This window comes from Myxocyprinus asiaticus, chromosome 46, assembly GCF_019703515.2.
Source record: "Myxocyprinus asiaticus isolate MX2 ecotype Aquarium Trade chromosome 46, UBuf_Myxa_2, whole genome shotgun sequence".
NCBI lineage: Eukaryota > Metazoa > Chordata > Actinopteri > Cypriniformes > Catostomidae > Myxocyprinus > Myxocyprinus asiaticus.
In genome coordinates, this window is record NC_059389.1 from 3,173,131 (window position 1) to 3,245,219 (window position 72,089).

At 38.0% G+C, this 72,089-nt stretch overlaps 3 protein-coding genes across 6 annotated transcripts; 2 read left to right on the forward strand and 1 right to left on the reverse strand.

Annotated features, from left to right (window-relative positions):
* The first annotated feature begins 4,170 nt into the window (after window positions 1-4,170).
* On the forward strand, window positions 4,171-11,758 carry adck2 (aarF domain containing kinase 2). The gene is made up of 8 exons (XM_051689985.1): window positions 4,171-5,486; window positions 7,350-7,496; window positions 7,597-7,725; window positions 7,816-7,911; window positions 9,711-9,956; window positions 10,531-10,659; window positions 10,780-10,833; window positions 10,950-11,758. The coding sequence occupies exons 1-8, from the start codon at window positions 4,623-4,625 to the stop codon at window positions 11,085-11,087; spliced, it is 1,803 nt and encodes a 600-aa protein (XP_051545945.1). The 5' UTR covers window positions 4,171-4,622; the 3' UTR covers window positions 11,088-11,758.
* A 2,986-nt stretch (window positions 11,759-14,744) lies between these two features.
* bbs4 (Bardet-Biedl syndrome 4) lies at window positions 14,745-32,700 on the forward strand. Of its 2 annotated transcripts, none has more exons than XM_051689990.1 (16): window positions 14,745-14,795; window positions 15,501-15,552; window positions 19,290-19,369; window positions 19,537-19,600; window positions 19,804-19,915; window positions 20,112-20,184; window positions 20,535-20,588; window positions 20,794-20,921; window positions 30,389-30,443; window positions 30,623-30,691; window positions 30,779-30,931; window positions 30,999-31,170; window positions 31,298-31,367; window positions 31,470-31,614; window positions 31,982-32,189; window positions 32,280-32,700. In XM_051689990.1, exons 1-16 carry the CDS (start codon window positions 14,772-14,774, stop codon window positions 32,402-32,404), a joined length of 1,584 nt encoding a protein of 527 aa, XP_051545950.1. In that variant the 5' UTR covers window positions 14,745-14,771; the 3' UTR covers window positions 32,405-32,700. The 2 variants fall into 2 exon arrangements, with proteins under 2 accessions (XP_051545950.1, XP_051545951.1); XM_051689991.1 differs by having other exon boundaries at window positions 31,982-32,185.
* Window positions 32,701-32,721: 21 nt separating this feature from the next.
* LOC127436063 (ADP-dependent glucokinase-like) lies at window positions 32,722-46,737 on the reverse strand. Of its 3 annotated transcripts, XM_051689989.1 has the most exons (8): window positions 46,406-46,737; window positions 44,227-44,473; window positions 42,842-43,067; window positions 41,447-41,509; window positions 41,207-41,327; window positions 40,733-40,929; window positions 37,921-38,019; window positions 32,722-35,772 (listed from the first exon to the last, which is right to left on the reverse strand). In XM_051689989.1, the coding sequence occupies exons 2-8, from the start codon at window positions 44,457-44,459 to the stop codon at window positions 35,203-35,205; spliced, it is 1,509 nt and encodes a 502-aa protein (XP_051545949.1). In that variant the 5' UTR covers window positions 44,460-44,473; window positions 46,406-46,737; the 3' UTR covers window positions 32,722-35,202. The 3 variants fall into 3 exon arrangements, with proteins under 3 accessions (XP_051545949.1, XP_051545947.1, XP_051545948.1); XM_051689987.1 differs by lacking the exon at window positions 46,406-46,737 and having other exon boundaries at window positions 32,734-35,772; window positions 44,227-44,596; XM_051689988.1 differs by lacking the exon at window positions 46,406-46,737 and having other exon boundaries at window positions 32,735-35,769; window positions 44,227-44,595.
* Window positions 46,738-72,089: the final 25,352 nt, after the last annotated feature.

Sequence of the window (72,089 nt, forward strand, 5' to 3'; positions counted from 1 at the left end):
CCCAGGCCCCCCCATGATACTTGTTTTTGATGATGTATGGAAATTATATTTGCTCTGTAGTTTGGCTGGTCACTGTAGTTTTTCATTTGTCAACACTGACTCTTTACGGAGTCAAGTGGAGTGTTTGGTTTTGTCATCTTAGTTTTGCATGCTTTATACTAGGGATGTTCGATTCAGACTTTTTTGGAGTCGAATCTGATTTCCGACTCTAGATGTAAGAGTCGATGGAATCAACTCCTCAACTCCATTTATTTTAGTAAGGACAGGGTCGAGAGTCAAGGCCGTCACCAAGGGTGGTTAGGGGGCAGTGCCTTCCAAAATGGCACAATGTGGCCCTTAAAAATTGCTTGTCAGGCATGAGGAGAAGGATATAGCTGCAGGCATTGCTCCAAAAAGGGGAGAGGTCCAAATCGCATTAAAGGTATAGGAAGCCCCAACCTTAACCATGATTGGAAGTGACGCCCCCTTTTGGAGTTGACGTAACCCCCTTTTGGAGTAACTCTGCCCCTTTTTGGAGTAACCCCACCCTATTTTGGAGATTCTGCCCCATTTGGAGATCTCCGGTCTGATCGTCTGCAGCTATACCTAATTGGGTATGAGGGGAAAATGAATTGAATGATTAAAATCCCCAGAAGTTTTCACTCATATTTTCTTGTTTAATCCAATAATTTAAATTGTGCTCCATAATAATTCTGTAACTGCTGGTCAAGGATCAGTTTCTCTCACCCAAACCCAAACTATTAGTGGGGCAGGAAAAGCTGACTCTAAATCAGCACCTGCAGCCAACTGAAACCCCATTGCTTGCTATGTGTATCTGCAGAGAAAATGACATGTTTTTTATTTTATTATTTGTATAATTATACATGTATGACAAATTTTAAATAAAAGTAGTGCAGTTCATGGAGTAAAACATTTATTAAATTATGGCAGCATTAAAACGAGTTAATCCCTAATTACACAACAACCATTATAATCAACTTCCTTTCACCAAAGATGCATTAAATTGATAAAAAATTACTGTCAAAATCATTAATTGCAAATTATTATTACGGTTTGAAATAATTGTTTTATTCCATTTTTTCTTTACCCATGATGGCAAACATATACTGTGTCACCTATTCCTTACAAAAGCATTCTAAAGTGCTAATTTGGTACTTAAGAAAATGTTCTTATTATTAGAACAATTGAAAATGGTAGCGCTATCATGCGGAAATCACAATACAGTGGGCTTTTTCCCCATTTGCTGAGGTAATGAGATCTTACAAGTTGCTTTACACTTGCAAGTCAAATTTTGGTTTTAAAAATATGCAAAAAGTAACACATTTCTCCTGAAATTCTATTTTCTCCTAAAGTCTATTGTTTTAGAGAGATGAAAGCTATTCCATGCATTAGAGTTTTGAAAAAAGAATCTCAAACCCGGATAGTGAGGGAAGTGGATGGCCAGATGCGCAAAAAAACAAAAAAACAAAAAAAAAAAAACAAGTAAATCACAGTCTCTAGTTTGAGAAGCAGACTCATCACAGGTCCTAAACTAGCAGCTTCTAAATACCAAAGACCTGCATTGCTGCAAGAGGTTTCTTGGACAAACAGAAAATTAAGAATAGAACATTTATTTCAATAGAAATAGCCATTTGTAACATTCTAAATGTCTCTAAATCATCTCTAAACTACATAATGTGCATTGTGACTGAAACACATTCCTATTTCAGGTTTATTCTCATTCACGTTTGTCCAAGTATTTTGGCTATTTAACATACTGTACAAAACTAATATAATGCAATATCATAGAGGAAATATGGAATGAGATTATTAAGCAAACTGTTATCAACTCCTACATGCCAACTGAATAAAATAAGGCAAAAATAAATATTTCACACAGTCTTTAGTGAGAGATATGATTGATATGATTGTTTTGTATATGTATTATTGTATTACAGTTGTAATAATAAGGTCTTAATTAACATTATGGTTATTTAACATATTGAGATATTATTATTAAGCAAATAATAATAATTATGTTTTGTGATTTCTCATACCTTCTTTATATAACCTCCCTCCCTTGCGCACTTTTGGCCTCTAGTGGGTGAGACAGGGCAGGGAAGTACAGTACAGCACCGTGAGCGAGAGTGTTACCCACTAGGACAGTTTATTTTGAACAAGAGGGGTGAACGGTTGTTATTAATAAAACACGGGAACTCGTTGCGTGAGCATTTTTTGCCCACATATTTTGAATTTCAAGGATATTTTTGTCAATTTCTGTGGCATTTTTGCACCGAGTCCCTGTTAATTTCCGACATTATTGGCATTGTATCTTTCTAAGGTACTGTATATAAAAAGTTTGTTTTAGATATATAGTAGCAAGTAAACAAGATATCCCCACATACAGTATATGTCAAACTACATTGTGTTAATGTTGGACACAGTTAAAACATTGCCTAGCTTAAAAACAAGTGAAGTTTGATCAGTGGTTAAATGTGTTCAGACGGTTCCCTCATACCTGAATGATCGGCTCCTTTCCAGAATAAATTGAAATATGCAGAAAATCACAGTATTGCAGTTCTTGTATAGTGACAGGGCACAAAGTCTAGAAGAAGCTAGAGAAGAGAGGACACCGGCAGCAGTTTATGCAAGCTGCTGTGCTCATGATGCTGTGCCCCACGGGCTTCCGTCGTGCTGTGCACATCGCGTTTTAGTTTATAAACAGATTTAGCGTTTATAACTTTCTTGTTCCCAAAAATTCCGAAATATTACGTTTTTTTTGTTGTTTTTTTTTGTTTGTTTTTTACTTTGTAATTGTGGTGAAAAATGACTGTAGCAAAGTTGAATACTTCATTTTTAATCAACTCAAGTAAAAGTAAAAGTACTATTATTTATGTCCCACAGACGAGTCAGTGGGATAATTCATAATCCACACACAGGTCGAAAACCCCTATACTTAAACTGACCTGATGCATTGCAGATCATTTTCACAGACAAACTAATAAATAGATGTAAAATGTATATATAAAACATTTAAAAAGAGTTTTCACTCACTCTTTCTCTTTTACTGTGAGTTTACTGCCTGTGTAAGGAAAATAATCCTACCATTATTTTGAAATTCACATGCTGACTTCCCTTATGTTCTTTAAAGAGCACCTGTTATGGTTTTTAAACGTGCCTAATTTTGTTTTAAAGGTCTCATACAATAGATTTACATGCATCCAAGGTCAAAAAACACTTTAATTTGCTCATAATTTAAACTGAAGCATTACCTTTTTTTTCCCAGTGTCAAAAACGACTTGTTCAATGATCCGTTCTAAAGGATTAATTCTAAACTCCTCCTTTCAGAGAGCCTACTCTGCTCTGATTGTTCAGATGTCCCAGTCTGTTGTGATTGGTCTACCGCTTAGTGTAGTGTTTGAGGGCGGGTCAAAGCTGTTCGCGAGCAGCCAATGAAGACCAGAGGTGGGTTTTCTGTTACCAAATTACGTAGGTTAGTACAGGAAGTAAGTCTGGAATTACTAACAACTCGTTTCAGGTGTTCAGAATCGGTTCTTTCTTTTGGGAGTCAATAACTCCATTTGTCGATTTTTGAAACTTTGCAGACTTTTTTATATTCACAAACAGCTATATAACACACTGCTTGAAAGGTAATATTTGAAAAACCATAATAGGTGCTCTTTAAAGGTGCTGTAAGCAAGCTGTTCTGGAACTTCCACAAGACTGTGAATGAGCCACGCCCCCTCGTTCCAAAACCCCGCCCTCCAAATATTATTTTGAGACAAAAAATGAACAAAAGAGCAGCATTGTTTGTTCCTGTGGCTGTCAAATCCAACAGTGGCACAATAGCGCAATTAACTGACAAACATTATGAATCATAGCCTCAATGATCCTCTTTAAATGAGAATGAGCTAAATGATTGACAGGTGAAAAGCGTCAATGTCCGCGGACACATTTTTGTTTGCTGTTTACAAAGTCTACAGCTGTCACAGAGACCGGTGAGATCTCTCATAAATATCTTTAAGGGAGTATGATTTTTTGCATACTTTTCCATGAAAAAATCGCTTGCAGCACCTTTAAATCACAAATATTACATTTATAATACAAGAGAGGTAAAAACAAAAATGAAAGAAAGTATTAGTTGCGCTCCGGAACTAATGTTTCGCGCTAAGAAACACACGGAGGAATTTATGCGCCGGACCGGATGAGGTAATCAACATTCATAACTGTTTTTAAATGAATTAAGTAAGGTTCGTGATGAAATCCGAATGTAAAGATTGAAAGTGGAGCTACACAACATGATTCAGGACAGTTGGGAGCAAAATGCTATACGATAAAAGAACGGAGATGTATTTTATTTCGTATTTACTGGCTCAGTTGTGTTTGCAGCAAGAACAAATGCATTTTGCTCTGTGTATGATTGTATGTCTTTTGCATTGCATTGTGCACACTTGTATTTAAAGCATGCTCAGTGCTGACACATGCACAGCTGTGGTGCACGTGGGTTTGGGTGCAAATCACTACATAATTTCTGTTTATAAGCCTACATGTGCATTGTGTTTCATGTGTGTTCTAGTGTGTGAATGTACAGCTTGAGCTTATAGGTACCATTGAATGTCTAAATAATAAACAACTGTATCAAAATGTCTGTATTTTGCACAAGGCACCTTTTGCAGAACTTAAGGTACACGGTCCATAGAATATCTGTGTTGATACCAATACCTCCACGTAGAGCATTTCTTCTAAAAGGTTCTCGGCTTCTCTCTCAAGCCCCCAAAGTGGGTTTGTTCTGTTGGACTGCGGGCGGCATTACCTATGCCACTGCCCAGAAAGCGATTGGTCAACAGAGACCTACAGAGAGGAAGTCTGTTGCTCGAGTACATGTCCACAGGTTGATATTCATCTTTCGTCTGGGACTCCGCGCCATGGTGATTTTTCTGAAGTTTAGCCCCCTTTTGCTTCTGTACCCCTTGACTTTACTATCTCACCGTTGGGCTTCCAATTGGCTGGATGTCCTGCTTTGGGTCACCGAGACCTCTGGACCCACATTTATCAAATTGGGCCAGTGGGCCAGCACCAGACGAGACATCTTCTCTCAGGACTTCTGTGACCGTTTCTCAAGGCTTCATGTTCGGGTGAAGCCTCATTCATGGGCCCACACCAAGCAGTGTCTGCGTAGGGCGTTTGGAGAAGGTTGGAGGCAGATGTTTGTGTTTGACAGTAAGGAGCCTGTTGGTTCGGGATGTGTGGCACAGGTGTACCGCGCCACGGCCAAGGTGGGGAACGTAGAAGACCCAGCTTTCCAGCAACTGGTGGAGGAACTGGAGAAGAACAATCTCCTGGAGGCTTGGGAGATCCCTGGTCTCGGAGGAGCATTGAGTGACCTCTGGGAGGCATATAAAGATGAGGATGAGACAGTGTACACCAAGACAAGGGATCTTACAGATAGTCCAACCAGTTCGAGAGAACATCCTGAAGAAGAGCGTCTGATACCTGTGGCTATTAAGGTAAGATCTCCTTTTTGGAGAAAAATTTTCTTGTCAAATGACCTGTTTTCCCTCGCTAATACATCTGATTTGAGCAATAATTAATGTGCAATACACAGCTTAGTCTTTATATATTATCCAACACATACTCCCTCTTTTGCCATTACATTCCTTTGCACTGTACATAACCGATTTGTATTTAGATTTGCACTACGTATGTGTATGTGTGTATGTATACGTATGTATATATATTCATATATGTGTATATATGTGTGTGTGTATGTTATATTATTTGTATTTATATATATATATATATATGTCTATTGTGTATTCTATATATACTTTTTCTTTTCAATATTTATCTTTTTTATTCAATTGTAATTATTTTATAAAAGTCTTATTGCTGTTTTTGTATTGTTGTGTACTGGAAGCTCCTGTCATCAAGACAAATTCCTTGTATGTGTAAGCATACTTGGCAATAAAGCTGATTCTGATTACAAAAGTGAAAACGGTTGTGAATGGCGTTTCATGTAGACTTTTAAAAGTTTATTTATATTCTTATGAGATCAAACAATATTGAAGAATTGTTTGGCTGTTCTTGAAGAGTACAAATTTTGGCATTGACACCTTGGAAAATCCAGATGAATCCATCTAAAGATGGTAGACAAGGTCCAAACTGTTTTCAGTGGTTGATCAGCTGGACTACCAGGTGATTGGGACCTGGCTAATAGACCATCTTGGTCATGCTGGTTATGCCTGATAAACCAGTGAAAAACCAGCTACCATGTTCCAAAATCCATCTTGACCAACTTAAGCTGGTATGACCTGTTTTTTTCAGCAGGGTGTTGAAATATAACACTATGTAACACAATTTTTGTTCCTGGGTAGTAAGTGTTGTTTCCTAATTGCTTATGCCTCAAAAGTGTAGAAAATGGCTATTATTCCCCACAAACTTTGCTTTTGTGACCAGGACAGTGATATTTTGAAATGTACCTATTTCCAATGAGAAAACGGGTGAATTTGTGTCTTTTCGTTCACAAAGTCAGAAAAAAACAACATATGAATCCAAAATTCTTCTTTATCTGTGGTCCGACGAAGACACCAGCTTTGACCTTTGCCTCAGACAGCTTAGGGAAGAAGTCTTGAAGGTACTTGAAGGCTGCTGACTCCTTATCTAGAGCTCTGACAGATTGTTTCATAAGGCCCAATTTGATGTGCAGTGGTGGCATCAGCACCTTCCGGGGGTCCACCAGTGGCTCCCACTTGACGTTGTTCCTCCCCACAGAGAACTCGGTCCGCTGCGGCCAGTCCCGCCTGTGGTAGTGTGCCTTGGTGTCCCTGCTGTCCCAAAGGCAAAGATAGCAGGGAAACTTGGTAAAACCGCCTTGGAGACCTATCAGGAATGCCACCATTCTGAAGTATCCAATGACCTCCCAGCTGTCTCATCATACTTCAAGGCGTCCAACAAAGCCTTGATGCTGTTGTAATCCTCTTTGAGGTGCACAGAGTGAGCCAGGGGAAGAGACGGGTACTTCTTACCATTATGGTCCAGCACGGCTTTGAATATTACTTTAGGATAAATACATGTTAATTTGGAATCATATGTTGTTTTTTTCTGACTTTATGTGAACGAAAAGACACAAATTCGCCCGTTTTCTCTTTGGAAATAGGTAAATTTCAAAATATCACTGTCCTGGTCACAAAAGCAAAGTTTGTGGGGAATAATAGCCATTTTCTATACTTTTGAGGCATAAGCAATTAGGAAATAACACACTACCCAGGAACAAAATAAAATAAAAATTGTTACACAGTGTAATCAGAGTTGTTAGCTTTTGCTGTTGCCATTATGGTTTAAGATTATGAAGCTCTTTTTTCTATAACCAGGTTCTTCATCCTGGAATCAGGAGGCAGGTGGAGATAGATTTGATTCTGATGAAAGCTGGAAGTTTGTTCCTCAACTGTTTTCCTGGCATCAAGTGGCTCAGCTTGCCTGAGATTGTAGACGAGTTTGAGAAGCTCATGACCAAACAGGTACCAACACATTTATGAAGATTATCAAGAATAACGCCATTTATGGTGACCATGGTCTATACTGAGTGTTTTCGTTATTTAATATCTGTCTTTGTTACAGATTGATCTTCGGTTTGAGGCCCAGAACATTGAAAAGTTCCAAAAGAACTTTAAAGATCTTAAATATGTGAAGTTTCCAACACCGCTCAGACCATTTGTCACGAGAACTGTCTTGGTGGAAACGTACGAGGTGACTCTTGTGGTCTCATATGTTGGCATGATTACCCAAATACTGTGTAACCCAATTTTTCCACTAGCTCTTTGATTTTTACTCTTGAAGGAGAGTGAACCCATTTCAAAGTACCTGAGTGCTGATGTCCCAGCAGGAGTCAAGCAGAGGATCGCAAGGATGGGAGTTGATCTTCTTTTGAAAATGGTTAGTGGACTAGTCCTCTACATTGCATCCGGAAAGTATTCACAGCGCTTCACTTTTTCCACATTTTGTTATGTTACAGCCTTATTCCAAAATTGATTAAATTCATTATTTTCCTCAAAATTCTACAAACAATACCCCATAATGACAATGTGAAAGAAGTTTGTTTGAAATCTTTGCAAATTTATTAAAAATAAAAAATGAAAAAAATCACATGTACATAAGTATTCACAGCCTTTGCCATGACACTCAAAATTGAGCTCATGTGCATCCTGTTTCCACTGATCATCCTTGAGATGTTTCTACAACTTGATTGGAGCCCACCTGTGGTAAATTCAGTTGATTGGACATGATTTGGAAAGGCACACACCTGTCTATATAAGGTCCCACAGTTAACAGTGCATGTCAGAGCACAAACCAAGCCATGAAGTCCAAGGAATTGTCTGTAGACCTCCGAGACAGGATTGTATCGAGGCACAGATCTGGGGAAGGGTACAGAAAAATTTCTGCAGCATTGAAGGTCCCAATGAGCACAGTGGCCTCCAACATCTGTACATGGAAGAAGTTTGGAACCACCAGGACTCTTCCTAGAGCTGGACTCCGCCCGGCCAAATTGAGCGATCGGGGGAGAAGGGCCTTAGTCAGGATGGTGACCAAGAACCTGATGGTCACTCTGACAGAGCTCCAGCGTTTCTCTGTGGAGAGAGCAGAACCTTCCAGAAGAACAACCATCTCTGCAGCACTCTACCAATCAGGCCTGTATGGTAGAGTGGCCAGACGGAAGCCACTCCTCAGTAAAAGGCACATGACAGCCCACCTGGAGTTTGCCAAAAGGCACCTGAAGGACTCTCACACCATAAGAAACAAAGATTAAACTCTTTGGCCTGAATGGCAAGCGTCATGTCTGGAGGAAACCAGGCACCGCTCATCACCTGGCCAATACCATCCCTACAGTGAAGCATGGTGGTGGCAGCATCATGCTGTGGGGATGTTTTTCAGCCGCAGGAACTGGGAGACTAGTCAGGATCGAGGGAAAGATGAATGCAGCAATATATAGAGACATCCTTGATGAAAACCTGCTCCAGAGCGCTCTGGACCTCAGACTGGGGCGAAGGTTCATCTTCCAACAGGACAACGACCCTAAGCACACAGCCAAGATAACAAAGGAGTTGCTCCGGGACAACTCTGTGAATGTCCTTGAGTGGCCCAGCCAGAGCCCAGACTTGAACCCGATTGAACATCTCTGGAGAGATCTGAAAATGGCTGCGCACTGACGCTCCCCATCCAACCTGATGGAGCTTGAGAGGTCCTGCAAAGAAGAATGGGAGAAACTGCCCAAAAATAGGTGTGCCAAGCTTGTAGCATCATACTCAAATAGACTTGAGGCTGTAATTGGTGCCAAAGGTGCTTCAACAAAGTATTGAGCAAAGGCTGTGAATACTTATGTACGTGTTTTTTTTTTTTTTTTTTTTTTTTTTCATTTTTTTTTTTTATAAATTTGCAAAGATTTCAAACAAACTTCTTTCACGTTGTCATTATGGGGTATTGTTTGTAGAATTTTGAGGAAAATAATGAATTTAATCCATTTTGGAATAAGGCTGTAACATAACAAAATGTGGAAAAAGTGAAGCGCTGTGAATACTTTCCGGATGCACTGTATGTGCTCCAAAAGGAATGTTCCGGGATCAATACAAGTTAAGCTCAATCGACAACATTTGTGGCATAATATTGATTATCACAAAAATTCATTTAGACTCAACTTCGATATCAACTTACAGTTATCTCTGTGTGCCCATTTGCAGGTGTTTGTGGATAATTTCGTCCACGGGGACCTCCATCCAGGGAACATCCTGGTGCAGGATGGGCAAGGAGAGGGACCCCAGGACAGAGCCACTCTAACAGACCTGTGGGACACTGTGGTGGTCAGCATGAGACCAACCCCTCCACCCCTGCAGCTGGTGCTACTGGACGCGGGCATTGTGGCGCACCTTAGCGAGGCAGACCAACGCAACTTCAGAGCTGTGTTCACTGCGGTCGTTCTCAAGCAGGTGAAGTATCGCCCAACCCTAACAGAACCATGCCAGCACTTAATGTACAGCTAAATACTCAAAATGCATTTGAAAAGTTCAGTATGAATTAAAACATTTACACTGTTTACTCCTAATAAATGTCCTCATTTTTATTGCGCATGATTCATCAGTGCACGCTATTCTAAAGATGTTTTTTTAGTATTTCATCGAAATGGAACAACGTTGTCCCCTGAAACTATTTTTCTTTTCTGTTGATGTAACCTAGAAAAAAATTATTTATACCAAAAATACCGCATAATTCAATGAAGTCTCAAAGGATAAAGTCAGCATCCTCCCTACATTTTTACTGCTTAATATTTTGTTTTACTTGGAAATGCATCACATTACAGACATGAAAAATGTAGCCAGTACTTAAAATTAACAGTTTATGTAGTTGAATTCCTAATTTTAAGTAACTTTAAATAACAGTGTCTGCTAAATGAATAAATGTAAATATTTGTCCTGCATATTTTTCTCCAGTTGCCATCGATTATAAGCAATCTTGGTAGCTTCATAAGCTTGTGTTTTATTTGCTGTTTACTTGTATTGCCAGGGTGAGCGAGTGGCAGAGCTGATTCTTCATCATGCCCGTGCCAATGAGTGCCAGGATGTGACGTGCTTCAAGAAGGAAATGGCTGAATTAGTGGATGACGCACTCAGTGACACTCTCTCCCTGGGAAAAGTACATTACACACACCTTGATCATGTCCATAATGTCTCTGAATAATAACTCACTTACATTTGATACTTGATCTTATCATGACTGTGCTTGGAAATTATTCTCACATCTGTTATTTTATAGATTCGGGTGGCTGAGCTGTTGTCTCGAGTCTTTGGTTTACTGATCCATCACAAGGTGAGAACACCTGAAATCACAATTGCAAGCATGATAATGTCATTAGTTGAAGTTCCGGAGTCAGAGTGTCTTCTATGATGTGTAAGTGATGTGTGTTTTGTTTTTTTCTGTGAAAGGTGAAATTGGAGAGTAATTTCGCTTCTATCGTGTTTGCTATCATGGTCCTGGAGGGTTTGGGCAGATCACTGGATCCCAACCTGGACATCTTGGAGATCGCTAAACCAATACTGCTGAAGAACTGCACCTCACTCTAAATACACTGTCAACATTTACCTCATTATTCCACACACTAATAACGGCCTGTTTCATCAGAGCATCATGAAAAGTGCTAATCAGGGAATTTAACGTCACTCAGAGGAAAAGAGCATATGTGGGATCAATTTACACGTGTTATGTTCTGATAAATTCTGTGATGCTGAGATTGACTTGTACACATGGGCCAATTCGTCCATTTGATTTGAATCCTTTTTTGTGTTTAAAATGCTCATGATATGTACACAAAATGAAACATGAAGTCAGCCCTTAAGTTTATAGACCTTAACCCCTCCTTGGTCTTAATGATCAAGTCCCTACATTGTCCTTAAGGGTCAAATTGACCCTTTTTTGTGTTCAATTTCAAAAGCTTGTAATAAAGGCTCTGTTTGCTCCATCTCTCTACTTTTGGTCTTAAATCGTTCGTCTAGGTGCCAGCTAACACTAGAAAATATATATTTTTCTCTATCACATCTAAAAGGTTTCAGTCTAAAAGTGGAGAGATCAAAAGCCTTTGAAGCTTGTTTAAAAAAAAGAAAAAAAAGAGTTTTGAAGCTACGCCCCCTGCCTTTCAGAACTGTATATTGCAATAGAAGGTGATAGAGAAAAAAATATTTTTTTCTAGTGTTAGCTGGCACCTAGATGAACGTTTTAAGACCAAAAGTAGAGAGATAGAGCAAATAGAGCCTGTATTATAAGCTTTTGAAATTGAACATAAAAAGGGTCAATTTGACCCTAAAGGAAAACGTAGGGACTTTTTTTTTGTAGCTTTGTGTATAAATACATGAAATGTAGAAAAAATGACATAGGTTCAGATCACCTCTGTGGAGGATGTCATGGAGTTTCAGGCCCAAAACTTAAAGTTAAGTTGACGTAAATCAGTGTTAATAATTCAAAAGGGGTAAATCGACCCGTAAGTCAGAGGAAGGGTTCAAACGTTTTCCTATCCCAAGATACACCATGCCATGCTTAAATATCCAAATGTATCAATTTGACCAAGTGTATTAGACTTAAACCTGCTGATCTGTTTCAATACATTGTGATTCTGAGGAAAACTGTTGTCTGAACTATAGAGTTATTGTCTATAAGCAATTGCATTGCATTAAGGAACTAGATTTTACGCAGACACCCCTTGACAATCTTTTGTTGTTGTTGTGTTTTAAATAAACATATCAAAAATCTGTGTTTAATGGATGTCCATAAATTGTGTCTGTAGCAATCGATGTCCAATTGTAAAATGTATGGTAGACAATCACAGGAGACTGAAATACCTTTGTCATTTTTTATTCCTTATGATCTGTTGTTTTAGTCACATGACATAAAGGATTAATTACTTAGCCCTTATTTTAACCTGTTTCCTTAATGACGTTCATGTGTCATGACTATATTTTGTTATTACCTCAATGAAATAAGAGAATAATTGCTTTTTCACATCTTTGTTGGAATTAATCTAATGTATTACACTGTAAACCCTAATGTTGTCATTACTGGAAAAATCAAGTTGTCTTCATTAAACATTACTTGTAATGTCAAGTTTAAAAATCACAACTCAAATATCTATGTTCCTTGAAATTATTTTTCTTAAAAATCCATAGACTTAAGATTTTAAGTGTTAATAAACTATTTAGTACAAAATTGAGGCAGTGGGGAATACCCACGATGCCTTGCGGTCAAAGGGAACAGACGGGGGCATATAAACAGTTGTTATTAAGTATTCATAGAGGGTTTTGATCTTTTGTAGTATTATTTATGTTGTATTGTTCTAAATAGTTGTTTAATGTGATGTCATCATGAGGGTGATCTGTGTGCCTTTGGTCAAGTTGGACCCTGTTAAAACTATTGTAGTTCTCCTTGTGCATGTGTAACTAAAGTACAGGTGTCTATACATTTCTGTGGAGAAGTAAGTTTACTTAAAGGTGCACTCAGTATTTTTTTTCCTCATCAAAAAAGTTTAACTCCTAAAGACGTGAATTGTAATTTTGCAATATATGTAAGAAATCATGAGCACTCACATTAAAATGAAGACTCCGGTCATATCAGTAACCTTATAAAAGCTGTTTGTATTCTACATGGAGAGGGTCCGCACATGGGGGCGGCCATTTTATGATCACATGACCAGCCGAATACTACTTGCTTAATCTCAGTAACCATCCTGATATTTGACACTTTCACTCATTGATTAAAGTAATCATGGCTGACTGTGAATACTACATTTCTACAATGGAATCTGAAACTGAAAACTATTAAATGATGCTGCATCCAAGCCACTAGGTGTCAGTGTCAGTCCAAGATGACACAAAGACAAAAGTTACTGAGTGCACCTGTAAGGATTGACGTAGAATCTGTTATTGCTGTGTTACTGTATGACCTATAATTTAGTCCGTTCAATTAACATTATAAAGTTGAAACAACAACACATTAATTGTAAATCTGAGTTAAGTCTACTTGCATCTGTCACCTCATATTTAAGTTCATTCTATATGAACACCAAGTTAAGTGAACTTAATTACACATGTTTTGGAAACATCGTTACTCAATTCAATCGAAGGAAAGAGTTAACTTAATCAATTGAGTTGAGTCAACGATAGGGTACGAGACCAACCGTTCATGCAGCCCCCTCGCGACAAGCGAAAACTCATTTTGTTTATCTAAAAACAGGTCCTCCACAGCGATAGTGACAACAGAACACAACACAGCTGCACACAAAACAGAGAACAGAACTTACTAAACATGTCTGAAGAGTTTGTAGTCCAAGAATTGATGCATTTCTATGCCCAGCTTTGTTTTTTGGAAAGTTTTTGCACCAGTGCCAATTCACAGTGGATGGAGTTACTCACGCGATGCCGAAAATAGAAAACAAGCGATGGATAGAATAACCGTCGCTCGTCACTGCTGGTTACGACAAAATCTCTGATTACTATAGAAAATATACCTTATATCGCGTGTCATTTGCCGTCAGGTTTGGACACGGTGTGACTGTGACTACCTGTAACCTCCTCTATGTTTCTGTTTGATTTCCGAATACTCCGTTCAAAAAAATAAGGCTGGGCATAGAAATGCATCAATTCTTGGACTACAAACTCTTCAGACATGTTTAGTAAGTTCTGTTCTCTGTTTTGTGTGCAGCTGTGTTGTGTTCTGTTGTCACTATCGCTGTGGGGGACCTGTATTTAAATAAATAAAATGACTTTTCGCTTGAACGCCCTAATGTTGTGAGGGTGCTCGTGAACTGTTGCTCTCGTGCCCTATCATGAACGTGCACAGGAGATCAACGGTCAGTGAACATTTTCACTAAATAATACATTAGATTTCAGTTTGTTTCTCATCAAATCTTATCATACTATGCATTCATAACAATCATGAGTCTCATGGAATAATTTATTAGACTTCTGAATTATACTTTTGTGTTCTTTTGAAGCTTGAAGAGGTGGTCACCATAAACTGCCATTGTATGACATCACTGAACACAACATTTTTCACAATTTCTCCCTTTGAGTTAAGAAAAAGAAAGAAAGTCGTATAGGGTTATAACAACACAGGGGTGAGTAAACAATGACTGAATTTTCATTTTTTGGGTGAACTAATCCTTTAAGTATTTATATGTTAAATCTAGTCACGTGTTCACCGACGGTGAGGTGTTGCCATAGTGACGGAAGCGTCCGCCGGAAGTGTGGAGAAAGGGAGCTATGGCGGACGAAACGATAAAAACGGTGAGAAATTATGCTTATATATGCTTATTTTCATAAAAATAAACACAAAATATATATTTTATATCTTTAATACAAGTAAGAGTTTGTTTATGATATTATATAACAGTTTGTATCCGTTATTCGACGTCATTTGCTCTCTAGATAAATTTAAATGGTCTTGAAGGAAAGATAATCAGACGTTGACAGATTTAAAGTTGTTTTTATCATTTGTTTTCTTTGTGCACACTGTAGTCTGTAATAAATATTATTTGAAATGTTTCTGATCTAGACTGAAGGTAATGTATCTAATGATGTGTCTATCTGAAACATAATGAATCACCTTGCATGTCAATATATGCACAAAATTGAATATTTAATGCACAATGTCTGTCAAAAGTTTATTTATCAAAATCACAGTAATAATACAGCATGCATCAGCCATTGCTGGCTATTAGGTGTTATTTATGTAAGCTCCCAAGAATATATATATATATATATATATATATATATAAAACACAAAATTCAGGAAGAAGTGAAGAGAAAGCTATTTGAGAGAAAATTATATTGCAATACGTATAAAATGTTTGACCAGACTTGTTCATTTTAAATCAAGCATTTTGCATAAATAGTCCCTTGAACTCTAACATTGTGTTCAGATTCAGTCCACATGTTTTGAACGACCCTTCAGTCACTTATTGACTAATATTTGATATTTTCTGTGTCCAGCATGTGCAGCTGTCTGTGTCCACAGACCTCAAGAAACCCCGTCCAAAGAAAGGTGAGTGTCACAAGGTCTGGAGTCTTATTATTACATTAAAAAGAAACATATTTTCGAAGGTTTTAAAGCTAAGATGTTGAACATATAATGAAAACATTGTATTACATGTATTAATTCAATATAGATAATATAAAAATGGTACAATATGACAAATCATTCAGTATGGAAGCATTTTCAGTAGTGGTCTCAAGTCTTTAGGATCCCACTGTATCTGTTCATTCTCTGGGTGGCGCTGTTTGCCTTGATTTTCCCCTGCGGCCCCATTTTGCCATGAAGAGGATTATGGCTCAGAGGGAAAAGTCTGTCCAGGAATAGAACGGATTTGGATGAGATTTTTCCGGGGGGTTTGTAGGCGAGAGCAAAAAGATGCAGACACTTCTAGTCGCAGCAGATGCCTTCTTTTATTCTGGGGCCCATTGGATTTGGGACAAATCCTATCTTGTGTCACCCCAACCCCCCCCCCCCCACACACACACACACACACACTGTGAGGAGAGACTGCTGGGACTTACAGCGAGCATGTGTGCCCTCTTTATCCAAAATAGAAACTGTTTTCGCCAGATTTTTCAATGCTGCTGCCTTTGATATTTGCATTATCACAGTTAGATCAAACAGCTTCTAACTTTTTATCAAGCTTTAGCAACTCTCATTATTTTTATATACAGTACATTCAGAAAGTATTCAGACCCCTTCATTTTTATTTATTTTTTTCATATTTTGTTATGTTGCAGCCTTATGCTAAAATGCTTAAAATTTTCAGTCTACACTCCATACCCCATAATGACAAAGCAAAAAAAAAAAAATTACAGAAGCCTCTTCTCAGTGCAAGACACATAAAAAAGCACCTAAAGGACTCTGATGAAATGAAGATGGAACTGTTTGGCCTCAATTCCAAGCATCATGTCTGGAGGAAACCAGGCACCGCTCATCACCTGCACAATACCATCCCAACGGTGAAGCACTGTGGTGGTAGCATCATGCTGTGGGGGTGTTTTTCAGCGGCAGGGACTGGGGGACTGGTCAGGAGTTGAAGAAAAGCTGAATGCAGCAAAAAACCAAAAAAGATATCCTTAATGAAAACCTGGTCCAGAGTGCTCAGGACCTCAAAATGGGCAGAAGGTTCACTTTCCAACAGGACAATGACCCTAAGCACACAGCCAAGACAATGCAAGAGTGGCTTAGGGACAACCCTGTGAATGTCCTTGAGTGGCCCAGCCAGAGCCCAGACTTGAACCCAATCAAACATCTCTGGACAGACCTGAAAATGGCTGTTGACCAACGGTCCCCATCCAACCTGACAGAGCTCAAGAGGATCTGCAGAGAAGAATGGCAGAAAATCCCCAAATCCAGATGTGCAAAGCTTGTTGCATCATACCCAAAAAGACTTGAGGCTCTAATCACTGCCAAAGGTGCTTCAACTAAGCACTGAGCTAAGGGTCTGAATACTTATGTACATGTGATATTTCAGTTTGTTCTTTTTAATAAATTTGCAAAGTTATCAAAAATCTGTTTTTTGCTTTGTCATTATGGGGTATGGAGTGTACATTGATGTGGAAAAAAATTCTTTAAAGCATTTTAGCATAAAGCTGCAACATAACAAAATGTGAAAGAAATGAAGGGGTGTGAATACTTTCTGAATGCACTGTATTTCTTGTTTTCTATAGCTTTTTAAAGAATTTGTTACAGTGGCAAGAAAGTTACCTGCATGTATGTATAAATTTGTCTTAAAATCAGGTTTGATCTTTATCTTAGTCAGAATAATGAACAAACACAATCTGTTGTAACTTATAACACAAATTATTGTATTGTTCTTGTACATAGTGAATATGTCATTCAAACATTCACAGTGTAGGTTGGAAAAAGTATGTGAACCCCTAGGCTAATGACGTCCACAAAAGCTAATTAGAGTCAGGAGTTGGCAAACCTGGCATCCAATTAATGAAACAAGATTGGAGGTGTGGGTTAGAGCTACTTTGACTTATAAAAAGCCCTCAAACATTTTGAGTTTACTATTCATAAGAAGCATCTGCTGACGTGGAACATGCCTCGCAAAAAAGAAATTCTGAAGACCTACAATTGAGAATTGTTGCTTTGCATAAAGTTATCTGGAAGAGCTTAGATATTTATATGTCCACAGTTAGACAATTTTTTTATAAATGGAGATGATTTAGTACTATAGGTACTCTCACTAGAAGTGGCCGTCCAGCCAAGATGACTCAAAGGGCACACCACAGAATGATCAGTGAGGTCAAAAAGAACCCTAAAGTGACAGATAAAGACTTAAAGGAATCATTGGAACTGGTTAACATCTCCGTTCATGAGTCTACTATACAGAAAACATTAAACAGGCATGGTGTCCATGGCAGGACACCACTAAGGAAGCTGCTGCTTTCCAACCAAAAAGTTTGCCAAAGACCACCTTGACACTCCTCAACACTACTGGGAAAATGTTTTGTGGACTGATGAAACTAAGGTTGAATTGTTTGGGAAGAACATGCAGCATTACATATGGCGTAAAAAGGGCACTGCATACCAACATGAAAACATTATCCCATCGCTGAAGTACGGTGGAGGGAGAATCATGATCTGGGGCTGCTTTGCTGCTTCGGGGCCTGGAACCCTTGTCATCATCGAGGGAAAAATGAATTCCCAAGTTTATTAAGATATCCTACAGGATAATGTCAGGGTGACTGTGTGCCAGCTGAAGCTCAGTAGAAGTTGGGTGATGCAGTAGGACAATGACCCTAAACATTGAAGTAAATCCACTACAGAATGGCTTCAAAAAAAGAAAATCCACCTTTTGGAGTGTCCCAGTCAGAGCCCATACCTTAACCCAATAGAGATGCTGTGGAATGACCTCAAGAGAGTCATTCACACCAGACATCCTAAGAATATGTCTGAGCTGAAGCAGTTCTGTAAGGAAGAATGCTTCAAAATTTCTTCTGAACATTGATGCAGGTCTAATCTGCAGCTACCGGAAACACTTGGTTGAGGATATTGCTGCCAAAGGAGGATTGACCAGTTATTAAATCTAAGGGTTCACTTACTTTTTCCACAGCACTGTGAATGTTTGATGGGATGTGTTCAATAAAGACATGAAAGATTATAATTGTTTGTGTGTTGTTAGCTTAAGCACATTGTGTTTGTCTATACTTGTGACTTTGACCAATTAATGCAGAAAACCAGCTAATTTCAAAAGGTTCACTTACTTTTTCTTGCCACTGTATGTAAGAGATAATATACAGTCAGTCGGTCACTACTGCAAAATGCATCACCCTGAAGGGGTTTATTTTGCGATAATAACCGGCTAACTGTATATTATCCAGCTTATTATGCAGCAACTTAGCAAATAAATAATTAAACCGACTAATCGTTTGAGTTGGAATGATGTTATTATGTGAGAAAAACAAGACTGTGGCTTCTCAAGAAACAACTTCCAATTTGTGTCTGTTGAGTTCTGTTGATGTTTATTTTGCGAAAATGACTTTCTGATTGCCCGTTATCCTGCTTACTACTCAACCACTTGCCAAATAAATAAATGGTCATGAAATATTGTATTATACAGTACAAATACAGTATTTGTACCATAGTTATCCATTATTTGTTTTATTAGTTCCATAATTATGATTACAGATGTTTATGATTCATGTTATCTTGAAGCAGATAAATTTAAGTGTTCAAATAATTTTGGTTACATACATAGATTAATTTACAATGTATGTTTTCTCTTTTTGCAGCTCCTGAACTTCCCATTTTGGAGAGAAGAAACTGGCTTATACATCTGCATTACATCCACAAAGATTATGAGACCTGCAAGGTCAAATTTACTCATACAACCAAATGATAAATAAAGTGATTTTGCTGGTATAATTTAGCATTATTTATGTTTGTGGGCTCACTTCAGAATGAACAACGAATAATCACATTTATTAGTTTGTTCCTACCTAATAATGTGGTCTTGATTTGTGTTTATTCTGATTTCAGGCGATCATTAAAGAGCAACTGCATGAAACTCAAGGCATGTGTGAATATGCCATTTATGTGCAAGGTCAGTTTTGAAGTTCACCTTTTACTCTTATATCTGCATTATAAACACACTCTAATACTGCAAAATAATCTGAACGACTTTAGTGTACATTATAGATTTCTTTAAAATCAGGACTCAATGTTCGAAATAGCAGTAGCACACAACTCACTCCATTTGTGCAGTATTTTGCAGTATGTTTACAGTATGTGAATGTGTGTTTGTAGCTCTGATCATGAGGTTAGAAGGGAAGATCCAGCAGTCTCTGGAGTTGTTTCAGAGTTGTGCGATTATCAATCCCAAGAGCTCAGACAACCTCAAGCAAGTGGCGCGGTCCCTGTGAGTGCCAAACGCACAACACTGCAATATAACATCACAGAAAACAGATCTAAACTTGTTTACCCATGCTGTGGTTATAGTTTTGTGATATATCTGTTTAGCCCCAGTGGTGGTTTGGATACAGTTTATGTGTAAACTGATGAGAAATACATAGAAATATGCTTTGTTTATGATGTGTGTTGTTTCCTCCGTTTAGTTTTCTTCTAGGGAAACATAAAGCTGCTATCGAGGTTTATAATGAAGCCGCACGTCTCAATCAGAAGGACTGGGTAAATACACATCCACTGATGTCATTGCATTCTCATCTGTGTTATGATGATCCGTTGCCAATGTAGTCAACATGCAATCAAAATGTTATTGTGCACGATTCATCCATGCACGTTATTCTGAAGAAAAATGTCTTCATAATCTTTCATCCAAATGTAAAAACTTGTTCCGCCTCTGAAACGACTTCACAAAGCCCTCCTATTTATCATGTAGAGACACTTTTTACCGTCCAATCAATTCCTGTTTAAGAAAATGAAGCTGCGGCATACAACGTTTTTCTCAGAAATATCCCACAATAAAATGAAGAGATGTGTGGAATATTGTGTAAATGTGTGATCATTTTTACTTGCAGGAAATCAGCCATAATCTCGGCGTTTGCTACATCTACACCAAAGACTTCAAGAGTGTAAGTTCTGCCAATGTTATGTTTTAATTCTGAGCTGTGACTTTGTGAATATTTGCCTTGTTATTTAGTGCATACATTATTATTTAACACTCATTCTTTTTCTTTATTTGTTGTTTGAAACATTCCAGATTTGACAGGAAAATATTTACCTTTTCTTTTGCGCAGTTAATGCTGCATTAAGGATATTCTGTGTGTGTGTGTGCAGGCAGAAGACCAGTTGAATTTGGCACTAAAGCTGAATAAACATGATTTGACCTTCATGATGCTGGGAAAAATGCACTTACTGCAGGGCGACACAGAGAAAGCCATCGACGTCTACAAGAGTGCTGTCGAGTATGTCTGAATACACGCATATATTGTATATACATTCCACACTTTTGTAGCATTTTCCACCCTGAGGTCCACGTACAATGTTAGTTAATGCTGATGTAACTTTTTCTGTGTTAAAATACATTCTCCTATCCCTGCTTAATAAGCATGGACAACTATAAGTAAACCATTTGTAGGTTCATTTCCTCAAAAACTGTAAACAATGTGACTCGTGGCACTATCATTTTTTTTATTTTTATTAAAACAATAATATTGGCTCGACCGGTGGTGTGAGTTGGGGGCGATGCGATCTGTTTGTTCGATCAATTGCAGATGGGGGGCATATTCAGAAAGCTGTTTGAAAACAATGTTTATTTTTGCCATTTCGTTCATGCAGTGGTGCAGAAATTACACGCTTCAGCTTTAAGTAAAAAGTTCACATTTAGTTTTTCATGACCCTCTCTCTGTCCATTAGAATCAGACCATTTCTGGATGTTTTTGCTATATGTAAATGACCTGTTGTGATTGGCTAACATTTACGTATTAGCGCAGTTCACAGTAGACTAGTTTCCATCCACTTTTCGCGCTATTTTGTTATCGACAAAGTGAAAATGCGTAAAACAAATTTTGCGAAATTTGCTGTCTTCTGCCCGTTTCCATTCAAATGGACTTTTATCGATGAAAATGGTGTGCGTGATGACGTCATGCCTAAAAAAAACACATTGTCGCATAAGTTTTGGTTTATCACAAAAGAAATCTGCCCTGAAGCCGTTTCCATTCAGAAATGTGTTTTTCGCTAATTCGCCTCCCAGATGTCCCTAATTTTTTTTGTCTGAAGTTTTGGTAAAATGGGGAGAGTATTGAGACAGTTCATTGAAATTAACCAGCTTACTGTTATTTTAATTTCACAAATAAAAGCAATCAAAAGAGTAGTGGGGGAAATTTTTGTCTTAGTATAAGGAGCATCCATCGTTGTGTATATGCTGTGTGCACAGCTAATAAAGAAACATTGATGCGGTGTAATATCAGGGTTTATATATGATACATTCCTGATATTCAATAGGCTGTTTTGAACAATCATCTAATCTAAAGCATCACCATCACAACTGCACTATGTCCCGTATATTTGTCCAGCAACTTTTAACGACCTTGATTATCATCTAAAATTAATTTTAGCGTCATAGTGCAATTTACATTTTCTGAAGAAGCTCAGCAAATGTGATCCGAGGTAAAGAGGGTTAGATTTAAAATATTTAAACGTTTTAAAAGGTTCAAAGCTCGTTTTCTGAAAGTGAACTCATTGGACAAATAGTTCCGATAGTTTATAGTCTTGAAAAAAGTCTAGAACATTCTGAAAATGTAATTCAGCCGACATTTTTCATCTACAGAACAGGGTACGGCTAATTTAAGTTTATGTAAAGAAAGGCATATATAGGCCTAAAAATATTATTTTGCTTTCATTTGGTAATTAATTTTTTTTAATTTAATGCTTTTTTCGTTTGGTAATTTATTTAATTTAATTCAGGGAATTTTGCTGGCATTTTTTCAAAAGTAAGCTAAACAATAATTTAATATAATATGTTAGTGTTGTTAGTATTCCAAAAAAGCACACTGAAGCTTTTCTCCTAGTATTGCGTATTTATTTATATTTAATTTAAAACATCTTTGAAATGAAATGTTTTTTATATTGTGGGCTAATTCCATGACTGCCGTCTATTACTTTGAATGGTGTGTAAAAGAAACTTTAATAAATAAACGGATGTCTACTGTGATTAAATTAATCACAAACAGTGGCCATTCATTTGTTCTCCTTGCACTTTTCGATGACCGGTGCATGATACGAGATATTTGTGTTGGCACTCCTGGAAGTGTCATGTTTGCAGCATCGGATCTATATGCCGTTAAGATCAATCCATAATCACGTACAATAAATTGGCTTTCAAGGATCCAATACCTTGTTGTCATGATTAACACAGGCTAACGATTGGGGTAAATTCTATCATGTGACACTACATTTTTGCGTTAATGACAATTTTCTCGTCAAAAAGTGTTTCCAAACCAGTTTTTCGCGACATCTGAAGTATCGACATAGAGTTTATGCGCTAGAGTTAAACGGAAAAATATTGTGTCGACACTTGTGAAATTTTAGCGATAATTTGCGTTTCCATCAGCTTTATTTTGATGCGCTAAAACTTTTTTTGCAAAAAATCCTTGGATGGAAACGTAGTTGTGTTGCTCATCAAGTTGCTAAAAACTGAATAGATGGGTGAATCTTATGAAAACATGTCCAGCTCTTATTTCATCCCAAAATCAAAAGGAATGAAGTCTATATTTAAGACCTTTAAGATTTTTTTGCATTGTTACATTATTTTCATGACGAATTCTACTGTCTGGAAACAATTATATATATTTTTTAAATTAAAATCAGCATAAATTAAATCCAGTAAAATAAATATTACCATGATGTAAAACATACTAGGGCTGTCAATCGATTCAAATGTTTAATCGAATTATTTACATGGTATGCCAATTTATTAACCGCAAATGTAAATATTTGCTCAGAAAGCCCCTCAAATAACAATAATTCAATATATAATGATTACGTAATAATAAATAGTTAAATAATTATAAATACAATTTTATGTATATATTATAAAAAATAATAATTCAGATAATTAAAATGCATTACATTATTGTGGCAGACGAGTTAAGCATTGATAAGGCAAAACAAAAATTGGCTTTAGAATCAAATATATTGTTTATTTAAAATTTTTTGAACATTGGTTAATCATGGGCCTACAGTTCAATCCATTTTGCAATTGAATTCATCAATCTGTCCGAGGTTAGACTTATTTTATGCTTTTGGAGCATCTCACTTTGGTTGCGTCGCATCATAAACTAGTTAAACGTAGTTACCTGAACTTCTTGAGATCCCTGCGTACGGATTTGCAGTTCATCAAGCTGTGTTAGAGTGCAAGAGCGTGTTCTCATCTTGTTTTTATTTATTTATTTATTTTATTATTATTTTTATTATGATATTTAACAGGGGGATACATAGTCATAAAACAAGTACAATCAAACAATCATGTTAACAAGACCTTATTCATCTGACATATTCCAACATAAATACTGCTGTCAGTAAGTGTGGTTTGTTCTCTGTATAAGCTGCACGTTGCCTATATAGCGAGTTCCACTTACTGCCCCCTGGAGAAAACAGGTGGTACTTCAAGCTTGAATTGCTCCGGTCTGGGAACATGATTAATTGCGTTAATTTTTTGAACGTGTTATTTTTTTATATAATTAATCATACTGAATTAACACGTTAAATAGACACTAAAACATACATTCATTTGTAAAGTGTACTTTACAAACTATATAACAACAACAACTAATGTAATTAATATAATTTATAACACTTTTAAAATGAATATAATTGGTAACACTTTTAACATTAGTTAACATGATCTAACAATGAACAGTACTTTAACAGCATTTATTAATCTGAGTTAGTGTTGATTTTGACATATACTAATATTTTTTTAATTAGTAGTAGTAAATGGTAACATTAGTTAATGCAATATGATTAAACATGAAATAACAATGAACAGTTGTATTTTAATAAATACAACTGATCATTCTGCTTAATTGTCATGATAACACAAAGCAAACTGCAAAAATCTTACTAAAGACAGTACAAATAATACTAAAACTTGGCTTTATTTTCTTTTGATATGTCCGCTGACATATGTTTTTTTCACGTTTTGTTTGTAGTACTGCATCAGTCACATCTGACTCGAAGAGTTCAAACACACTTTATTTCTTCTTGCACAAACACTGTCAAAGTTTCTGAGGTGTCTTTACCCACAGTGCATCATTTCAACAGCGGGAATGTCTCTCTTCACACTGTTGTCATGTTTTGCTCACTTTGAGTAAAGATGTTTCTTACATGAGACAGAGAGGAACCTCAGATGCCTGGAGTGGCGCTCAGCATGTCGCTCTGCCACAGCGCAGATGAAACGCCCAAGGTAGAAAAGCATGCTGGGATCAGTGAGGCGCTCTTAGCTGTAATTAATCACATTTACTGTCTCACTGTGACCGGCCTAACCTCTCTGTTTCCTTTTGCTCTTTCTACCTTGTCATTTTCCTTTTCTTTTTTCTGTATATCTTTCAAGTTGCCTCAGAAAACATATCCCGAGGACACCCTTAGAAACAGACTTCTCACTGTCTTCTACTTAAAGGGATAGTTCACCCAGAAAAGAAAATTCTGTTATCATTTACACCCCCCAGGTCGTTCCAAACCTGCATGACTTTCTTTTTACATGCTGTGTCATCATAAAATTAGTCAAGAATTTCAGGAAGGTGTGCAAACAAAATAAATATCACCAAACTGCTTAGCAGAACAAAAACGTCGATTTTTATGTGAACTTAAAGACACCCGTTTGCCCAGCAAGTATAAATTAGCCTTTACGTGGCACACAACAGGAGGAGTTAGGCTAAATATTCTCACTGCTCTTTTCCGTACAATGAAAGTGGATGGTGACTGAGGCTGATAAGCTCCAAAAAAAGACAAAACAGCATCATAAAAATAGTCCATATGACTTTGCGCTATATTCCAAGTGTTTTAAAGACATACAATTGCTTTTTGTAAGGACTAAATCAAGATTTAAGTCGTTAATGACTGAAAATCACACTATCCGCAATGGCTTTCAAGGTTTACACTAATGCCTGCTATAGTGCCCCATGTGGCAGTACTAAAAACTCAAAATAAGAATGCATCTACATGCATTGTGTAAAAACTTGCGCTTTTGCACATTTCGGTACGCAATGACGTGTGAAATTGAACCTGCGCAGCTAGAGCTTGAATGAAAGACCTGTTCAAGGCTACATACAGAGAAATTGCATAATAAACGGCATTTCTAATCATTCAGTTTGTGTAGTTTCACAAGTTTCCTACACTAACCTGCAAAATCAACGTCACTTTGTTCATTCTTGAAGAAGAACAAAAACCATCGTAACTTTGGACTGCCATCTGCTGCGCTCGTCCTGTGTGTTTGTGTGAGAGATACTTCGACCGGCTTTAGTAAATGTTATATCACCCTCTTGTGGTCTCCCAATGATATTACGCCAGATTTTTAAACAGAGGCCAACTGGGGGCCTGGGTAGCTCAGCGAGTACTGACGTTGACTACCACCCCTGGAGTCGTGAGTTTGAATCCAGGATGTGCTGAGTGACTCCAGCCAGGTCTCCTAAACAACCAAATTGGCCCGGTTGCTAGGGAGGGTAGAGTCAACTCCTCGTGGTTGCTATAATGTGGTTCTCACTCTCGGTAGGGTACGTGGTTGAGTTGTGCGTGGATGCCGCGGAGAATAGCGTGAAGCCTCCACACACACAACGTCTCCACGGTAACGCACTCAAAATGCCACGTGATAAGATGCGTGTGTTGACGCTCTCAGACGCGGAGGCAACTGAGTGAACTGGAAAGCATGCAGATTAGGCTTCTAATTTAAATGCTGGCTAATTTTAATATCAATGCCTCAAAAATATATTGATAAAATAACGTGCCGATCAATAATCGATATTTTATGACATCCCTATTGTGTACAGTATGTTTTGGCCTTAAATTGTATTATCTTCCTCCAACAAAGCTATCGTATGGTTTCAGAAGACTTGGAATATAGTGCATGATTTTTTATTTTTTTTGTGTTTTTTTTTTAGCTCAACAATATTAGTCCCCATCAACATTCATTGGCCGAAACCAGGAAAATAATGCCTCCGGAGGCTGTATATGGAGGTCGGAAGGGATCAATGCACGTCCGAATCCAATGTTCACTTCATATCCTGTCTACTGAGATACCTTCATCTGATTGATTTTTAAGGCAGCATAGACGTATCCTTCGCTGCCTATCAAATCCCACAATCCTGTGCGTGCGGATCCACAGTGATTGAGCTGAAGACAAAAATGCCAGCCGAAGAGGCAGCTGATAGCCAGTTTGTGTATAAATGTAAATTATCACTTTTTCCAAATTTTCTTGCAAGAAAGTAGTATTGTAGTTATTAAATATACACTTGGTTTTCGCCAAAACTCTCTTGATTTTGTTCTAGATTACTTGAACGTTGTGGTTCGGTTGGACTGAATGAAGCAGACGTGTTACCTTTAGTGGTATCCTAGCAACGATGTGACGTTATACTGCCTCAGTAGCCTGTCCATATCCAGTTTGTGGAGATACCTTCATACGCAAACGCTGTCTGTTGAGTCGTTGACTGATAGGGCAGCGAGGCAACAAGACAGCTACCTTTGGTTTCGGACACAGCCATTGAGTAGAAAAGAATAGCGCAAATATTCTCCAAGGTCACATCCACACTAATCCATTTTCATTTGGAAACTCTGTTTCCTAATGTCATCATTTTCCAAAGTATGTGGTAATGGAGGGCGTTTTCGAAACAGCTTTCAGTTAAGAAAAAATTTGTTCTAGCGTGGATGAGAGGTGTAAACGTAGCAAAATCAATGCATTTTTAAACGAAAACATATTAAGGCTGAAACTATTTTTATGCAGATGTGAGCGCTTTGCCAACGCATTTCTTGCGTTACTGTGTCGTAAGAAATCTCAGTACTCAAAGGGGTGATAGAGTCACCTTCAAAAGTTAGTGCCATTAAACTGGATGTGTTAATATTCTGGTAAATTGATATAAATGTATTGACTTTAACTTCAAACTGTTCTCCGCCATGACAGTAGTTGACTTGAAAGAGAAAACTCACCATAGAAGCAGACAGTTCACACCAATATCCACTATAGCACCCCTTGTGGCAAAGTTGAGAATGCAATGCGTACTTGCGTTGTGTTATGAATTGCAGTCTAACACATTTTGGAACGCAGCTGCGAACGATATCAAACATCTGCATTCACGATCTTGCATAGAGTATGTTTTCAGCCTTTAGTTTAGAAGTGGTCTTAAAGTTCTCCTTTTGGGTTCCACGGACAAAGAAATTCATATACAGGTTTGGAACAACATGAGGGTGATTAATCTGAATTTAAATTTTTGGGGTAAACTGTCCCTTTTAAAGAGCATTCAACAAATAAAACTGCTAAAGGAATCGCTAATCTGCTTTTCTCCACAGGAATCCTGCAATTTGATGACTCTTGATTACTGGTGTTGACTTTTCTCTGTTCCCTGAGAGGAGAAACGGGGGCGACTTAGAACAGTTCTCCTCCCCTTGTTCACACACACACACACACACTGTATCTCTGGCTCAGATATCAAAGAACTGCGGGGGGTGGTTAGCCCGTGTGTGTTTGCGATCTCCTCATTACCGCGGCCTCCCCACTGAGCTGATGTATTAGTAATGCAGTGTATTGAGAGGAGATTTCAGGGACCCAAGGCAGAGCTCCAAATTTTCCACACGGTTCATCTTGCAGTAGATGAAGTTCTGCATCACAGACAGCGTCAATTAATAACTGCTCGTATGATGGAAAACTTTAGGATTTTACATTGCAGGAAAGGTCTGGTTTTGTAATAATACAGGAAAACGAAAACTATGGTAATAAAAATCAATCATTCTGCCAAAAAAAAAAAAAAACATTTTTACTACAGTTTTACAGTTACTATAGTAACACCATGGTTAATTTATGGGACAAAATGGTTTTTAAACCATGGTTTCTACCAAAAAAAATTAACCATGTTTTCTATAGTAACCCTGCAGTAAGCATGTCTGTGGTGAGAACCATGGTTGTGAAAATATACCACTAGTTAACCAAGGCGCTACTGTACTAAAACTAACCTTTTTTTTTTTTTTTTGGCAGAATGATTGATTTTTATTTTTATTTTATTGATATAGATTTGGTTTTCCAGTTATTACTAATTTTACCATGAATATCATGGTTAAAATATAGTTACTGTAGTAAAACCTCAGTCAATTTTGTGGTTATGGATTTACTGCAAATACCATAGTTGAACTATAGTTACAGTAGTAACACCATGGTAAATTTTTGTAAGGGATGGATAAACATTGCAAGGGAACCCAAAATTGTGAGAGAACGCAAAGTTTTTGTGAGGGAATGCGGAGCTATTGCAATCCAATGCAAAATGTATTATGAGGGAATGTAACTTTTTGCGAGGGGAGACAGAACTATTGCGAGGGAACGCAAAACATATTGCGAGGGAACGCAAAACATATTGCGAATGAATGCAACATTTTGAGAGGGAACGCAAAAGTATTACGTGGGAACGCAAAACGTTTTGCGAAGGAACGCAAAACTTATTCAGAAGAAATACAAACCGTTGTGAGGGAACGCAAAACATATTGCGAGGGAACAAAACTATTGCGAGGGAACGCAAAACACATTGCGAGGGAACATGCAAAACATATTGCGAGGGAACACGCAAAACATATTGCGAGGGAACAAAACTATTGCGAGGGAACGCAAAACATATTGCGAATGAATGCAACATTTTGAGAGGGAACGCAAAAGTATTACGTGGGAACGCAAAACGTTTTGCGAAGGAACGCAAAACTTATTCAGAAGAAATACAAACCGTTGTGAGGGAACGCAAAACATATTGCGAGGGAACAAAACTATTGCGAGGGAACGCAAAACACATTGCGAGGGAACATGCAAAACATATTGCGAGGGAACACGCAAAACATATTGCGAGGGAACAAAACTATTGCGAGGGAACGCAAAACATTGCGAATGAATGCAACATTTTGCGAGGGAACGCAAAACGTTTTGCGAGGGAACGCAAAACTTTTTGCGAGGGAACGCAAAACTTTTTGCGAGGGAACGCAAAACTTATTCAGAAGAAATACAAACCGTTGTGAGGGAATGCAAAACATATTGCGAGGGAACGCAAAACATATTGCGAATGAATGCAACATTTTGAGAGGGAACGCAAAAGTATTGCGAGGGAACGCAAAACATATTGCGAGGAAACGCAAAACTTTTTGCGAGGGACGCAAAACTTATTCAGAAGAAATACAAACTGTTGTGAGGGAATGCAAAACCATTTTAGAAAATGAATTCCCTCCCTGTCCTCTAAAGGGCTCCAAACATCCACACCAGATCTGCACTTTCCTCCAACAAAAACTCTCTCCATTATCATATACTTCGTAAAATGATGACTTTTTATTTTTGGTCCTAGAACAACATTCTAACCTAAACTTGGAAAGAAATGATTGGCCGATAAGGCTGCAGTGCAAGTCGTTAAAGGGATAGTTCAACCATAAATTGAAATTTCTGTCATCATTTACTTACCCTCATGTTGTTCCAAACCCGTATGACTTTCTTCTGTGGAACCCCAAAGTAGATAATAGCTAGTATGTTAGTCTCAGTCATCATTCGCTTTCATTGTGTCTTTTTTTATACAACGAAAGTAGGCTGTCAGCCTTTGAGAATGCAAAAAATATAAGGATCATAAGTCATTGTATTCCTGGACATGTTCTCAACAGGTTTTGAAAGATTCACCCAGTTACTACTCATTATTGTTTGTTCCAGATTTTCCCCTGAGAACACAGAGCTGTTGACTACACTCGGCCTGCTCTATATGCAGGTAAATGATGTGAAACTTTCATGACAATCCCTGCAGTTACTAGTTGTGCAACATCCATCTTTATATTTCATATGTAACAGTTTCAGTCTGCTAATGTATACAAATAATTCATACCAGTGTCATACAGTATGAGTGTTTGTTTACTACAAGTTCTCAAGCCTTTTGTTTGTCTCTTTCAGCTCGGCAAATATCAAAAAGCCTTTGAACACCTCGGAAACGCTCTGACATATGACCCTAATAACTTTAAGGTGGGATACAGTTTAGTTTCAGTTAGTACAGTTTAGCAGTCTGACTAATTCAGTGTCAGTAACATTGTGTGTGTGTGTGTGTGTCAGGCTATCCTCGCGGCCGGCAGCATGATGCAGACTCACGGAGATTATGACGTGGCCATGAATAAATATCGTGTGGCGGCGTACGCCGTCCCTGAAAGCCCCCCGCTCTGGAATAACATCGGAATGTGCTTCTTCGGCAAAAAGAAATACGTGGCTGTAAGTTAGAGTCTATTCATGTGGCATGCTTTCTTTTTTCTCTTTCTCATCTCCATCTCTCCTCCAGGCCATCAGCTGTCTTAAGCGTGCAAACTATCTCTCTCCGTTCGACTGGAAGATTCTTTATAATCTGGGTTTGGTTCATCTGACCATGCAGCAGTATGCATCGGCTTTTCACTTCCTGAGCGCTGCCATCAATCTGCGGCCACGCATGAGCGAGCTGTACATGCTACTGGCAGGTAAATACTGACAAATCTGACCTGCTGTTTCAAGCAATGTTTGGCGGCATTAGGATGCAATAATGCAACACATCACTGCTCAATGTATCTATTAGGATGATTTGATTTGTGCTCTGACATTAAACAGTTGCCCTGACTAACCTGGATGACGCAGATAATGCCTGCAGGTCTTACGAGCAGGCGGTACAGCTAGACGAGTATGTTCTTTTAACACTGATCTATACCACGTTAAAACTTGAATGTATATAAACTTACGGAGAACAAGCTGAGTTTTAAAGTGTGGATTTTGTCTCTGACAGGTTAAACCCGCTAGTGAATCTGAACTTTGCCGTGTTCCTATATAATCAGGGTGATAAAAAAGCCGCCCTTCTCCAGTACCAGGAAATGGAGAGGAAAGTCAACGCCCAGGTGGACAACAACAGCAACACTGAGTTTGACCCAGAGGTACTTGAGCTCACATAATCTCACAGAACCAGACTTTTGGCTGCTGCCTCGTTGCCTCAGTCAGTCACTTCACATATGAAGGTACCTCGTAAAGACACTGGTTTTGGACAGCCTTCCAAGACACTAAAACATCACGGCTAATGGTCTAAAACTAATTCAAGTGAGCTGTAGATATATGAAAAACTGAACATTGTTTGTCTTGTTTATGCTTTGAACCAATGAGCCAACCGCACACAGGTTTTTGGGATGCAAACGGCAGTAAAGGCCTGGTGGATGGCCAAATGACCGCATCTCAGCAGACGTATACATGAACATGCCAGCTCACGTTGACATGCATTACTACAGATATCCTCTCTTTCACAAACAGCTGATTGAAATGGCGCAGAAGATGGGTGCCGCTTTGCAGGCAGGTGAGAATCTGTACTGGAGTAAACCAGGCAGAGATGGCAAGAGCAGCCAGCGGTCATCCTCCAGCAAACCCAGTAGCTCTCAGCAGCCTCTGGGCACCAATCAGGCCCTGGGTCAGGCCATGTCTTCAGCTGCAGGATACGGCAAGAGCATGCAGATAACCGCAAGTACCGAACCACATGCTGTCTGCCCCTGAATGTCTGTTTACGATTCATTACCTCCTAGTCCATCCTCACATTTTCTCTATTCCCCTGCAGGACCCGAGGCAGACAGCACCCTCTCTGCCCCCACAGATGCTCCTGGAGATGAGGACGAGGTAGAGGAGGTGGCCAAACCGGCCAAACTCGAAGAGAAGAGCAAAGCAAAAGCAGCGGTTGAATAGACTGTGGTTTACCTGCTATGGGCTCAAAATATATTTAGATCCAAAGCTTAAAAGATTTATGTTTAAGTATATTTAAGTGTTATAACTTATGAACGTACAGCATTTGTATGTTTGTAGGAAATGTTTGTCAGGCTCATTTTGGGTCTTCTTCCGGATCTTTAGTTATTGGAATGTTACATTACATTAATGTAGTTGGTTCATTTGTGTCTGCCCACCTTTAGAAAGGATATTTTGCTTAAAAGTATGGGCTTGCTTTTGCATAAAGTTTTGTCCAATAAAAACGGCATTTCATTATATTTATTGGTCCTTCGAACATAACGGCATGCTAATACAAAGGAAACGCAAAGCCATTTCATAATTGGATGAACAGATTTATTTATATAAAAATATTCCATACTCAAGTTAACAGAGCTAAATATTTCTAGTCGTAACGTTATGATTAAAGGACTTAGTTTTGCCCAGTAACTGTTAAAAGACTTTGCTTTTTGGTCTATAACTTGCATGGATGTACAAACGTACTAGTTTCTCAAAACAACATTAACCTTTTCCCATGTTTGAACAACTGATTCAAACAGTGTTTTGTTTATCCATTAGTACAATACACATTATGACATCATAATAAAAATTGATTCCATTTACAATATTGCCAGTTGGAGGCTGAGAAACGAACAGTGTTGCAATCAACATGGAGTGTTAAGACTGAGGCTTGGTGACGTAAATGAAGTTATTACATTTTGATGAAAGATAACGATTAAATTGTTGTTTTTTCCTTTGGAATAATGTAAACGAATGAATCGTGCACAATAAGACCAGGAGCATGTATTGAGAAAGGAAACAGGGCCCATTCATGTTAAAATCTACTCGTATGAGTAATTGAGGACAATTTCAAAGCAACAGGGCCCACAACCATCTACAAACAACTTACGATCTGTATTTATGACTCTTAAAAACAGGAAGTATTATAAAATCTCAACAGTCATTGTTAATGCTACCTACAGTACATGATTCACCAGAAGTCCAACGTAAACAAACAGATATTCTGTTGATCAAAATTAAGAGTGAACAAATGGTGATGCTGGCAAAAACCTACAGCTATTTTCCCCACCCGCTCCCTTAAGAACATGTATTAAGATGCATTTAAGACAAGAGTAATTTGTGGTATTTAATATTTAAATAAGATTATGTGCACTGAATAATGGCCACAATACCATCAAGTAAGCACCTACTAGTATCAAGAAATGTCTGGGTTAGATTTCACCCCCAAATCAAAAGAGATAATCATACAAAACAAATATGTATTTTGCTTAAAGGGATAGTTTGCCCAAAAATGAAAATGAAAATGAAAATTCTCTCATTATTAACTCACTCTCATGTTGTTCCAAACTGGTATGATTTACAACACAAAAGGTAAACAAAAGGAACACAAAAGGTGACGCTAGGCACAATGTTAGCATCAGTCACCATTCACTTTTATTGTATGGGAGAATACCATCATTTAAATTTTTCGATGAACTATCCCTTTAAAGAAAATAAAGCCTACTTTTAAGGTAAAAATCACAGCCAAAATAAAGCGACACATTTGGTTTCTGATAATTACGTTGGCTTGACAAAGTTTTCCCCAAATCCCTAAACCAAGATCAAAATTATCAATTGTGACGACTCCTTGAGCTTTCAAGCTACATTCACCAAACATGGCACAGACTTTCCAACCGTACAGTTTTCGCTCAGCGGACATTAAAAAAATCTGAAAAATCCCATAGACTAATATTGACAGAATGTTCAAACGGACCAGCGGGAAGCTCGTTAATTCAAACTCCACCCGTCAAAAAATTATCATGTAAACAAACACAAACAAGGTCTGCCATATCACGGCTTAAGTGTGCAATATAATCTTTTTGAAGGTTTTATCTGAAGGTCTACTTGATTATCTATGTATCTAGCTGTCAGAAAGGCTTTGTCTAGCCAACACCAAAGTTTGACCTGTCTAGTTATTAACTTTCATACACCAAGTTCTAACCGTCAAATAAAAGGAGTGTTTGTGTATTTAAAAGGTGTGACTAAAAAAAGTTAAAGGAATAGTTTCACCAAAAATGAAAATTCTATCATTTACTCGCCCTCATGTCACTCCAAATTCAAATATGGCCAGAATGTGATGCTCCAGGTTGACGACAAACCGTCCGCCTTGATGCGCCATATTAGCATTGAACAAGATTTGAGAGCTTTTCAAACAGATATTCAACTAATAACGACTTACATTTTGGTCGGTTCCACACACAAACCATCGTATGGCTTACGAAGACTTGGAATATAGTGTCCAAGTCATATGGACGTCTTTTATGATACTTTCATGGCTCTTTGTTGTCATTTTTGGAGCTTAACACCATCCGTCTCCATTTCTAAATAAGAGCACTTTTGGACATACAAAGTCATATGACCTTAAAATGACAAGAGCGTGAGTAAATGATGTCAAAAGTTTCCTTTATGGCTGTACTATCCTTTTTTTTTTTAAAAACAAAACAAAAAAGGATTAGAGGCTGGCTTACATTATTGCATCCAGTGCAATCTTTCACAATCAGATGAAAGTAGGAACAACAAAGTCTCTGGGACGAGGACAAAGCACTTGAACTGCATGCCAGAACTTGAATGAACTTGAGTCTTTTTCCTAGAACACCTTGAAAATATGTTCTCTTCCTGTTATTTTGATTCCTAGAACTGCTTTGGAAGTCTCTAGCCAAGGAAGAGGATCTAATGGCAAGTAAGAGTTTTCAAAAAGATTGTAGTTTGACCTCAAAGACATCCTAAATTTCCCAATAAGCCTGCGGCACGATCTCAGAATACAGAAGTCCCTCTGCTGATATGGCGTCCCCTAGTCCCACCGTCCTAAGTGGCTGTTTGCACACCAAGACCGGCGTTAGATGGAACAAAACGTTCCCTCTTCGCCACGCGGTGACTGGTCTCGTCGGGTCCACCGTTAGGCTCTCTCTTGGTTCTGAGAAAGAACTGTAGAAGTTTAAAGGAGCTTTGAGGACAACCTTAGTAATATCCACCGTTTGCAGACCACACGCTTGACTGCTAGCAACACGGGCACCCGCGGCCACCGCTGCTACCTGATTTCCCCAGTGGCCGTCCACTGTAGCCAGGATGTGGTACGCCAGTGTGTGGAAATGGATCCTGGTTAGATCAGCTTCGGATTCTGGGTCTGCCCGACCGTGCTGCTCCAGAATCCACATGAGGATGTCGCTGACGCGGCCTACGTTGGGTATGCCATTCCAGGAAGTGAGGTCGGCGTGAGGACCTCCTCCCGACTGTGCCAAAAACAGCAGCTCCTGTTCGTTCAGACCGATGGAGTTCACGATGGGCACGACCTGCTAACAGAAGAGTACGAAGAACCCTGAATGTTGTATGCGTTAAACAGATGAAAATGCCTAAATTACACATAGCATTACCAGTGTTGAGAGTAGTGCATTACAAATAGTGCACGTTCTGTAATCAGATTACATTTTTTATGAATAAACAAATACAGTAATCCATTACGTTTTGAATTTACATTACAATACCCAAATTTCTTTATTCAAACAAGGAACAGGCTTTTCTGTCATTTCTGTAATTTACCGACAAATACAACTGCGAACTTTACATACACTGTACCGATACATCTTGCGCAAAGTGTACATGATGCATATTTTTTTTGTTTTTTTTGGGGGGGGGGGGTTTCCCCTTTTTCTCCCAATTTGGAATGCCCAGTTCCCAATGTGCTCCAAGTCCTCGTGGTGGTGTAGTAACTCGCCTCAATCCGGGTGGCGGAGGACGAATCCCAGTTGCCTCCGCGTCTGAGACCATCAACCCGCACATCTTATCGTGTGGCTTGTTGAGCGTGTTGCCACGGAGACATAGCACGAGTGGAGGATTCACGCCATCCACTGCGGCAACCACGCTCAACTCACCACGCGCCCCACTGAGAACGAACCACATTATAGCGACCACGAGGAGTTTACCCCATGTGACTCTACCCTCCCTAGCAACCGGGCCAATTTGGTTGCTTAGGAGACCTGACATGATGCAAATTTTGTCATCAGCACAGTACGTGCACAGACAGTGTGTCTAGAAAGCCTGGCATTTTTAAATCAAATTTTTAGTCAAATTAATTGCACGATGTGCCAATTATTAACCGAAGTAAATGCAATTAATCACGTATTAATATTCACTGAAAAAAAGCTCCCAAGTAATGATAATTAGTACATTACATCATAAACATATATTGTGGCAGCAGACAAGTAAAGCATTTAGACAATGCAAAAAGTGACGTAAAAGTCCAAATACGCTGCCTGCTCGTTAGTTTGATGAGGCGTGTTACCTGAACAGCTGGAGCGCTGAATGCCCCCTACTGCCACAAATTTGTAAAAAAAAAAATCAAGGTGGTACATCAAGTTAGAACTGGTCCGATGGTTGGAACAATCCTTATTATGGAAGTTATGGATGGATAGGGGGCATGACTAATTGCGTTAAGTTTTTTTAAGGCGTTATTTTTTCATATAATTAACTGCACTAAAAACGTTAAATCGACAGCCCCAATAAAAAGAAATGAAGTTATATACTTAATTGCTTTTTTAGAATTTTTTTGTTTTTTTATTCTCCCCAATTTGGAATGCCGATTCCCAATGTGCTCGCAGTGACTCGCCTCAATCCGGGTGGTGGAGGACGAATCTCAGTCGCCTCCGCATCTGAGGCCATCAATCCGTGCATCTTATCCCGTGGCTTGTTGAGCGCGTTACCGCGGAGACCAAGCACATGTGGAGGCTTCACGCCATCCACCGCGGCATCCACGCACAACTCACTACGTGCCCCACCAAGAGTGAACCACATTATAGCGACCACGAGGAGGTTACCCCAAGTGACTCTACTCTCCCTAGCAACCGGGCCAATTTGGTTGCTTAGGAGACCTGGCTGAAGTCACTACTTGATTGCTTTTTTAAAGGGGTCATGAAATGCCTTTGATTATTTTAATATGTTCCTTGAGGTTCACTTATAATATTAGTGAAGTTTTTTTTTTTTTTTTAACAAAAAAGTCATACATTTGTAAAACACGATCATTTTCCACCCTCATTCTGACCCTCTGTCAGAAACGCTCGGTTTAGGTGCTGCTTCTCCTTTAAGACTTGAATGTTATGATTGTCTCTCTGCTCTTGACTGATCTGCTCTCTCTACTTGCCATCTCATTGCTCACCAATACTGAGCGGGGCTACGGAAGTGATTAAAGGTAAAGTAGGCGTTGATGTGTTGTTGTGGAGGCGGTCAGACGCAAATGTCTACCACAGTGTGACATCACAATGTGGAGGAAGTAGAGAACGAGTCATTTTGGCAGCTTGGTTTCAACAAATGCTCTTTTTGCAGTGAGGAGGAAGTTTTGAGTTCTGAAACTTTCAGTATGTTTTTAGAGTACAATGACCTCTTATATGTCAAAAGATCAAGGAACTTTTTCTACTTAACATAAGTGTCTGTTAAACCTACACATTTACCTCCTGCAGGATTCTGTTCATATAGTCTTTGTCCGTCATACTGGCCAGCTCCAGGTGGATGGGCATGTCGTTCCTCACATCTGAGATGGCCACCACTGCCTGCAGACAATCAGTACACAGACACCATAAACAGCTAGAAAACTAAAGGGACACTTACCAAATGATACTTTCTGTTGGAACTGTTTTTGCTTGTATTGAACAAGACACTTGCATTTTAAGCTCATTATTTCACACTAAAGCAATAAGCCACGAAAGGCTGCGAGTTACCATGACTTTACTAAGGTTAAGTGCCGTTGTTAACCAAGACATTGTGCGAAAACCCTTAAAAAGTCTTAAAATCACTGTAATGTATGGCCTCTCATGGAATATTGCTAAGTCACCAATGTTTGATAAATAGAACATTTATTAACTATAATAATCACAATAAAAAATAAATAATATTACGTGAACCCTTTGGAATTACCTGCATTTATGTATACATTTGTCTTAAAATCTGGTTTAATCTTCATCTAGGTTACAGTAATGAACAAACATAATCTGTTTTAACTAATAACACACATATTATTGTATTGTTCTTGTACATGCTGAATACATCATTCAAACATTCACAGTGTAGGTTGGAAAAGGTATGTGAATCCCTAGGCTAATGAGATTATCAAAAGCTAATTAGAGTCAGGAGTTGGCAAACCTGGCACCCAAATAATGAAACGAGATGGGAGGTGTGGGTTAGAGCTACTTTGACTTTTTTCGAGTTTGTTATTCATAAGAAGCATCTGCTGACGTGGACCATGCCTCGCAATAAAGGGATCTCAGAAGACCTACGATCAAGAATTGTTGCTTTGCATAAGCTGGAAAGGGTTACAAAGTTATCTCGAAGAGCTTAGATATTCATCTGTCCACAGTTAGACAAATTGTCTATAAATGGAGATGATTTAGTACTATGGGTACTCTCACTAGAAGTGGCCGTCCAGCTAAGATGACTCAAAGGGCACACCACAGAATGATCAATTAGGTCAAAAAGATCCCTAGAGTGACAGATAAAGACTTGAAGGAATCATTGGAACTGGTTAACATCTCTGTTCATGAGTCTACTATACAGAAAACATTAAACAGGCATGGTGTCCATGGCGGGACACCACGAAGTAAGCCGCTGCTTTCCAACCAAAACGTTGCTGCGCTCCTGAAGTTTGCCAAAGACCACTTTGACACTCAACAACGATACTGAGAAAATGTTTTGTGGACTGATGAAACTAAGGTTGAATTGTTTGGGAAGAACACACAGCACTACGTATAGTGTACAAAAGGGCACCGCATACCAACATGAAAACATCATCCCAACGGTGAAGTACGGTGGAGGAAGTGTCATGATTTGGGGCTGCTTTGCTGCTTTGGGGCCAGTACCGCTTGTCATCATCGAGGGAAAAATGAATTCCCAAGTTTATCAAGATATCCTACAGGATAATGTCAGGGTTGCTCTGCGCCAGCTGAAGCTCAGTAGAAGTTGGGTGATACAGCAGCACAATGACCCTAAACATCGAAGTAGCTCCACTACAGAATGGCTTCAAAAAAAGAAAATTCACCTTTTGGAGTGTCCCAGTCAGAGCCCAGACCTTATCCCAATAAAGATGCTGTGGAATGACCTCAAGAGAGACGTTCACACCAGACATCCTAAGAATATGTCTGAGCTGAAACAGTTCTGTAAGGAAGAATGCTCCAAAATTTCTTCTAAACGTTGTGCAGGTCTGAGGTTTGCGCAGCTACCTTTTATTTTAATTTAAAAATTTTATTTCGGCCAAAAATGACAGAATACCGTAGGAGGGTTAAATTGATTTTCCATGTTATCCAGCATGATTTTAGAGTATTCCAGAGAGCATCTTGTGTCATTTTAAGGAAGTAAGAAATTCGGACTCTTCTGTACAAAAGAGTTAATGTGATCAATAATACAAATTTGCCTATTTGATAAGTGACCTAGAAATAGTGCAAAATCTAACTTCCCCAAAAATTATATTTTTCCAAAATATGTCCTGGTTTAAATGGAAAAAAAATGGCAGATTTATTTTAGTGGATAACAATTAAAATGAGTAAACGAGATTTTCACGCTTTTTTCTTCTGCATTTTGCTCTTTGGTACGAAGTAGCACACAAACACACTTGCTTAAACCGTTTAAAAGTCAGACAATAGTCGTTTTTTGTCCTTCTGTCTTACACCTGTGTGTGTTTTTGGATTTATCTCAGTACACATTTTCTTTACAGTTTCCTGTGCAGGTACACCCTGGTTTAGTGAACCTTGTGCACATAAAAGTACTTTTCTATAAAATATTCTGTTTAATGTGTCTTGAGGTTTTTGGTGCGAACGGTTTCAAACACTTTTTGCAATATGTACTGTATATAATACGACATGCCTGTGTTTGTGTAGTTATCAAAAGATACGCCTGTGTGTGTTCGATCTAAACAGAACGTTTGGTTGAGGTTATTGCTGTCAAAGGGTGACTGACCAGTTGTTCACTTACTTTTTCCAACATACACTGTGATTGTTTTATGGGATGTGTTCAATAAAGACATGAAAGATTATAATTGTTTGTGTGTTGTTAGATTAAGCACATTGTGTTTGTCTATACTTGTGACTTTGATAAAGATGAGATCACATTTTATGACCAATTAATGCAGAAAACCAGCTAATCCTAAAGGGTTCACATACTTTTTCTTGCCACTGTATATAGGTTATATAATTAGCCTAAATGTACACTTTTTATGGCATATTAATACAGAATCCAGAAACCATTTTTGACCCTGAATACAGAGTCCGGACTAACCTCTTTCAGTCGGTTCTCCCAGAGGTCCCGACCCATTCCTTCCATCATATGCAGCCCAGAAAGAACCACTAGGTCGGGCCGAAACTCCTCCAGACTGGCTACGAACATCTCCAGAGCACTCATTTCACCGTTGGACACGTCGTGGGACAAAATGAAACGGTTAGCCTGAGGCGCTCGCGAGGAACCCCACTGTTCACCTGTAGGGAGCGACATAGTATACACTTTAGCGGCAACACATAAACCCTAACACTAATATTACTGCCCAGTTTTAACAGTCTAATCAAATCCCAATGGATCAAGTCCCACCCTACCTCAGGAACATGTTACATTACTGAAGTTAAACGTGTTGCAAATGCCATTTCACATTATTTTCAACTTTTCTGTACTCTAACAGCCTGTTTTGTCATTGTTTCTCAGGGATGATGTGTTTGGGGTATTATGCTAGTTATTAGTACCATGGTTGGCGAATCCCACCTGATTTATACTCCAGGATAAGATGGTACTCATCCGTCTCCTGCAAAGATTCAGGCGGGACCACGATCTGTTCATCCAGCAATTCATGAAGCTTCGGCCCCACTGGACCACACAACAGGACCTGAGAGAACACACATGCGGTTTAGTAAACTACAGCCAATCACATGTAGATCATGCAAATATGATTTGATGATTTTACAGTCAATAATTACAACTAGCTTCTGTAGAACAGATACTCACCACTAGCTGGGGGTGGGACACCAATTTCTGGCCAATCAGAGCAGCGTTTCCGCCTACATAGAGCTGTATGAAATAAGAAAAATGGAAGTCATTATTCACAGCAAATCTTAAACATCTGATCTCCTTAGGGGCTGTTCACACTGTATGTGTTTTTGCATCCATACGCACTGTTTTTCTATGGAAACATGCAGCATCTCACTGTTTACCAGCATCAAGTGCATGAGCGCTGCATTTTTCTAAAACATCCCTAGACCCCTGCGTTTCTTTTCCATTCATTGTGCAGCGTCTAGCTTTTTGTTTTTAAACGCAAGAACACGATCAATCTGAACGGTCCCTTAAAATGATTACAAATATATTTCATAAACACATTCTATAAAGTAAATACCGCTAGCTAACAACAAATTACATGTCATTCGATTAAAAGATCATTTAACTGCACCAGTCTAATTCAGAACACTGTGCTGTACCTATTAATTACTGTTGATTATGCAGAATTAAATTTGACACAGAAACTCAATCCCTCCACAGACGCTCTCCTGCATTCAAATTAAAACGGTCTGATCTTGAGAGGCAGATCCCATTACAACACGTGCCAAAATTAAACCAGATATTATGGGAATAATACAGAAACACTGCTACAAAACGTACCACTGAAATCCACCTAAAAATACAAACTGGACAAGGCTGAGATCGTCTCGAATACCCCTCTAAACCAAACTTGCACATGGTATCAATTCTAAACTTCACTGATAATTAAGGCCTGAAATGCAAGTACGTTAACGCCAATGTACATGCATTCTCAGAGCTGCCACAAGGGGCGCTATTTTCATACATTAGTATAAACAGTCTTCTGCGTGTTCTCCCCGTGTTCGTGTGGGATTTCTCCAGGTGCTCCGGTTTCCCCCACAAGTCAAAAAAAAACATGCAGGTTAAGTGAATTGGAGACTCTAAATTGCCACGTAGGTGTAAGTGAGAGTCCGTTGCATCAGGAAGGGCATCCGGCGTAAAACCTGTGCCAAGTCAAATATGCGGATCACGGATGGTCCGCTATGGCGACCCCTAACGGGAGCAGCCGAAAGAAGAAGTATAAACGGTCTTCTACGGTCAGTTTTCTCTTTCTGGTCGACTACTGTCATATCAGCGCACCAGTTTGAAGAGAATCTTGTAAGATAATATTTTCTTTGTTAAAATGCTTTCTCCTATCCCAACTTAATATGCAGAGACGATTGTAAGTAAACCATTTGTAGCTTTTTAGAGCAGTTAAGACTGGTTTGACAACTTGGCTCATTCAAAGACCGGCTAATCTCAGTCTAATCACTCTCCACTCCCATGGGGAAAGCAATGTAACCCACCTCAAAAACTATCCCTCTTGTCTTAAAACACTTCAATGCCTACCTGAGCACCGGGATATTCCGCAGCCGCCCGTGCGATCCTTTGAAAAACCTGTTTATCGGAGAAGAAGCGTTCTGCGGCTGCACCCTTTCCCATGTAGTGGACGAAGGCTTCTTTCAGGTCTTCTTTGCTGTGTAGCACCTCATGGTCCCTGCCTGATCCTGGTTCCAAGGCTAAAGCCTGGAGCAACCCCACCCCAGAAACCACCACATCTACACAGGCATTCACCCTGAGGGAGGAGTCAGAGAAACACACTCATAAAGGGCTGTAAAACAAAAGAAACTGTAATTACTCTCACCTGCTGTGTTTCTTGTGGGTGCATGTCATCATACAGAGAGAGAAAGTGTGATTAGAACTATCCTATAAATATGAATGAATAAATGAATCAGTAACAACTAATTATTAAAACAAATGTTTGTTGATGGATTGATAGAAAGGAAGAAAGAACGATTGTCAAAATGAAAGACTGAACAAATGAAATAACAAACGAAAGAAACAGCTAAAAGAAACCTATAACTACAGAACTACCATACAACAACCAATTATTAAAAATAAAGTTTGTTTGATGATGGATTGATAGAAGAACAGAATGAATAAAAATAGAATGAACGAAACAAACAAATGATCATCAGAATGAAAGAACAAACAAAAGAAATAAACAAAATATTGAAAAGATACCTACAACTACGCTAAGGATGAATCAACCACAGCCCATAATTGAAAAAAGTTAGATTTTTTTAATTGATTGAACAAAATAAAGAATGAATGAACAAAAACAAACGAAAGCAATATCAAGCAAAAGAACAAACGAAAAAAACAAATGAAAGATCAAAATCAAGGAATTAACTAACAATAACAAGCAAAAGAAATAAAAGAACCAACAAAAACAAAAGAACAAACGAAAGACAGAACAAACAAAACAAATGAAGGATCAGATAAAAGAATAAATTTAAAAAAACGAATTCAACAAAAAAAGACAAAAAAGAAAGATCAAACAAAAGATCAAACAAAAAGAACAAACCAAAGAAATAACAAACAACAAAAAACTGAACGAAAATAGACCCAACTACGAAACTACTGTCCCTTAAATATCTGATTAAAACACTGAATAGATTATATTTAATCTACCACAGCCAATTTTTAAATACAAACATCTTTTGCTTGCTGATTGATTAGTTAATAGATAAAGAAAATCAAAAAAACAAACAAATGAAAGAATCCTACAACTATGGAACTACCAAACATATCTGAATGAAAAATGTAAAGAAATTACTAAAAAAAAATAATCAACATTTGTTTGTTTGTTTGATTGAATGTTTGAAAGAAAGAACAGATTTTTTCATAGTCGAAAAATGTCCAGCAGCAGATCCACAGCCAGATAAACTCACCCAACAGCGACTCTGCCCCAGCGACGGGCAGGAGCGATGATCAGGGTCTGCCAGGCGCGGGCAATGGACTCCTCCAGGATCTGGGGGCGGGGCTCGGACCCACCACTCGGCTGCACCTGCAGCAGGGATTTGCTGACATAGTTCAGGACACGAGCTGGTAGTTCTGGGTCGGTGTGGTACAGGTATCCCATCCCAAACGCCAACACTGCCACCAGCACAGCCTTTCTCCACATGACCTCAACACTATCTACTTGTGACACACACAAAAAAAAAAGTCTTTTGGACACTGTAACGGATAAAGGACGGGCAAGGAGGAGGCAGGAACCGGCTGAACAGTAAACAAAGTTTAATAAGAAACTCAACATTAAACAAACATAAACACAGACACACATGCAACACGGCCTCTCTCTCGAACTGGCGCCTCCGGCTCCCCTTTATCTTGCTCTCCCGCTGATCAGCTGATTCAGCGCCGGCCGTGCATCATCACGGCCCGGCCACACCCTCCTCCTAGTCACACTCTTCCCCCGCCCGATTCAGGCCAGGGTGCCACCAGTCTGACCAATACCCCCCACCCCATCTCTGGAGGGGAGACTCTGCCCTTCCGTCCGTTCTGTCAGCCGGTGATCCACCCCGCCTCCTGTGAACCTGGGGGAGAGATGAGGGGAGGCGTGGGGAGAGGGAAAGGGCGAGCAGAGACACAGAGAGAGAGAGAGAGAGAGAGAGAGAGAGAGAAAATTGCTCGCCGGCTCCCGGACGCGCTGTCGCCTGGTCCTCAACCGCTCCTCCGCCCTCTGGCGGACGCCAGCTCGCTCCTCCCCCGGCAGATGGCAGCGAGTCCTCCAGCTATCGGTGGCCGGCAGTGACTAATTCAGCGCCGGCCGTGCATCATCATGGCCCGGCCACGCCCTCCTCCTCATCACAGACACATACTATGATAATGATCTTTTTGGACTTATGGTAATACTGTGTTTTTTGGGACTCGTACTATGGTAATCCCAAGGTTGTTTTTTTTTTTTTTATTGTACTATGGTGGCTTTTCGACTTATACAGTGGCAATATTGTGTGTTTTTTGGGGGCTCGTCCTATAGTTATACCATGTTTTTTGGACTCGTACAATGGTAATACTGTGGGTTTTTTTTACTCACATACTACTGTAATACCATGATCTATTTGGACTTGTGCTATGGTAATACCGTGATTTTTTTGGGGCTCGTACTATAGTAATACTTTTGTTTTGGACTCATTCTGTTTCTGTTTTTTTGGACTTGTCATGCAACATGGTAATACCATGTTTTTTACTCATACTATGGTAATATCGTGTTGTTTTTCCGGAATCATACTGAGATAATACCATGTTTTTTGGACTTGTACTATGGTAATACTGTGGTTTTTGGATTTGTATCATGGTAATACCGTGTTTTTTACATTTACTATGGAAATATTATGTTTTTTGGGCATGGTACCAGGGTAAGACCCTGGTTTTTTTTTTTTTTTTCTGTGGTTTTTTTAACATTAACATGCTATTTTACATGCCATGGTATTAACATGGCTTTCTTGGACATGTACCAAGGAAGTACTTTATAAATACCACTGTACATGAGTATAATAACCATTCAATGACACATCAATGTTTTGTTACATCAATAACTTTACTATATTCAAAGGAGCACACAGCAACATATGAAACTACTCTCAACCAGCCACAGTAAGTAACCAGCAGACTACAGGTTTACCCCATGAAATCAGTGCATATCTATTTATAATACTGACCACAGCTGTAAATAACATATGCATGTACATGTGCAAATATCTTTCTTAAAATATCACATCTCAAATAGTGTTTGAAAGCTGATTATATGTCACTTAAATCCATTATACAGTGGAATCATTGGTAGCAAGTGCAAACAACCTATTAATGCACATTTATGAGGCTTAAAATCAACACGACAAATAAAAGCAGACCTCTTTCTTTGATCAGCTGGGACATTTTAGTTATTTAAAATTATGTTTGAACAAAAACTACATTTCAGATCAGAAAGAAACATGTTGAGAGTGAAATCAATGAGCTAACATGAGCTAGCCACATAGCACACAAACCAACAGTTTACACAACAACAAGGTTAAACAGTTTATCTTTAAGCTGACACATGAAGACAGATCAGATGGACAGATCACTAACCTGACAGATGATAAACGCGAGACACGAGACAGAGACTGTGTGTGTGTGTGTGTGTGTGTGAGGTTGAAGTGGAGTTGTGTTGCCCTTGTTGTTTGAGGAAAAGAGTCCCTTGTAGTGACGAGTCAATCCACTCGCTCCAGATGATAATAGTAAGTATTTACAGATCAAAACCCCATAGGGCTTGGGGATAAACTTGCAAATTAAAATAGTTTGAGAGCAAATTTGTTCCAAAATGCGTTTCGTTTTCAGAGTTTAATCCTTATATTTTTCTAAATAGTGCTTTTGTCTTTGGAAAACTGGTTAGCATTGCAGCTACATATCCGTGAAGCGAACTCGAGTAACCAATCAGAGGCGTCATCGTGCTCATGGAGCTATAAAATACGATCGCGCTTCAGTGACGTAGTCGGAACATCACGTTGAGTGGACGCTCTTGAGTATGGAGTTATATATGTGCCACAATTCTGCATGCGCAAAATTATATTTTGTGCAAAAATAAAATAAAAAAAAAAAAAATCTGCACACGCAAGATGATATTTTGAGCACACACAAAAAAATGTCTGCACGCATAAGGTTATATTTTGAGAGCAAAACATTTTTTTCCACATGTGCAAGATGATATTTTGAGCACAAAAAATTCTGCACGCGCAAGATGATATTTTGAGCACACACAAAAAACAATTCTGCACACGCAAGATGAAATTCAGCGCACAAAAAGTTATTTTGCATGCGCAAGATGATATTTTAAGTGCAAAAAATTATTTTGTAAGCGCTTGAACTGAGTTTTGTAAAGCAATGTTTCTTCTTGCAAGGATAAATTCATTTTGAGCAAACAAAAATCAATTTTGCGCTTCAATAAAATGTATTTGAATGTGAATTTGCTCAGAATCCTTAAATTTTGCTTTCTCCTCCTACCCACTCTGCGTGCAAAATACCTTTTTGCATGCTCAAAATATCATGCACATGCAGAAATTCTTTTGTGCGCTCAAAATATAATTTTATGCACGCAGAATTGTGGCACAAGTATAACTCCATATTTGAGATGCCAAACGTCTGGCTTTTAAAAGTAGACGAGAGGAGGCTGGTGCAGTCAGGGGAGGAGTCAAATAAGTGCTGTCAAGTCGGACAGTTCTCACTTCTCGTAGTGGATCAGCCGTTAGAGATCAAAGGCAGATATCGCGTGATTCACGTTCATGGGCTTTGTTGTTAATAAAGTGGATGCAGTTTAAATTCTGTTGCTTTTAAATGAAAATAAATATGATGAAAAAGACACCAAAGTCTTTCTAGAAAGTCAGTCCACTTTTGGCCATCTTTGGAACGCTCTCGGGGGGGCTATTTCCAGTCATGCCAGTGCAGCTCCAATCAACTTGAATGGAGAAAGACCAACATCTCAAATACGGTTGGTCGAGATTACGATCAAAGAACATATTTCAAAACAGCAGTAAAATCTGATAACACTGGAATCATAAATTGTGCTTCTTTACCTCAGATTATGCTTAAAAAAAAAAAAAAAAACGCAATTTTCCAGTCTTGTGTAGCTAATGCGCATGCGCGTTGTCAAGTTGATTGACAGGCGATTTCTGTATCTAAAACGTGATTGGCTCTTTTAACTGTAAGGCGGGACTTCCTTTCTACATCCGTTGACTGTTGTGCTAGAGCTTCTTGGTTGAGCGTTCCAATTTCTCTCATTAATTTCAATAGAAGTGGCCTTTCTCTGCTAAATAATCTCTGAAGACACTCAGTGTACCTGTTTTTTAATTTCGCCAGTAAGACATGTCTTTCCATCCATTTTTAGTTTAATGAAGACATATTTTAGATATTTCAGAAATATGATGAAAAAAATCATATATCTCATACAGAGACCGCACTGTCAGAGAGTTGGGAATATTCACATATAATTTATACACATAAAACATGACATTAGAGATAAAAAATAAATAAATAAATTAAACATTTTAAAAGAGAATGAAACATCACGTCATGTTTTGTTTAAATTATTATTATTATTATTATTATTATTATTAATTGTGCAAAGCCATACGAACAAGAGGTATTTACAGTTTACATACACTTAGGTTGAAGTCATTAAAACTCATTTTTTAAACACTCCACAGATTTAATATTAGCAATATATAGTTTTGGCAAGTCGTTTAGGACATCTACTTTGTGCATGACACGAGTAATTTTTCCAACAGTTGTTTACAGACAGATTGTTTCACTTTTAATTGACTATATCACAATTCCAGTGGGTCAGAAGTTTACATACACTAAGTTAACTTTGCCTTTAAGCAGCTTGGAACATTCCAGAAAATGATGCCAAGCCTTTAGCCAATTAGCTTCTGATAGGAGGTGTACTGAATTGGAGGTGTACATGTGGATGTATTTTAATGCCTACCTTCAAACTCAGTGCCTCTTTGCTTGACATCATGGGAAAATCAAAAGAAATCAGCCAAGACCTCAGAAAAAAATTGTGGACCTCCACAAGTCTGGTTCATACTTGGGAGTAATTTCCAAACACCTGAAGGTACCACATTCATCTGTACAAACAATAGTATGCAAGTATAAACACCATGGGACCACGCAGCCATCATACTGCTCAGGAGATAATGTAGTTTGATGCGAAAAGTACAAATCAATCCCAGAACAACAGCAAAGGATCTTGTGAAGATGCTGGAGGAAACAGGTAGACAAGTATCTATATCCACAGTAAAACGAGTCCTATATTGACATAACCTGAAAGGCTACACAGCAAGGAAGAAGCCAGTGCTCCAAAACCACCATAAAAAAGCCAGACTACAGTTTGCAAGTGCACATGGGGACAAAGATCTTACTTTCTGGAGAATTGTCCTCTGGTCTGATGAAACAAAAATGTAGCCATTTGGCCATAATGACCATCATTATGTTTGGAGGAAAAGGGGTGAGGCTTGCAAGCCGAAGAACACCATCCCAACCGTGATCCATGGGGGTGGCAGCATCATGTTGTGGGGGTGCTTTGCTGCAAGAGGGACTGGTGCACTTCACAAAATAGATGGCATCATGAGGAAGGGAAATTATGTGGATATATTGAAGCAACATCTCAAGACATCAGCCAGGAAGTTGAAGCTCGGTCGCAAATGGGTCTTCCAAATGGACAATGACCCCAAGCATACCTCCAAAATTGTGGCAAAATGGCTTAAGGACAACAAAGTCAAGGTATTGGAGTGGCCATTTCAAATTTGTACCATATGTCCTCTCTGTTTTATTACCTTAACAAAATCGATGCATAATACAGTATGTCCTGATCTACAGCATTATTTTAAGTGAGCCTAATCAGAGTTCGTATAAAGCAATTAAACTTGCTGCATTTATTTAAACTTTTGTCAATAGGCAATTACCAGAAGAACATAGTAGGGTTTTTTTTCCCAAACTTTTTCCCAACAATTTTTAGTGATCCCCAGAGACAACAAACTCATTTACCTGATATGGATTTTTGAAGTGCAGATGGCACTTGCAGCAGTTTCTAAATGAGAATGCAGTCAGCAAATAATAATAATAACTTACATTTATATAGCGCTTTTCTAGGCACTCAAAGCGCTTTACATAGTATAGGGAGAATCTCCTCAACCACCACCAGTGTACAATATCCACCTGGATGATGCGATGGCAGCCATAGTGCGCCAGTACGCTCACCACACACCAGCTATTGGTGGAGAGGAGAGAGTAGAGTAATACATCCAGTTCAGGGATGGGGATTATTAGGAGGCCATGATAGATAAGGGCCAATGGGGGGAATCTGGCCAGGACACCAGGGTTACACTCCTACTCTTTACAAGAAGTGCCCTACAGAGAGTCAGGACCTCGGATCTCATCCGAAGTACGGTGCTTTTTTACAGTATATTGTCCCCATCACTACACTGGGGCATTAGGACCCACACAGACCGCAGGGTGAACACCCCCTGCTGGCCTCCCTAATACCTCTTCCAGCAGTAACCTTAGTTTCCCCAGGAGGTGTCCCATCCAGGTACTGGCCAGGCTCAACCCTGCTTAGCTTCAGTGGGCAACCAGGTAAGAGCTGTAGGGTGATATGGCTGCTAAATTCTCCATTACTTCAGTTTAATGTAAATATGTTCAGTACAGTGCTGATCGAGTTCTGGTCTTCAGCAGTATTTCTTTACACTAACAAAACATTTTTAGACATGCACCGTGATAGTACTATATTTTTTCAACATGCTCCATGGTAATACCGTGGTAGTCTTTGAGGTACTTTGGAATACCATATTAATGTAAATGCTTGAGCTGTATGTTAATCATAAACCCTATACTTTCTTGGTAGATACTGGCACTTCTAAATGTTCCTTGGCGGGGCATTGTTATAAAGGCTCGATTACGGGACGCACCATAAATTCTGTGGGAATTGATGGCGTCCCTGTGAAATGTCAGATGACACCAAAATTGCCTGTTACCTCCCCAGACGACCCAACTCTGTTTAAAATGTATGATTTTGTCATTTTACCTGACTCCATTCTGCTTATTGGAGCGTGATCTGATGCACAAAATTGGTGCCAAGATATCATTTGAGTCTAGCTTTTTGCAACTTATATTTTCTTCAGTATATTCTCAGTCTGTGTGTACAGGAACTTGTGGTGAAGTGCTCAGCTCAACGTCTGTGAGGTCTTCTGATGTGAAATAGGAACTACTCAATGTCAACCCAGCATTGTGGGCTGCCCACAAAGATGAGGCTGGCCTAATTGACATTAGGCCATACGTGGCTAAACTTTGGTCTAACATACCAGTGTACTGCAAACTGTACCCACTCTCAGAAGAAAAGAAAGAAGGTATTGGTCCAATAATACAACGGTTGCTGTCACAAGTGTGCCAGTCTCGCCTGTCACGCAGCCCCTGTTCGTGTTCACATACGGAGGCCAACAATACATGTGGATAAGAATGCCCCAGGGATTTAGAGTCTCGCCTGCTGTGTTCTCTGCTGTAGTGTATGCTACTTTAAAAGACACCATGCTGCCACCACAGACCTGTCTGCTGCAATATGCTGACGACATCCTGGTTTCAAGGCGTCAAAAGACAAGCTGCATTAGGTGAAACCGAGAGTTGACTATCTGGGTTATGAGCTGCAGAAAGGAACAGTTCATCTTTCCACAGATAGAGTCAAAACAATAACCACCTTTCAGCGTCTAACAACAATGACTAAAATGCAATGTTTTCTGGGCTTAGTTAATTATTGTCAAGCCTGGGTCCTGAACTGCTCATTGTTCGACAAGATATTGAGAGAGGCCACACTCTCAGAGGCCGAAGAGCCCATAAAATGGACTGCTGAAAAGGACATGGTTTTCAAGCACTTGTGTAACAGTCTAAGTTCCCCACCAGCTCTAGGTCTGCCAAACTATGGTGAACCTTTCCATCTGTATGTTCATGAGGCTGGAGGAACAGCAGTAGCGACCCTCGCCCAGTCCCATGGTGGACCATATAGACCGGTTGTCGAAGACATTAGATGCAGTCTCCAAAGGCCTCCCTACGTGTCTGCGGGCAGTTGCTGCTGTGGCATTGATGGTACAAGATGCAGGACACATTGTTCTTTCACACCCTATGACTGTGCACACCTCGCATTAGGTAGGAGCAATTATGCATAATATTAATACACAACACATGACAGCACAACGTTGATCGGGGTATGAGGCTATTTTGTTGGCTACTGCTAATCTGACTATTAAACCAACCTCCGTTGTGCATGGTCCAACTTTGTCATTGCATAAGTTGTTAACCAATGGCCAGTTTTCTGATGACTCACATGATTGCTTGGATAGTCTGCATGCATCCACCTCTACTATTTCGAAAAGCGAACGGTGAAAGTACTGGAGGAGCTGAACACGCAGCGCCAGTGCCTAACTGGGAACTTGAGAATTAGGAGGGCCAGAGGAGGGATGAAAACTACATAATATTGCTATGCTTCATTATGTACACTTACACGCTGTCAAAGTCAACTGAGATTCTGAGTGATCCTTCCAGGATCAAAGCAGGCATTGTGAGAAAAGTTGACCTCTCAATAAATATATTTAAGTAAGCTGACATTTAACGGCTAGTACTCAGTTCCTATTTTCATAGTGTGTGTGTGAGTCAGTAACGGAAATCATGTGGAAAGGGTTTCCTGTTTTTCTCCTGAGTGTCTGAGGTCAAAAGTTGAACATCACTCTTCTATTCTAGAACATTTGGTATCATTTACATAATTAATGCAGAATCTGTATGTATGACTTTTTCAAATAAGGTAATGACTGATCTCATTGGACAATGTAGTTAGTGTACTGCTTTTCCTGATCTAACAAATGCTATGCTGAACAATAAAGTACGAGAAATCTCTGATGCATACTTAAGTGTCTGTGTCATTCATTTCTCCCCTCGCAAGGATCCGGATCGAGACAGCGACTGCAGACCTGACTTGATACTTAGGGGCCAATCCTAAAAATTCCTAACAACTTTTAAAGGGAAGATAAGTTCTGATTTTCTCAAACAGGTGGCGATATTTTCCCTTCTGTGACCGGATTCAAGATCAAAGCTGATTATGTTTAATTTGGCATTAATACATTTCTCCTCTAATTAATTTATTTGTACTGGATTGTGTTTGATTGCAACAGCTAGAACTCTGTGTGTGTGTGTGTGTGTGTGTATATATATATATATATATATATATATATATATATATATATATATATATATACACTGTATGTGTGTGTGTGTGTGTGTGTGTGTGTGTATATATATATATATGTATGTATATATATATATATATATATATATACACTGTATGTGTGTGTGTGTGTGTGTGTGTGTGTATATATATATATATATATGTATGTATATATATATATATATACACTGTATGTGTGTGTGTGTGTGTGTGTGTATATATATATATATGTATGTATATATATATATATATATATATACACTGTATGTGTGTGTGTGTGTGCAGGGTTGGGAGGGTTACTTTTGAAATTTATTCCACTACAGACTACAGAATACATGCTGTAAAATGTAATTTGTTATGTATTTCGTTAGATTACTCAAGGTCAGTAACGTATTATAAATACTTTGGATTACTTCTTCAGCACTGGTAGATTTTTTCACTTGTTTTGACTATAAAAACTCTGCCAGTACAGTAAGACAAAATACACATGTTAAAAATACATTCTCTGAAAAAACGAAATATCTTATACAGTGTTGCTTCTAAATCAAGATCAATCAAATTGATCTTGTTTTAAGGATTTTTAGATATTTTTACAGGAAAACAATACAAAACTTATTATCAAGAATATGATTTTGGCGCTAATATCAAAGGTCTTACTAGAAAAAAAGAAATTATAATCTAAAGTGAATTTTCTTGATAAAAATGTGATCGTGCCTGGTAACGTGCATGTAAAATGGCTAGAAATAGCATTTTAGCTTAGCGTAAAGCTGACAATTTACACAAGGTTTATTTCTATTTCTTCTGCTCCAAACTTACTTCAAACGTACTTCTCTGTCTGCTCGTATGAATGTAACACATCATAAGAAAGTGTTTCACCGCTGTTCAAATGCACTTTGGATCACATCATTTATATGTATAAATGTTTTCCATCTGAAAGGACTAAATATTAAATGAAACAAATGACAATAAAATGCAAAGTAATCTCTTCAGTAATCAAAATACTTTTTGAATGTAACTGTATTCTAATTACCAATGATTTAAATTGTAACTGTAGTGGAATACAGTTACTTATATTTTGTATTTTAAATACATAATCCTGTTACATGTATTCCGTTACTCCCCAACCCTGTATGTAACAAATTATGAAACCTTATAACACAATAAATAAACCATGTTTATAATACTAATAGATATCTTACAAAATAAATGAACTGACCAGTAAAGACCTCAATGAGTGGTTAATGTCAGGTTTATTCCGTCAAAAATGACATTTGTAAAAGGTTACACATAGAAAACAGTTTTACTAGGTATCTAACCTTTTAACAACATTTTCAAACACAGTTAAAGTAACAAAAAAAGTTTTACATAACGATAACAAGTCATAGACATACATATGTCCACGCCTTAAGGGGGTAAAGTTAACAGAAAGTAACTTAACAGATGAAACCCCTCTTTTATTTATTTTATTACTATATTATTATTATTAACCTACTTTTATTATTATTATTTTTATGTTTGCATTGTATCTGAACATGTTTAACAATATAGCCAATGTTGCCTCAAGTAGTTCATTTTTGAATGCGGCGCCGCACGCACCGTTCGCTCAGTTACAAAAAATGGGATGCACACCGGCGTGCAAATTTGGGGTCTAGCAAAGTCAAAGCGCACTTCTGCCAACACCGTGATGACGTCATTTTTGTCTCGCGCAATCTTGCGAACGCGGCAAGTATAAACCAGGCTGTATGTATATCTATGTTACAAGTTTCGGAACGCGTATTTTATGTATCGGCAAAAAAGACGCTCACAATCAAGTCGCGATCTGAGGAGTTACCATACATCGCGACTTGATCATGCCGTAAAAATACGCGTTCCTAAACTTGTAACATAAAGCACGCGTGCGATACCACAACAAAACATAAGTATTTTGATAATTTATCATTTTATTATTGGTTTATATATCACAAAAATATGTTTTGATGTTAAAATATTTTACATTGTGCTAGGGGTGCCAAAAGATAATTTTGGTTGCGTGAGACGAACCTCAACCGATCGGCTCGAGCCCTACATATTATTATTTATTAATGACACTTTTATTTTTACGAATTACCTTAAAACCCTTTAATCAACACTTTAATCAAATTTTGACCCATCTAAAAGCCGTATAACTTGCAAAATGTTCGTTGGTTAGAGAGGAAAATATTCCAGAATGAATTTAAGAGGCTATAAAGATGAGCAAACTGCCTTTGGTGTCTACAATCTACAATCAGAAGTCAGAGATGTCAATATGAACAATATGATTTTATACACTGCCTAGCCAAAAAAAAAGTTGCATACTCTAATATTTCGTTGGAAAGCCTTTAACTTTGATTACGGCGTGCATTCGTCGTGGCATTGTTTCGACAACCTTATGCAACGTCACAACATTTATTTCTGTTAAGAGTTGCATTAATTTTTGGCCGAGATCTTGTATTGGTAACGGGAGAGTCGAACCACTCCATAAAGTCTTCTCCAGCACATTCCAAAGACTTTCAATGGGGTTAAGGTCAGGTCTCTGTGGTGGCCAATTCATGTGTGAAAATGATTCCTCATGCTCCCTGAACCACTCTTTCACAATTTGAGCCTGATGAATCTTAGCATTGTCGTCCTGGAATATGCCCGCGCCGTCAGGGAAGAAAAAATCCATTGATGGGATAACCTGGTCATTCAGTACATTCAGGTAGTCAGCTGACTTCATTTTATTGCCGCATAACGTTGCTGAGCCTCGACCTGACCAACTGAAGCAACCCCAGATCATAACAATACCTCCAGAGGCTTGTACAGTGGGCACAATGCATGACGGGTGCATCGCTTCATGCACTTCCCTTCTTACCCTGACACGCCCATCATTTGGAATAGGGTAAATCTGGACATCAGACCATATGACCATTTTCCATTGATCTACAGTTCAATCTTTATGCTTCCTAGCAAACTGAAGTCGTTTTTCCGATTAGCCTCACTAACAAGTGGCTTTCTTGTGGCCACACAGCTGTTTAGTCCCAATCCTGTAAGATCTCGTCACATTGTGCATGTGGAAATGCTCTTACTTTCACTATTAAACATAGCCGTGAGTTCTGCTGTCGATTTTGTACGTTGTGACTTTACCAAGCGTTTTAATGATCTCCGATCACGATCATTCAAGATTTCTTTCCAACCATGTTTCTTCCGTGAAGCTGACGGTTCACCACTATCCTTCCAGGTTTTAATAATGCCTTGGACAGTTCTTAACCCAATTCCAGTGATTTCAGCAATCTTAGTTGTTTTCTTTGCTTATATCACAGTTAATCTCTGTTATGTTTTCAAGGACTCTTATTTTGTAATGGTTTTTGTCCTCTGTCTTTAGTTTCCCCTGAACTACGTTTCCCATGATTCTTTGTTCTCATCACAGCCATGTGTTCCCCATCTTTGTTCCCAGGTGTTCTGTGTTTGGTCATTACCCTAGTTTGTATATGTACCCTTTCGTTTCTATCACACGTCAGTTCCTGAATGTATGTCGCATGTCTATTGGTTCCTGAATATCTGTCAATTTACTTGTATGTTAGTGTGTAGTCAAGAGTTTATTTGGTTCTTTGTGTTCTCCTCGTTGTTTGATATCTCCGTCATTACCTTCATTAAAAGCCTGCGAATAGATCCTTGCCTCTCATCTCATCTCATCTCATCTCATCTCATCTCTACTACACAAACGTGACAGCTTGATGCAGGCCAATAATTTGCCCCTTCTGAATCACAGTAACATCTTCTCCATGACCACGGGATACATCTTCAGACGTTGTTTAAGAAATAAGTTACACACTGCATCAGTTAGGGTTAAAAGAATTGTTGCCAGCTGAAACATATTAATCACTGCAATAATCATCCAATCGTAGACTCTTAAAGGGATAGTTCACCCAAAAAGAAAAATTCTCTCATTATTCACTTACCCTGATGCCATCCCAGATGTGTATGACTGTCTTTCTTCAGCAGAACACAAATGAAGATTTTTAGAAGAAGATAGAGCTCTATGAGGTCCTTATAATGGAAGTACATGGGTGCCAGCACTTTGACGGTCCAAAAGTCATATTTAGGTAGCATAAAAGTAATCCACACGACTCCAGTCGATCAGCAAATGTCTTCTGAAGCGAGTCGATAGATTTATGTAAGAAACAAGTTGATAATTAAAACATTTTTACATTAAATCAGCGCTTCCATCCAGGGCTCTGATGCAGTTTGAAATTTCCGAACTCTCACATGACGTTCGTTCTTCTGTTATAAATTAATTTATTGCTGCCTAAATATGACTTTTGGACTGTCAGAGTGCTGGCACCCGTGTACTTCTATTATAAGGACCTGACAGAGCTCTGTCCTCTTCTAAAAATCTTCATTTGTGTTCTGCTGAAGAAAGACAGTCTTTTGGGTTGGCATGAGGGTAAGTGAATAATGAGAGAATTTTAATTTATGGGTGAACTCTCCCTTTAAATATCTGCTTATTTAAATCCAAATGGCGACTTTTTCGTTTTTCGTTTTATTTTGGCCAGGCAGTATAGCTCTATATTCTTAGTGCAGTGCCAACAATGGTCTCAATTGTGTCCATTTTTATTTCTCTCCAGGAATTTGGGAGAAACATCTGAGACAATGTTGATACTATGATACTATGTTTTTCATGCTTTTCTACCAATTAATTTGAAAGTTTAACACTTAATATGGCAGATGCCAGTGTCGAGTACAAAGTGAGTCACTTTAAGTGCCGAGAGCTTTGAAAGATCTTGTATTTTGCTGCATAAGTGTTCCTTTGCTGTGTGCCCTTTGATCAGTGTGATAGGCCTGCTTTCCCGAAATATTCCTCACTAATAGTCTCCTTTCGACATGTTTTCTCTGAGGGAGGGTGATGGAAGCTATCGTAGAATGCCTTTGATACATGTCACAGAAGCAGGAGGGGGAATGAGTGAGGATTTCCTCATAATTTAACTAACAGCAGATTAAAGGTATATCAAAGAGGCCTGGCGAAAACGATTAGCAGCAAATATGTGGGAGAAAATGGACGGCGTAATGCGATTTAATACTGGAGTCGTGTTGGAACAGAATCCAACATTCTGAAGCACACACACAAACTACGCCATCTCAGCATGGAGGAATTAATAATTCATCATTGGTCGCCAGTGTTAGCCCTCGATTACGAACACTGGATCTGCTTAAATGGCCATTAATTTGGCCATAATGACCACAGCGACAGAAATTGCTGTTCTGAGCAAACACAAACACAGTGGCTATATAAAGAAATAGTTTAACCAAATATTAAAATTCTGTTGTTATTATCCACAACTCATGTTGTTCCAGACATTTATGACTTTATTATATGGAAAAAGCAGCTTGGACATTCTGCTAAACATCTGTTTTGGTGTTCTATTGAAAGTCATACAGGTTTGGAACGATGTGTACTATCTCTTTAATATGTGTGTGAGTGTGTTTTAGTATAGCTCTCAATGACCTGAACTTCTTCCACTGTTCACTTTGTCTGTTGAGAGAGAGTCTCTCTGGAATCATTAGTGACCGCGGCCCCAGCGCCCTCGGCCTGTCTCGTCACTGATCTGTGTGTTAATTACACATCACAGTGTGACGGGGGTCCCGGGCTCATTAAACGAGCTGTAATGAAGCCAGCACCTCTGTGTGGAAGGTGTGTGAAAGAGAAAGTGATGAGACGATCTTTGTGTGGTATGTGTGATTCAGTAAATTACAACATGTGACAAATTACAACTTCATGAGGTAGGAGGGAGGTGTAAACATGCCAAAAAGTCACTGTACGATGTCACCCATATGGCCAAAATATTGTTTTTTTCAGGTGAAAATACTGTATATTTGATGCAGCATGGTCGAAAGAAATATATTTTGTGTAGACCTTCAAATTTCTAAATATTTTAGAAAATATTTTCTACTACTGAAAGTAATTAAAAACATTGGGATAAAGATCTGATAAAAGAGTAACTAAAATATATTTACACTGCTAAAAACATGTTTTAATAAGTATGTTTTTGTATTGTTTTCAGAGAAAATATAGAAAAATCCTTAAAACAAGACTGACAAAATTGTGTAATCAAAATAGTTCTTTAATTTCTTTTTATTAATACAATTATTTTGGTGGTGTAAATATATTTCAAAATATATGTAATAATAATAATAATAATATATATATATATATATATATATATATATATATATATATATATATCATATATATTTATATATACACTGTATAGTAATAAAGCATCTTTTATATTTTATATTATACATTTGAAAAAGGTATAAAATAAAATATTATATATAAATTTTATTTAAATATAATTGTATATATATATATAAATTTATATTTAATCATTATATTTAAATAATTCTGAAATATAAAATATATATATACAATATTTTCATAAATATTTACAATTTATTTTATATTATATATATCTAAATATATATATATATATATATAATTTAAATATAATTATTTAAAAAATATCTTTTTGATGTTTTTATTTAAAAATATATATTTAATTACTATATTTAACAATTATAAAATATAAATAATTATATTTTAAAATAAAAAATATTGTTTTTATAACATTTAATATAAAATCTCTCTCTCTCTCTCTCTCTCTCTCTCTATATATATATATATTATAATATGTATACTATATTTTATATTAAATATTATAAAAACCTAAAATATTTGTATATATATATATATATATACACATTGTTTTTAAATATAATTGTACAAACAATGATGTTTTTATTTAAAAATATGTATTTAATCATTATATTTAAATAATTATAAAATATAACCAACTAGATTTTAAAATAAAAAATTTTGTTTTGTAATACTTTATATAATATACTTATGTATATATATATATATACATGTATATATATATATATATATACACACATATATATAATTTAACTTTTATTATTATTATTATTATTATTATTATTATTAAATGCCATATGGGTGGCACCAGTGCATGTTTGCAGGTGTATCTTCTGACTTTCCGTCCAGTGTCCATTATTTAAGGCCATGGCAGATAGTTTGGGATTATGTGAATGAAATTGTGGTCTGTAAAATAACAGATTGGTTTGTTTAATGCAGTCGTTTAGGAAGCACAGATTGCTTCCTGCTTGGCTCACATTCAAACAGAATGTAAAATAAGGCTTCTCTGATTGCAGGGTTGTTTGGTTTAATAAGTTAAACCCTCCCGAGTCCTGACCTGGTGAGAGAGAGATTAAAATCATTCACCTAGCTGTATACAGAAGGTACAGAAAAGGTTATGGCTCATGTGGTGTGATTTTAAAGGTTATCACCACATAGAGTATTACTGAAGATGTTCTGAATATTTCTATCGAGTCTCAAATCCTTTCATTTACTCTTGCTTTAAGGAATAGTTCACTCAAAATGAAAATTCTGTCATTATTTACTCACCCTCATGTTGATTCAAACCTGAATGCTGCTGTTGTTGTTTTTTCCTGTGAAACACAAAATGAGAATTATTGAAGAATACCAGCGTATTTCTGTGATATTCCTGTACAGGTGATTGCTTAGAACACCTTTCATTGAGAGAAATATCACTTAAAGGTTACAGGAGGTAAATAAAAGATTGCTTTTTTATCTTTTCCATTGACCGAGCTTTCTTTTTGCAGTTCATTCGGGACTGCGGTATACCTGCCGGTGTTCTGCTCAGTCCAATAGATTCCACAAATACATTTTCATATTCCATCACACTGATCAGGACATCCATTTCCATGTATAGTGCTTTCAGGCCAGGATGTGAGGTGAGCTGCTGGCAAACATTCCACAAATCCAGCATTAGCTTCAGCCTGAAAGATTTAATAATATCAGTTAAAGCCACAGCTGGTGTCATGTGAAATTCAAGGCCACGTCAAAAGCCCATTGCAGGAAGGTGCTCTGATGTGTGCCTGACTGGCCAGACCTTAATGCTAAAAACCAAAGTATTCTTTGTTTTTCCACATGCTGGAAAAAGTTCTTCTATTTACTTAGTAGAAAAATGACATACAATAATAAGTATTGTTTTTAGAGAAATCTAACACATTTTCTGAGGTTCATGCTTGAACCAGGAAAGAACTATTTGCCAGTGTGGTTTTACTATAGCGCATGACTAGTTTTAATGTTTGCATTACACAACCAATTACATTTTCAAGCTTGTTCAAGAGTGGTTAATTTGCACGGTAGCTCAACTGATAGATCGTTGTACTTGCAATGCAAAGGGTACGAGTCCTGAAGAGCACACGAGTCGACACGTGAGCCGAAAGTGTCATAGAAGCACCACAAAATGACACGGTTGTGTTTTTCATCTCACATTTGCTTTTTCTGACACTATCGGTTAGGTTTAGGTTAAAGGTTTAGGTTAGGGAGGTCAGTTTTGTTGATTTAATACTCGACAGAGCATTAACCTTAAAAATCTCATCTCTTTGGGAGAAAATTTTACTCGCTTTTTAGTGTCACAAAGTGGACATTCACCTGGAAACTATGCAATGTCATTTCGCAAAATTGTTGTATTTATTTTAAATTACAATTATGTTACAAAATTATGTAAATATCATTATTTGTAAAATATTTTTAAAATTAATAAAATATACAGTATAAAGCGGAAAGTTAACAAATCAAAATGTGTTTGAAGGTTAATTACTTGCAATGCTTTTCCAGCATTGCGCAAAATCACAATAATAATACTTATTAATAAAATTGTTTTATTAAAATAAAAATGCAAGAAAAATATTTTTAATATAAAAAAATTTATAAAATAAAATATTACAAATATAATATTTATTTTAAATTATATTATAAAATGATGTAAATATAATTATTTAAAAAAAATTAAATGAACAAAATAAATAAAGCTGAAAGTTCAAATGTGTTTGAAGGTTAATTACTCGCAACGCTATTCCAGCATTGCGCAAAATCACAATAAAAATACTGATTAATAAAATAATTTTTGTACTAAAATAAAAATGCATCAAAAATAAATTTTTATTGTTTTTAATATTTAAAAAGTGTATAAAATAAAACATGATATATATTTATTTATTTATTTATTTATTTAAAATGATAATTATATTATAAAATGTGTTAATTATGTAAATATATAAAAAATATTTTTTATTTTATCCACTTTTTCTCCCAATTTGGAATGCCCAATTCCCACTAGTTAGTAGGTCCTTGTGGTGGCGCGGTTACTCACCTCAATCTGGGTGGTGGAGGACAAGTCTCAGTTGCCTCCGCTTCTGAGACCGTCAATCCGCGCATCTTATCACGTGACTCGTTGTGCATGACACCGTGGAGACTCACAGCATGTGGAGGCTCATGCTACTCTCCGTGATCCATGCAAAACTTACCACGTGCCCCATTGAGAGACTATTAGAACCACTAATCGCAACCATGAGGAGGTTACCCCATGTGACTCTACCCTCCCTAGCAACCGGGCCAATTTGGTTGCTTAGGAGACCTGGCTGGAGTCACTCAGCACAGCCTGAATTCGAACTCACGACTTCTGGGGTGGTAGTCAGCGTCAATACACGCTGAGCTACCCAGGCCCGTAAATATAATTATTAAAAAAATGTATTTCTTAAATTAATAAAATATATAAAGCTGAAAGCAAACAAATCAAAATGTGTTTGAGCATAAATACTCGCAACGCTATTCCAGCATTGCGCAAAACGACAATAAAAATACTGATAAAATATTATATATATATTTATTTCAAATTATAATAATATTATTAAAGTTGACAAATCAAAATGTGTTTGAGCGTTAATTACTCTCAGCGCTAACATTGCATAAAACGATGAAAAGCAAACAACATAATAACCCCATAATGTTTAATTTGAAGGATAACCTTATTAAATAGTTCCCATTGCCGGAAAGATGGAATGAGTGATCCATGGAACTCGTGAAATTATGTTTTCCATAAATGTATTTAAAGGTAGAGTTCAGCAAAGAAAAAAAAAGAAATAATAATAATAATAATAATAATAATTAAAAACCATTATTATGTACTTACCCTTTCATTTAGGTGTTCTGAGTGATTTTTGAGTGAGTTGCTATGGGTTGCTAGGTTGTTCTGGAACCTGTATGTTCTTGTTCTGGAACCTGTATGTTGCTACAAACATTTTATTTTATTCAGCATGAAGATTTTGTTCAGAGCAAAATTAGAGTTACATTATTTAATGACAGAACTTTTATTTGTGGATGAATTATTCCTTTAATAATTGTGTTAATGCAGATTTATCTTAATTTCTTGTGTGTTTTTATTTCTCAGTAAGCTTTCCAAGGACCTCAGACGCTCATAATAGATCTTTTACAGAATAAACTTCATTGACAATCAAGTAGTTTCACGTAACTTTAGAAGTCAGTGAAGTGTTCATAATTTAGAGTTGTAGCAGAAGGATTAGTGCTGCATCTTTAACAGCCAGTATTTTATGATCAAACACTGTTTAATCTGATCTCTCGTAATCTTCGTCATGAATTAATCAATACGCTCCTTTCATTTGTATCGTTTTAATTATGCAAGGGCATTCTTTCACCCCTAAGGCTCTTATGCGCCAAATTATACCCTCCCAGGGAACAAAAAGCACAATCAAACAGAAGTCTAAAATAAATTAGTCTGCAGCTGCCGAGCTTTGGAGGGGCTCATGTTTCTTGGGTGTCTGGATGTCTCATGTAACATATTATAAATTGAATGTATGCTGCATGCAATAAGCATGTTTTAGCCTTTTTGCAGTATTCAATACATCCTATGTGCAGAATGACATTTTGAAATGACTTATGCATTAAGCATCAGGTCACAACTCCTTTAAACATTTCTCTGTCCTTTCAAGCCAAACCTGAATTTCATCTTCTGCACTCCTAATGTCCACTTGACATTACTGAAACGTTTCAACCTGTGTGGGGTAAAACTGGCCTCTGTGCGTCGTTCTGCAGACATAATGGACTTCACACTGACTGGCATGGATTGTGAAAAGTAATGAAAATTTCTTTTCGCATGCCATTAGTGACTTTTCACACATCTCACCCAATGATGAGTGGATCTGGAAGACTTTAACCCTTTCAGTGCCTTTCGAATGGGTTCAATTTGATTCATATTCCATAATTACTGCTGTTAGAGGTTTTACTGCCTGTATAGAGCAACTAATTGTCTTTTGTGTGACTAATGTGACTAACTATGAATTTTTCTTTTAGAGCATGTTAAGATGGTTTGGGGGGTTTTCTTGGAAGAGATGAAGACTTGAAAATGTTGCATGCATCACAGCACATTATTTTGAAAAAATTGCTAATAATACATTATGGACTACAGCTTCGTAGACATTTGTCAGGTCGAAACAAATAGCATTTTGCTTGATCTTTTCAAATGAAAATGTACTTTATGGTAAGATGACATCATAAAAGCTTGTGATGTAAAATAATGAGATCTTTACAATGACAGAGCAGGCTGCAGATATGAAAATACACAGAAATATTAGTTCACACTTTAAATATATCTTATAAAATGTATATGTCAGAATTTTCAAAGCTCTGTGATTTCTTTTTTCTTTTTTTTCTTCTTATTTTTTGTGGTGGGCGTAAATTGAATGTAAAGGGGATTTTCTCCCCTTTTTCTCCCAATTTGGAATGTCTAATTCCCAATTTTGCTCTAAATCCTCATGGTGGCATAGTGACTCGCCTCAATCCGGGTGGCGGAGGACGAATCTCAGCTGCCTCCGCGACTGAGACGTCAATCCACGCATCTTATCATGTGGCTTGTTGAGCGCGTTACCACGGAGACATAGCGCATGTGGAGGCCATCCACTGTGGCATCTATGCACAACTCACCACGCGCCCCACCGAGAGCGAACCACATTATAGCGATCACAAGGAGATTACCCTGTGTGACTCTACCCTCCCTAGCAACCAGGCCAATTTGGTTGCTTAGGAGACCTGGCTGGAGTCACTCAGCACACCCTGGGATTCGAACTCGCGAACTCCAGGGGTGGTAGCCAGCGTCTTTTACCACTGAGCTACCCAGGCCCCTCTGTTGTATCATATTTGATACATGGATTTCAAAGGGGCTTTTTCAATAAAATAATATTCAAAATTTAAACCAAGCACAAGTTGCTTATATTCAGCAAATACTCATTTTATCATATTGTAACAAAGGATACAAGTTGGGAAAGGAGGAGGTGAGAACCAGCTTAACAATATAAATATTATTTAATGATTAACTTAAACAAAAAGACCAAATACAAACACATACAGGACAGCTGACTGCAGTTCTCTCTCTCTCGAACTGCCACCTCTGGTCACCTTTATCCTTCTCAGGCTTGAACAGCCTGATTAGGGGCCAGGTGTGCAGCATCACGGCCTGGCCCTGCCCTCCGCCCTGCCACACATATCAAAAACAATATAATCATTACTGTCACTTTTACTTTATTAAAATAAGCTGTCATTTATCCCAACATAAGAGTCACTTTTCGTGCAAGTCCGCCGCCAATTTAAATAGATCGATATAAACATTGAAACCACTTTTTCCACAAATAACCACTAGATGGTGCCATAAACATGTGAACTAACATACCATAGGTTATTTGGATCATCAGCTTGAACAGAGAGTGAAACAGGAGCCTTCAAATGTTGTGTTTCATATTTGATACACACAGTGTTTTAGAGTTTTATTTCGTAAATCAGTACTGTCTCTCCAGTCCAAAAGGGGCATTTATTGAATCTGAGCAGCAAAAATGTGTGCTTGCACAGTCTTACAATGTGTGGGGTCATTTATCAGGGTAATGTCATAAATGGTTTAAGCACAAAACCATCGACACAGGTAGATTTTTGCCCCCGATTCCGCGTTGCCGGTAAACACATTTACTGGCATTCTTACGGCTTTTCCAATGTGCACAAGTATTGTGCGCATGACTGTTTACGTTTTGACATCAATAGCAGAGAATATCCCAATGATTTTAATGATTTCACATGTAAACTAATGTTTCTCAAATGTTTTCGAATAAGCTGGTTTTTGGTAATTAGCGTTTTGTTGTGCACGTAAACATGCTAAATGTCTTTTTGTGACATCACAACTATGAATGCATTACTGTGGAAATTAACATGTCAATTGTTTTTTCTTGGTTTAAACAAACCTTTGATTTGTTTTATTAACAAAACACGATCATAATTTGCCAATGTTGGAAGGAAAACAACTTAATTCAAGATATATTCTCCTAAAACAAGTCTTCATATCAGTGTCATAAGCAATTTTGCTTGTCAAGTAAATCTGTCTTGTTTTTAAGAATGTTTAGTGATTTTAACTGCAACATCTGTCTGTTTCAAATCAAACGGCTCCATGTATTTCGTGTCCACAGTGCAGAGCAGATCAATAGCGCAGACAGGATGAGACCTGACAAAGATTAGGCCTATAAAAGAGCGACTGGAGAGACATTAAGGTAAATTTGTGCTTGTCTGATGAAGACACACTCCTTTAATCTTCTCTGTGAGGACAGAGGAGTGAGTCAGTGCAAAGATGTTAGACAAGATGTCCACCAAAAGCTCTCCTCTTCTACGCCCTCTTTAAAACATGCCTTGTTAGAGTCAAAGATGTGAGTGATGAAAGACCTTCCTCCTTTGACGGGAAGTCTGAAGGTCAGGTGATATTATTATTGCTCATACTTAGGATTAGTGATCTGAACAAACCCCCAACTATAAGTATTAAACTTAGACATGTAACTTATACCACACTGATTGTGTTATCATGAATGATACCTAAAAATCATGCGGGTTAAGGACAGGTGTGCTATTGTGTTTCTAAGTGACTGGACTTCTGATTTTAACCTACCGGTAACATTTTTTTTGAAACTTTCCTGAGTGCGCTGCCCAATTTCACTGGCATGCCAAATTCCAACAAATACTGTTTAGGATATTATAATATATCCCATCCAGAACCCCCCAGCAATTGCATAACACACAAAAAAACACCTTATCAACTGTATAGCAACCACCCACAACAGCCTAGAAACCACATAGCAACACTGCAACAACCACCCAGAATAGCCTAGCCACCGCATAGCAACTATCCAAAACACCCTAGCAACCACATAGCAGCACTACAAAATCACTCAGACCACCCTAGCCATTGCATAACAACACATTAAAACATTTAGAAAACCTTAGCAACCACATAACAACCACCCATAATACCCTAGCAACCACCCAGAATACCCTAGCCACTGCATAGCAACCATCCAGAACAACCTAGCAACCCATAGCAACTCACTCAAAAATCACTCAGAACACCTAAATGAAACTGCATGACGACCACCCACAACATCCTAGCAACCGCATAGCAACACCGCAGCAACCACCCTGAATGCCCTAGCTACTGCATAGCAATACACAACAAAATCACTCACAACACCCAAGTAACCGCATAACAACCACCCATAACACCCTAGCAACCACCCAGAATCACCTCGCCACTGCATAGCAACCATCCAGACCACCATAGCAACCCAAAGCAAAACATTCAAAAATATCACTCAAAACATCTTAGCAACTGCATAGTAACCATCCACAGAGAATGTATTTCCTGTTTCAGGACAAACACATTTCAAATATCTTAAAAAAACTGGGTAATTGTAGTATGTGGCGAGCACCAATTGTTAGCATAAGGACACAATCTACCTCACGTTTAACACCATACCGCTAACAGGCTAGCAAGAGAAGAGAAACCCTGCTGAGCACAAGCACTCGACTTATTAACACCCCACCATCAGTTTAACTCTCATATACCGCCATGCGACTGATTAACGGCCACACAGAGACCTGTAAAACACAACTACTGTCGGCCCTAACGCAGAACCCTTCATGTAATGATTTACATTTGTTAATTCATTGAGATGTTAATAAAACGTTTTGGAGAGAAATTGTGCTAGCTGTGAAGGCTAATGCTTAATACTAATAATACATTCGATTTCAGTTTGTTTCTCATCAAATCTTATCATATGCTTTCATAATAATCATGAGTCTCATGGAATAATTTAATAGACTTCTGAATTATACTTTTGTGTTCTTTTGAAGCTTGAAGAGGTGGTCACCATAAACTGCCATTGTATGACATCACTGAACACAACATTTCTTCACAATTTCTCCCTTTGTGTTAAGAAAAAGAAAGAAAGTCGTATAGGGTTATAACAACACAGGGGTGAGTAAACAATGACTGAATTTTCATTTTTGAGTGAACTAATCCTTTAAGTATATGGTCTGGGACTGTTGGGTTTCTAAGTCATTTTTAATGTCACTTTCATATACATCTGTTCTTTTTAATAACAATCACCCCTTAGGACATTAAATTGCCCAAATTTGAGGAAGTCTATATATTTTCCAATCTTTATGCCACCATTTGCTGCATTAGTGCAATGCGCCGTCTTTCACATTTAAATTTGAATGCCGCTAATTTGCAGTTTTAATGTCGTCAGCCAAAAGGGCAATTATGATGTTAAGTGTCCAATTAGTGTGTGTCATGTGTTCCATGTCCTACAAATTGACAAGGGTTATCAAGTTAATTATCATATTAACACCACTGTAAATATGTTTATTTTCAAATTTAAATTTATTTCAAATTTATTTGTTGCCATAACACTCTCAATGCAAGAAGAATAAAATCCGATTTTATGTGAAGAATTTTGTCCAAGTTAAACCTCTTTTAACTGTATTTATCTGTGCAGAACACAGTCGCACAGACAGAATTCGTGGGTAATCCGGGTATCTCAGTAGGCCAATTAAAAGGAATCTTCTTAAGAGCGCGCCAGAGCACTACAGTGGTCTTTAATGCCAGTCAGCTTGTGTCTGGTAAGTGTGCTGGCATTTGAAGTGCCCGTCGTTTCACAAACAACCCTCATCAGCTCTCGGCCCCCCACTGCGACTTAAGGCCTGAGACTTCCGTGCAGCGTGCTGAGACACGCTCTGTGCAAACGCTGAAATATAAATGCTGATAAATTACACAGTCTGCTCTCTCTGGATTTTTGCATCTCCATTTGTTTGTTATTTGTTTTCTTTTTCCACTCTCATTAAGTTTCAAACCACCGCCACCACCAAAAAAAAAAATCTGAATTACATTATTCCTGATCGGAATTGCAAAGTGATGTGTTTTAGCATAACTACAACAAATTACCAAAGCAAAGAATGCGCATTTGGTCTGGAATTGACATTATACTGTGTTTTAATGCAGCCACAGAGAATTATGGGAAATGTAGTTTTGTCCCACAAGTCTGTGCGCCAATGAGTACTGTAGAGCGCAACAATAATCACCTTCTTTTTCAGCCGTACTGGTTCCGGAAGTGTTTTCTCGTAAATATTTTTATCACAACATTACAAAATTTGATTTGAAGCAAAAAAATATTTGGAAATCGGACAAACAGACAAAGGTATACGACTGTGTATGTAACATCTTTAATAAGGTAATGAACTACAATACCATGAAGCATTGCGAATGGCGTAATCGAAATTAAAAACGTAAAAATAGAAAACAATTGATTTAAAGTATGGCTGTCAATCAATTAAAATTTTTAATTGAACTAATTACATGGTATGCCGATTAATTAATCAAATTAATCACATATAAAATATTTGCTGAGAAAGCCCTTCAAATAAAAATAATTCAATATATAATGATTAAATAATTAAATTATTATAAATAAAATACATATATTATAATTATTTAATCTAAATACATATCATATTTGATATATAATATTATGATAATTCAGATAATTAAAATGCATTACATTATTGTAGCAGATCAGTAAAGCATTGATAAGACAAAACAAAAATTGGCTTTAGAATCCAGTATATTATTGATCATAAGCCAATCATTGGGCTACAGTTCACAGCAATCCATTTTGCAACTGAATTTGTCAATCAGTCAGAGATTTATTATAAGGGCTTATCTAAGGATGCATCAATGTACACCTGTTTCAGACGGACGCTTTACATATAAACATACAGTTTTTAGGTCGCTGTGTCAAGTTCCAATGGAAGGAATGTAATATAATAAACGCTGTTAAAGGGGGCCTGGGTAGCTCAGCGAGTAAAGATGCTGACTACCACACCTGGAGTCACAAGTTCGAATCCAGGGCGTGCTGAGTGACTCCAGCCAGGCTTCCTAAGCAACTAATTGGCCCGGTTGCTAGGGAGGGTAGAGTCACATGGGGTGGTCTCTATAATGTGGTCTATAATATGGTTCTCTCTCTCAGTGGGGCACATGGTGAGTTGCGGTGGATGCCGTGGAGAATAGCATGAAGCCTTCACACGCACTAGGTCTCCATGGTAACGCACTCAACAAGCCATGTGACAAGATGTGCGGATTGACGGTCTCAGACACAGAGGCAACTGAGATTCATCCTCCACCACCTGGACTGAGTCACTATGCCACCACAAGGACTTAGAGCACATTGGGAATTGGGCATTCCAAATTGGGGAGAAAAAAACAATAATGAAACAAAAATTTAAATAAATAACCACACTGAATTAACATGTTAAATCGATATCCCTAATTTAAAGTTGTTGATTATAAGTATATATATATATTTTAAGTATATAAATAATGTATTAGTAGTTTGAGAGTGTAGGGAGACCAACTCGACTGAGTCATTCGCAGTGCGTCATGAGCGGTCGCTGCAGAGCTCTTTTGGCATGCTTTGTTTGCTGCAGTTCTCTGATTGGTGGATTTGTCTCTGAAGGCTCACGAGAAGTGTAGCTCTTCACCAGGAATTAATGATTTTTTTAAAATGAAGTTGAAATTAAGCAGACTGATGGCTCCAGCAGAAGCTACCATCAACAACCTCAGAGCTCACGGTAGGTCTGTCTTTGAAGGTGTATATGTTAATAATTAATTTTTATTTTTTTACTTCTGAAACCAGACTGTTGCGTACTATTACCTATTAAGTTTCAGCGTTTTTCTTCATTAAAAGTACACAGAATACGTACAAACCAAAGGATCAGGGTTTGGCCAGTTAGCCCCTGTTGGTAGATGCAGTAACTACACCAATCTGCGGCAAATGCATCTTTTTCCATTGACAGCTATTCAAAAGTAGCTGTTTATTTTTCCAAAATAATTTTTTTTTTTTTGCAAGCAACACTTAAATATTGTTTTGCCAATGATGATTTTGTGTTGGTCTCTTAAAAGCGTGAAATTGACATATATTTTTGCAGTTTGCAACCTTTGACATCACAGCTTAGGATAGCCGCTAGTGAAGGGCTTGCGACACCATTAATAATGGTGCAAAGTTATTTGACCTAAGATATACATTTTCTTTATACTTTATATACATTTTAAACCTACCCTGGTAGCACACGTACATTCACCCAGACGTCTATTTCATGTGTGTTTACATCTGGAAGATGTGTTTGTTTAGGTTGTTTGCTCATCTGCAATATGTCTCAGATGTCAATAAGACATTCATCAGATGTCTTTGAGATGTTTATGGTTTAGAATGTTTGTAAATCTGATCTTTTTAAGATGTTTAGCAGATGTTAATTATATTGTGATGCTTTTCAGATGAAAAGATCTAAAACAGGATCTCGGAGATGTACAGTACATATCTGGGTAACATCTTGATGGTGATAAAAAAAAAAGTGCATGGACGTGGCATCAACTACCCCATTACATTGCCATTACTACCATATTACTTGTACTATTTGTTGCACTTTGCAGTATACTGTATAGGCTACACTATGCACAATATGTGTAATGCAAGGAAGACCCACATGACTGCTGTACGTTTGTTCAAAAATGTCACCACAGTCACGTCATTTAATGAGATCAGGCTTTGACTTAAAATGTGTTTTATAAGCCTGCCACTATGCCAAAAACGAGTGGCCTACTTTGCGACTACATGTCAGCGTTTCCAAAGAGAAAAGCGTGTACAATCCTACAGCCCTGTAAGGGGGAGTTGAGAGTGCTCAGAGAAGCG

What these genes read in the sequence shown, in the direction of transcription:
- adck2 (XM_051689985.1), top strand. Translation starts at nt 4,623, where the DNA reads ATGTCTGTATTTTGCACAAGGCACCTTTTGCAGAACTTAAGGTACACG. An exon ending in TGATACCTGTGGCTATTAAG is followed by an intron (nt 5,487 to 7,349) that starts GTAAGATCTCCT and finishes TTCTATAACCAG; the next exon opens with GTTCTTCATCCTGGAATCAG. An exon ending in AGAAGCTCATGACCAAACAG is followed by an intron (nt 7,497 to 7,596) that starts GTACCAACACAT and finishes TCTTTGTTACAG; the next exon opens with ATTGATCTTCGGTTTGAGGC.
- bbs4 (XM_051689990.1), top strand. Translation starts at nt 14,772, where the DNA reads ATGGCGGACGAAACGATAAAAACG. An exon ending in GTCTACAAGAGTGCTGTCGA is followed by an intron (nt 20,922 to 30,388) that starts GTATGTCTGAAT and finishes TGTTTGTTCCAG; the next exon opens with ATTTTCCCCTGAGAACACAG. An exon ending in TCGGCCTGCTCTATATGCAG is followed by an intron (nt 30,444 to 30,622) that starts GTAAATGATGTG and finishes TGTCTCTTTCAG; the next exon opens with CTCGGCAAATATCAAAAAGC.
- LOC127436063 (XM_051689987.1), bottom strand. Translation starts at nt 44,591, where the DNA reads ATGTTGAGTTTCTTATTAAACTTTGTTTACTGTTCAGCCGGTTCCTGC. An exon ending in TATCCTGGAGTATAAATCAG is followed by an intron (nt 40,930 to 41,206) that starts GTGGGATTCGCC and finishes CGCTCCCTACAG; the next exon opens with GTGAACAGTGGGGTTCCTCG. An exon ending in GGGAGAACCGACTGAAAGAG is followed by an intron (nt 38,020 to 40,732) that starts GTTAGTCCGGAC and finishes GATTGTCTGCAG; the next exon opens with GCAGTGGTGGCCATCTCAGA.